Here is a 70,477-nt window from a genome sequence, read left to right as displayed (position 1 = left end):
TTGCAAACAAAATGCCCCCAAAATCAGCCATAACAACCAAATCCGAACCCTAAAACCCAAATACACTAACAACCACCAACACATGCATCGAATGAGGGAGGAGATATCCGAACCCTACCAACGTTTTACCACGAAAAAATAAGAAAAAATCTCGAATAAAATGACAAACCGAGAGGGAATGGCAAGTTTAGGCAAAAAAAAATACCAAATGAGAGTCAGGAAGAAGAGCACTAACCTTTGTAGTGTTCACCGGAGGTGGAGCTCGCCGGAGAAGATGATGTTGCCGGCGGGTTCGTCGAGGGTTTCATCGAATAAGGGTTTCGAGAGGAGAGAGACACAGCGATGAGAAAAAAGAAGATTTTCCCGTGCGTGATTGTCTTGGATTTTCCCACTGTTTTTGCAAGATTTCACGAGAAAGAGGAATCATGATTTAGAGGGAAAATCCATTTTCCACATCATTTTCTTACTTTTCCACGTGGGTATTTCGATTTTCACGGGAAATGCAACGAACAACGGAAAGTAAGAATCGTGAGAAAATTTTGGGTACTTTCCTTTCCTCTCATTTCTCGAGAAGGCAAGTGAACAGAGCCTTGGAGATGATCTTTTAGGGGCCCAACTTATTAATGCAGGCCGTCCAAATGAATGGTTTGAATATTAATGGGGAAAATACCGATATACCCCCTCAATTTTCTAACATTTTCAACTCTAACCCTTACTTTTAAGTCACCAACTATATCTCCTGAGGTTTCAATTTGTATAAGGTAGACACCCTCTTTTGAAACACTATAAATGCACATGAAGACCCATACCCCCCTCCAAACCCCATACCCAAATCCAAACACTACAAAAAAAACAGTGGGCCCACATTGTTTGGATGATCCAAAGCGTTCATTTGATGGCCCCTGACATAGATAGGGTGTGCCCAAAAAATCAACTCTATAGGATCATCCCAACCCTTCGATATGTAGACGAACCGTTAACTGAGGGGGTCTACCTTATACAAATTGAAACCTCAAGGGGTGTAGTTAATTTGACTTTTAAAGTCAGGGTTAGAGTTGAAAATGTCAGAAAGTTGAGGGGGTGTGTATTTTTCCCAATATTAATAGATGGGCCTCACCATAATTTTTAAAAAATTGTGTGCAAGTATGGGCGGATATGGTATAAAAACTATCAAAACAAGATACATTACGCAGAGATTTTATATGCTATGTGGGCGTGAAGTCGGGTATTTATCAAAAAGGATGATCCAAGCCGTTCATTTGTGGGGCCACAACACAAATAGGCCGCCCTGTTAACATATCCACAGTTAGGAGTGGTTATTCAGTTATAACCGAACCGAAATAACCGAAATTTGATAACCAAAATAATTTCGGTAACCAAAAAACTGAACCGAAATTTTTAAAAACCGAACCAAAAGCGAACCGATAAAAAATTCGGTTATTTCGGTTAACCGAATAGTGTGAGAAAAAGAGGGAAAAAAAATAAAATCTCGGTTTCGATCGAAGGGCTAGGATCATCCAAGCGAAATGATTTTTTGAGCACACCCTAATTAAGTTGTGATCAATCAAATGGACGGTTTTGATCATCCTACGGAGTGCCCATATAGAACTTTTTCAAAAAAAAATAATGGTTTTTATCAAAATTTCAGTTATTTCGGTTAACCGAATTTTTTTTGAGATAACCGAAACCGAATAACTGAATTTCCAAAAAACAAAAACCAAAACGGAACCGACTGAACCAATTCGGTTCGATTATTCGGTTATAACCGAATAATGAACACCCCTATCCACAATATGATCTTAACCCTCCGTCTATAGGTGTTTCTATAATGTATTCTCTCTCTACATTAGAGGGTTAAGATCATTCTATGAAGATGATCTATGGCGTACAACCTATCTAAGTTGTGGCCCAACAAATGAACGGGTTAAATTAAAAAATTGGAAAAAATACCCCAATGCCCTTCCTGACATAATCATAGCCCATATAGCTTCTTCGTATTTGATGCAAGGCGGTACACCTCAATCATTCTATTTGCAGCCCCCTTTTCATTATTTTGGTATTTCTTAATGAGAAAATGGGGTTGTAATGCATTTCTCATTCTCCATTAATGCATGGGACGCTAACGGAATTGCACAAGTAATCCTCGCTTCCTCTCTACGCTTATCTCTATACGAATCAAATAAAGGAGATAGCGATAGCGTTTTCAAATAGATGCTGTCGTTATCATGTATAAATGTTGTTTTCGTTATGTAAAGCACAGGTGAATTATAAAGATTGTATGGAACGTTGCCGGTATTCGGTTTGTGCATTAACTCTTTCGGGTCAAGCTATCGAGTACGCCGTCAGAACCTCGAGTACGCCGCAAAAATTTCTAGGTTCATACACACGTTCAAACACATCAAGTACGCCGCCAGAATGTAGAGTACGCCGCCGGAATCTCGAGTACACCACCGGAATATCAAGTACGCTGTTGGAATTTCTAGGTTGAAACACATGTTCAAACATATCGAGTACGACGTCGGAATATCAAATACGCCGCCGAAATTTCTGCATTCAAACATGTCAAGTGCGCCGCCGGAAGATAGAGTATGCTGCTGGAATTTCTGGGTTCAAACATATTGAGTACGCTGCCAGAATCTCGAGTACGATGCCGGAATATAGAGTGCGCCACCGGAATATCTCAAGTACATCAAAATATATCTACTTGCCAAGGATCCAATGGTCTCTACTTATGTGTGATAGGCAAGATTTAAATGAACTCGATGTTTTCTGGGTTCAAACACATGTTCAAACCAAACTAAAGCCAGCAGTAAAGAAAGACGTCACTGTTCCATCAAAATCTATCCATATGTTAAGGATCCACCTATCTCTGCTTATTGCATACAACCAAGATAAAATGAACCCAAGATTTTTTGCGTTCAAACCATATCAACCAAATGATAATGACTAAGATGGCCTTGTGCAGCACGAGGGCGTCCCTTGCATTAGTGGGGATGTGAAATACATTAAATGCAGCTCCTTTTTTTTTTTAAAAGATAATACTAAAAAAAAGGTAGTTACAAAGATAATCATATTCGGTGATTCTGTCAGAAAAGGTATTATGGTAATTAATGAACAACTTTTTAAAGAATCGTGGGTATAAGAGAAAAGGTTTCAGCATTCCGTACGTTGTTGCAATAAATGCTCAAATTCCGTACTTTTATCATTTAAATTTGAATTTTCAGAAGGGCGCTGATATTTTCCCCCACAAACGAGATAAAATCCCCCTTTTAACGGTTTCTGTGAGATTGGTTCGCTGCTTCAGGATAAATTCACCCCTTTAACGTTTTTCTTTTGCCTTGAAAGTTAAAACCTAATGAATAACGTTAGGGGGGCATATCATTTCCCTTTTCAGAATTCGAAACTTTATTACAAGACAACCCGATGCTTATAGTCTCGAAATTTGAAACGATTTGAGGCAACTTTTCGATTCCAATATCCTCTTGTCTAGGGTTTTATAATGAAGGTTCTTCGCCCAAATTTTCCAATCTAGGGTTTTTATAGAGGTAGTAGGAGAGAGATGGAGAAGAGGATTAAGAAGCCTTGCCCAAGAAATAAAACAGCTTCGACGGAGAGCCAAAATGGCTTTAAATCCCTCGAACAAGAGGTACAAATTTCGTTTCTTCCTTTTTCAGAGTGATTTGTAGTCTTAAATCATTGTTTTTGTCATAATTTTTGTGTTTATCTACAAAGATAAACACAAATCCTTGCAATCATTTTTATGGGTATAGTAGTTTTTGCATAGAATCTTATTTGCAATCATAGTTATGACTTCAGAGTAGCTGTAATGTCTTATTGGCACATAAGTTTGTTACTTGAAATAATCTTATTTCCAAATAAATACCGATTTTGGTGGTATTCAAAGAGGCCATTATCTTCCTAATCCATCTCCTTTGAGGAACTAGTTTTGCATGAGATTCAGTAGTTTTCTGTTTCACATTTTAATGTTTTTATCTTATATGAATGATTGCATTTTGCTTGTTTGATCTCAATGAACTAACATCTCCTATGTTCATTTTTTATTTTACGATTTTGCTTCTAAAACTCGTTTCATTGTGAATAAGAAGATGAAATGGGTTTTCCATAAATTTCATATATGAATCATGAAACCATTTTCTTTACTCTTTCATAAGCATTAAAAGTTAAGTTTAAACTATAAACCTATTCATTTAAGCATTTCAATACATATTAAATAAATGATTAAGTAAACCATATAAACCAAGTCACATAATGATATACTTAATGTTCATTAGCGTCTTCGATATTCCATATTGAAGTTGGAAACTTTACTTGGAAGGTAATGATTTCCTGAAGAATTGTTTTTAATTTATTAAGATAATAAAATTTGGGATAAGAGAATTTTCTCTCAAATAAGAGACTTGATCTTACAAAGCCTTGAATGGGCTCTTAGATTTTTTTTAGTTGTAAGTATTGGTTGTTTGGGCTGCAAAAATCTATTCCACTTGTTTTTGGTAGCACAACTCAGTCTATTTATGGATGCATGCAAATGCACTTGTAGGAGACTGGAACTTTCGCCCTCAATTTTGAGGCCTTCGGATTTCTTATCCTTCTGAATGTGAACCATTGCTCATTCTGGCCCTTTTTCGGATGGTTAGAATAATTCTATTGGAGAAAGGACTCCAGTGGTTGTTATTCTTGTTGGTTTATAGCTTCTTCAATGATTTGTGTGATGCTAAGATGGGTGGGCTACAAAATTCTGATTTTGAAAAGCATTCAATGCGAATTTGGTTTGGTATTTTTTTGAGTAGCAGTGGCGGTATGTATTAATTGAGAGCATGCACAACATTTGTTTCATGCTCAAGTTTTCCATACATTATTGACCATAGCTCTACCAATTCTTTTGTTCATGTCAAGTTGGCCAAACCAAACCAGACCTATGTTAAGTTCAAGCATGAATTTGTGCGATCCAAAACATCTCATGTTGTAACTTAGTTTCTTTTGACACTTCCAACTTTTTGTTCGATAGAAAGAGTCATTGCTGAACCAAATCTTTCCTAATAATTTGATCACCTAATTTAAGGCCCTGCTCATTTGTGATTGGGTCAACCCATGATGAGACCCCAAACCGATTATTGGACTCAAATTACATTAATTTTGAGCCCACTAATCGGTTTGGGGGCTCACCATCGGTTACCATAATCTCAAACGAACAGGGCATGAGAGATACAGGTTATGAACTTTTAACCATATAATACTGGTGTTTAAAAACTCAGACTTGGACGAGAACTGAGCCTAGGTACATAGGACTGCACACACCAATTAATTTTTTATTAACTCAGGTGAAAACTTGGCAAAGGTGAAGTGCTTCGAATTGACTCAGGAGTCTGATTGACTGCAAATTTTTAAACGGTAACAATGCAATGTGATCTACATGGTAAACTTTTGTTTCTGATTGCCTTGAATATCAGCTTCTTGTAGTTGTACACTTGTTGTCTCTTTATCTATTTCCAGTTTTTGTTTTTCTTTTCCCTCACATGTAACAGGAACATAATAATAACTTCGAAAATAGATTTTTTTTTTTTTTTTTTGGTATTTACAAGCATCTCTTTGAATGACTAGAGAAGAAATGATCATATGTGGGCATCTTTGGTGCAGATGAGAATCTTTATGAAAGTGAAGAAAACTATTGCTTTCAGCGCAAAGAGATCTGACACAATCCATTATGTCAAAGCTAAGTTTCTTGAGAAGGAAGGCCTTCTGGAAAATATTCAGACAGAATTGCTTTTTGCTGGAAATAACCTCCAAGACAACCGAACGTTGGCCGATTATGATATCCAAGAGGACTCCATCCTCAATATGGATGTTGTTGGAATGCAAATTTTTGCCAAGATACCATCAACAGGAAAAAGAGTTACACTAGAAGTGATAGCTGGGGATACTGTCCAGGACATTAAGGCCAAGATTCAGGAAAAGGAGCAGATCCCATCAGAGCAACAAATAGTCATCTATGCTGGAAGATCACTTGAGGACAGCCAGACTCTAGCATCTTACAACATCCCAATGGAATCCACCCTTCATATCTTCATCCGCCCTAAGGAAGAAATGCAAATTTTCGTCCAATTGCCAACAAGAGAAATGATTCTGCTAGATGTTAAAACATGGTATAATGTCCAATATATTAAGGCCTTGATTGAGAGCAGGGTTGGTTTACCATCAAACCAACAGAGACTTGTCCATTCTGGAAAGCAACTTGAGGATCACCGGACTTTGCTCGAATATAACATCGAAAGAGAAACCATGCTCTATGTGAATCCTCCAGTGATGCAGGTATTTGTCCAGTGGTATGGGAAAACCATAACACTTGAAGTGGAGAGCTGCAACACCGCTGCTGATTTCATTGCCAAGGTGCAGAGGAAGTTGGGGGTAGCAAAACCTGTACGTCTCATCTTTGGTGGAAAAACACTCTCGGGGAATTTGACCCTTTCAGGTTATGGCATACAGACGGATTCCATTATTCAGGCGGTTCTCTATGCTTAGGCGTCCCTAACCATTGAATCCCTTACAAACTAATGGATGGAAAGAACCACTAAAATTGGTCGGAACGCCTGTATGTGGAATCTTTGTTATGTTCAATTTTTGGAAATCATATATTTATCAAACTTTTGTGCTAGAGGTGGAGATGTGAGATCCAATAGCAGGCAGGGATTCTAGTCCGTCGTCAAAAGTGTGTTTACCTTTGAAGAAAGAGCTCGAGGGTGAGCACACTTTGGCAGATTAAAGCATGTGGGTGCTGTGGACTCAGCTTAGTTTTTGTGTACATCCTATGCATGCAGGTCTCTTTTTTTTTTGTGCTAAATAAGCGTTTGAATTGAAGAAAGGGCAATTAAGAGAGACAACAGCAAGCAGCCCAGACGAGATCTCAAGAAAAAAGAACAAAAGGAGAAAAAAATAATAAAGGGTGGAGCCTTATCATAGAGGATTACCCACTTTTGAAAGAGATTTTATATGATGTGTGAGCATGTAGTCCTGTATTTTTCCACAAGAACTGTAGGGCCCACTGTGTAGGATGATCCAAGTGTTTGTTGGGCCACAACGTACTCTGTAAATCATCTCCGTTAGTTAGATCCTAACTCTCTGATCTATAGAGGTTTCTGTCATGTGCTGTCGATTTACCGATCGGAGGGTTATGATGGTTAGGAACATCCTATGATTTATGGGATACAGCTACAAAAACTACCGAAACACGGTACAATACCCAAAAGTGTGCACTTATTGAATGTGGAGAATTTATATGGTGGCCTAGATAGGGTCAGTGTACCAAGAAATTTTTTATTTTTATTTTATGACGTAGGGTGTCCCCACCTCACTTTGTAGAGTGGGACTAATTCCCTCCGGATGCGCGCAATCACCCGTAAACCGTGTGCAACGGGTAAGCTCAGGAGGGATTCGAACTCTCTGGGGAGCATACCCAAGACTACCAAGAATTCTTCTCCGTAGTTTTCTGTAAGGTTCTGTCCATTTTCAATCTCTACAAATCAGAGGGTTAGGATCATCCTATGGGGAAGATATTATAGGGGTGTAACCCCGTTTGGATTGGGTTGAGGCCAACCCTAACTCAATCCTAGACAGCATTTCCTCAACCCTAATCAAACCCAACCCGAGCCTCGAGTTGAGGATGGTCAACCCTTACCCAACCCGTCTCTAAATCTCTCAACCCTAACCTAACCCATCTAAATCACACTGTCAAAGCTGTTCATTTGTTGGGCCACAACCTAAATAGGGGTACAACCTATTTAAGTTGTGGCCCAACCCAACAATTGAACAGCTTGGATCATCATATGAAGTGGGCCCTACTTAACTTTTTAAACAATAACAGACTTCTTGTCCGCACATACTTGCACATATTGTTTTAAGAGTTTTTATATGATGGCTGACCGGGTAATTTACAAGGGCTATGTGGCCTTGCTATTTTGACGGTCGGGCATCATATAAATTCTCTTTTTTTAAAGGGATTTGCTAGGGACCATCTCAGTAGGCATTTTGCGGGGCGGCTGTTCCACAAGAGAGCAGCCAACCTAAATAGGCTGTTGTGGCCCAACAAATGAACAGCTTTGACCATCCTATGAAGTGTGCTCCACTGTAATTCTTGAAAAAATAATGGACTTCACGTGCACACACAGCATATAAAAACTCCAATACCGAGACGAGTGCACTTATTGAATAAGGGCATGAGAATACCATTCACCTACTAAAGAAGTGTTAAACAAAGTAAAGAGTGCAAGCATTTGTGTTTATGTTGTTCTTGCTTGAGAAGGACTAATGCAAATAAGTATTTTCCGCATTCAAAACTGTACCAGCCAACTGAAAAAGTATATAACATAAGGGTGTGAGTATTAAACGTGTTTAGGCAACTTTCTGATTCCAATATCCTCTTGACTATAGGGTTTAATAATGTAGGTTGTTAGGGCTTTATATTTTTCCATCTATAGAGAGAGAGAGAGAGAGAGAGAGAGAGAGAGAGAGAGATGAGGAGGACGAGGAGGAGGAAGCTTCTACCGAGAGCCAAAATGGTTTGGAATCCCGGAATGTCTGCAATGTCCGATAACGGCGCTGAAGCAGTGAATATATCGGCACCGCAGCAGTGGCATCCAACTTTGGACCTAATGGCCGGCCCCGTCACCTTTCGGAATGGGGGATCCCCGTTGGTAAAGATCTCATTTCTTCCTTTATAGGGTGATTTGTAGTACTAAATCCTTGTTTTTTTTCCCTCAAATTTTGTGTTTATAGACAAAGATGCAAGTGAAACATATTGTTTTCTATTGCATTTTTCTGGACACCCATGAAAATTATATGCATTAGTAGTTTTGGTATATATTCTTATATGCAATCTCAGTTAATGACTTCAAAGTAGCTTTAATGCTCATTTGCAAATACGATTCTACTTCAAATAATCCTATTTTGAAATAATTATCTATTTTGGTGGTATCCAAAGAGGCCCTCTCTTCCTTCTCCACTATCTCCTATTGGCGAATTAGTTTTGCATGAGATTTCAGTAGTTTTCTGTTTCACATTTAAACATTTTTATCTAAGAGGAATGATTGCATGCTTGACTTCAATGAAATGCAATCTCCTATGTTCATTTTTTAATATTTTATTTTTAAAACTTATTTCAACGTGATGAAAAGATGAAATGGGCTTAACTCATCGGTATTCCACAATTTCATATATGAATCATGAAACCAACTTGTTTGCACTTTTCACAAGCATTCAAAAGTTAAGTGTTCAAACAGAAAACCTATCCTTTTAACCATTTCAATTCATATTAAATAAGTGATTATGTTAAGTAAGCCATATAAAATGAGTCATATAATGATGTACTTAATGTTCAATTGTGTCTAAGAGTTTCCCTATAGAAGTTGGCAACATTACTTGGGAGGTATTGATTTCCTAGAGAGTTGTTTTTAATTTCGTAAAAAATAAAATTTGGGGTAAGAGTATTTTCTCTCAAATAATAGACTTGATCTAACAAAACCCTTTAATGGGCTCTAACAGTGTTTTAGATTGGAACAGGGTGAAAGGCGGAGGTGGAGGATTGATTGTTTGCCCTGCAAAACTCAGTTCTTTCTGTTTTTGGTGGTGAAGTAACTCTTCACAAGATCAAACCGGTCTCATGGCAAGGTGAGTTGTATAGTATTTGTTGGTAATATTTTCAAAATATCCAATTGGAGAGATGTAGTGGGCAGCACACCTCATTCTAGTTTAGGATGCATGCAAGTGCACACAATTTTGAGGCCATTGGATTCTTCCTTCTGAATGTGAACCATTGCGGCCCTTTGTTAGATGGTTAGAATAATTCTATTACTCTTATTGGTTTTATTGCTCCTGATGCTGAGATGGGAGGGCTGCAAACTTCTGATCTTGAAAGGCATGCAAAAGGAATTTGGCTTGGCATTTGTTTGAGTAGCAGTGGTGGTGTGTATTAATCAGGATGGCTTTTAGTTCTGCCTAAATCAAAATCTTTTGCTATACCGGCAGGAAAGCAAGCAGTAAAAAACTATAGAGATTCGACAGGTTAGGATCATCCCTTGGGTCCCAACTTATTAATGTTAGGGCAATCCAAATGGATGGTTTGGAAAATAGAACAAGATGGGCCCCACCATAACTTTTTGAAAATTATGTGCAAGTATGGGCGGATATGGTATAAAAACCATCAAAACAAGATACAATACGTAGAGATTTTATATGCTATGTGGGCGTGAAGTCCAGTATTTTTCAAAAAGTACACAGTGCAAATTAGCTTATCATCTCCATAGTATTTTTTTTTTTTGATGAGTGAGCTGGGGATAGGCAGGACTATGGGTGTCAATTTTGGCGGCTCGGAAGCTCGCTCGAGCTCGGCTCGAAAAAAAGCTAGGCTCGAATCCTTAACGAGCCGAGCCGAGCCGGCTGGCCAGGCTCGTTAAGCTTAACGAGCTGAGCCCGAGTTAGGCCAGGCTCGGCTCGTTAAGAATTTAATATATTTAAATATATATATTATATATTAATATATACACTAAAAGGGTTGTCCAGGGAGTGGAAGGGGGAGGCAAAATATGTCACTTTTTTTTTGGAACCCCATTTGTTACTTGGACCACCCCCCGTAGTGTAAAAAGAGTAGTAGAAAAACACTAGATAGGGCTGTCCAGGGAAGATGAGGGGTGTTAAGTTAATATAATTCGAGCTCGATAAGGCTCGCGAGCCTGGCCAAGCCTGACCGAGCCGAGCCTTTGAGCTTAACGAGCCGAGCCGAGCCTGGCCAAGCTCGGCTCGGCTCGTTTACACCCCTAGGCAGGACCCCTACCAGATTCATTAGAAAAAAAAAAGAGATTAAAGCTAGGGGGGCTCAAAAGCCAACAGCTTGGGAACAATAACCCAGCAGCCACAAAGAAGAAGCAAAATACAAATGGTTCTCATGGGAAACACAATAAACCGACACAATCTATAATCTGGGGTATAAATGGCCATTCTTATCCTGCTCAAGCACTTTGAGAAGATCTTCATTAATGTGAGCGAAAGAGATGTTGTCTCCTTTGATCGGGAATGATCTCTTGGAGAGGATGTCTGCAGCTGCATTAGCCTCCCTCCACGAGTGACTAATCTTCCAAGATATGAAGCCATCCAAGGTTGTTCTGATAGCTCTTGATTCTATTCGATTGCTTCCAGGGATATTTGGTTTCCCCTGCTACTGATTTAACTGCAAATAGGGAGTCTGATTCGATCCAAAGGTATTGGGTACCGAGAGCTGATGCTAATTTGACTCCATTTTCAATAGCAAGAATTTCCAGAGCAAATATTTCCTCTCGATCAGTAAGCTTGGAGAACATAACAATGCAGGATCCGTCATGGTGGCGGAGAAGGCCTCCAATTCCACCACCGGATTCTTCCAGCGAAGCATCCACATTGACTTTAATTTCATTTGCCGATGGTAGGCTCCAGGAACAGAGTCTAGGAGCATAAAATTTGGTATTGAATATGAATCCCATATTATCTGCAATCTGATGGTTGACCTTGGATGGGAGATCTGATATGCCCAAACAATTTATCTTGATTCTGACTTCAACAATTATTCTACCCAAAACAACAGACTTGTGAGATTTGGAGTTCTCAAAAACCCTGTTGTTTCTTTCCCCCAAAATATGATAGATTGAGGAGGTAAAACAAAGCTTCAAAGCAGTGGAGATTTGGCCTTTTCCTCTGAAGTTTTTCGGAGCCCATTGCTCTTCCTCCTTGAGCTCCTTTTTGGGACGTCTCCGGGTGCCGAACCTCCGTAGGATAACTCTCCAAATCCACGCTAAGTACGAACAACTGAACAAAAGATGGTTAACAGATTCATTTTCAGCACAACACAGGGGACATTGAGTGTCGACAAAAGGGATGAATCTCAGGAGGTTATCCTTTGTGAGCAACTTATCTTGAATCGCCTTCCAAGCCACAATGGAATGTCTTGGAATATGGCCAGGGAACCAAATTGAGTCGTGCCAAGGGGGTTTCAGTTGAATGGTTCTTACTGCATTCCAAGCACTTTTAGTTGAGAAATAGCCACTGGTACTGGGTTTCCAAATTGGGATGTTTAAGTTCTCGGAGTTGAAAATGGCCTCTTTTAGAGTAGAAAATTCTTCAGCGAGCGAAGGTTTGGAGAGAACGGGGTTCCACCCATTTGAATTATGAATTTGGGATAGGGAATGAGCAGAAGCCAGAGCTAGCTTAGTTCTATGGCTGGGAAGAATGTTGCTGATAATCCCCTTAGGATGCCAAGGTTGGGACCAAAAATCAATCATATCCTATCTGCCAATGTCATAACATATGAATTTGCTGGCTATCTCCCTAGCTTTAAAAATGCTACGGGCTCCCCAAGAGCATTTAGCAGGGGTAGGCATGGTCCATAAATTTTTGCCCTTGCAGTATTTCGCCTGGAGCCACTTGTTCCAAAGAGAATCATTTGAATGGAGCGAGTTCCATAGGAGCTTGATTTGCAGAGCCTGATTGATGTCATTTAGCTTACGAAGACCAAGCCCCCCTTCTTTCTCTGGTTGACAAATCGGGTTCCAAGCTATGGAGTGAATTTTCCGTTTGCCATGGTCATCTCCCCAGCAAAAGTTCTTGAAGATCTTTTCAATGCTATCGAGGACCCCCTTTGGGATATTAAATGCAGAGGACCAGAAGATTTGAAAAGCATTTAACACAGTTTTAATAAGCTCAATTCTCCCAGCTTGGCTGAGGTTTCTGCTACTCCAGGCAGGAATTTTCACTCTGATTTTGGACATGAGGGGGGTCCCGAATGCTCAACCTGGTAGTGATCAATGGAAGCCCCAGGTATCTGATTGGAAAGGAACCCTCTCTGATATTCAGAATGCTAGTAATCTAGATCTTTGTTCTAGGAGGAGTACCTGAAAAGAAAATTTCACTCTTTTCCAAATTTGGCTGAAGACCAGTAATGTCAGAGAAAATTTTTAGGCACTTTCTGATGCCCCTGGCAGATTGGATATCGGCACTGAGAAAGACCACGAGGTCACCAGCAAAAAGGAGGTGAGTGATTGCAATGTTGTAGTGGCAGAAAGGGGTGGAAATGTGCTGAAGCAAATGGCTCTTTTCAATGGTCAAAGATAACATTTCCATAGTATGATCTTAACCCTCCGAGTCCGACCAATAGATGTTTCCATAATGACTTGGGTCAGGTTCAACCCGAAAAAAAGCTGGGTTGGGTTGAGTATCAAAATAAACAGAGGGGTGTGAGTATCAAAATAATAGTAAAATTTATTGAGCTGTCAGTTGTACTAAAATTTGGACTCACTTTCCTTTCAATATCCAACACTGCCCGGTTTTTTGTATGAAACGTTTTTTATTCCAATATCCTCTTCGCTGGGGTTCTATAATGAAGGGTTCTTCGCCCTAATTTTCCAATCTAGGGCTTTATTTTTTTCCAGAGAGAGAGAGAGAGAGAGATGGAGAGGAGGGTTACAACATCTTCTACTGAGAGCCAAAATGGCCTGAAATTCCTGGAACAAGAGGTAAAGATTTCATTTCTTCCTTTTCAGGGTGATTTGTAATCCTAAATCCTTGTTTTTGTGTTTGTTTACAAAGATGCTAGAGAAAAACATTGTTTTCTTCAAGAACTGGAGAAAATGGACGATTTCCATTTTTCCTATTGTATTTCTTTGGATACCCATAAAAAGTATATACATTAGTAGTTTTTGCATATAATCATATGGGATTTGCTAGCGTCCATCGCAAAAGGCATTTCCCGGCTGGTCTGTAGCATGTCAGGCCAGCCACCTCGTGAATGGAGACAAACTTTTGCGATAGACGCTACCAATTCCCTAATCATACATGTAATCTTAGTTAATGAGTTCAAAAGTAGCTTTTTTTGGTAGGTAATCTGGGGTTTGGCAGGAACCCCTACCGGTTTGGTAGGTAATCTGGGATGGGGTGCGCATTATCTTCTGAGTTCCTAGAAACTATTGACGGTTCATCTTTAATTAAGTTGACTGTGATCCTTATTGGGAGGCTCCTTTTATTTGTTTTTGTAGACCTTGGCAACTAGAGTCGTTTCTTCATCCAAAATTTCCAGGGCTGTGAAACTATTGCCCAGCCTAACACATTTGTTGTGATTGGCATGAGCAATAAACGTTTCAGCTGTCTTTTCCCTTCACGTAGAGTCTTTTGTATCTCTTTCATCAGCCCTGATTTTGTCATGATTTATTCGCACCCATCCTTCTTCAGCTTTTTGGTTGGTAATTTTAGGCTTTCTGTGCACTACTTTGCTGCGTGGCTGAAGTCCTTACTTGTTGCACATGCCCTTGGATTCCAGTCAGATTCATTCTTTTAGAGGATGATAACTATGGGTGTTGCGAGTTCTATAACATCCACGAGGTTTTTGGTCCCTTCAATTTCAACCCACAGACGGATGCAGTTCAATCTCGAAGATTCCATCCTTTGGGAATCCATGTAAAGTGGCTTGCCAATGTTGCTAGCTATTCAACTGAGGCCAATTTTAGTCCAGAAATTGAGATGGGAGTCCAGGAAGCAGAATCTATATTGGTGTTGTGGATAATTTTACCTTCTCCATTTGTGTTTCCGGCGTCCATCTTCGCAATATTAGAGGTCTCCCATCGTACTTGTGGTGAGTGGTTTCAAGCACATGGTTGCAATCATCTGAGTCAGCGAACTGAAATGGAGGAAGCCTTTCTCCAAGGTGAATAACTGGAAATCCCCTTCTAACTTCCATTTCCGAGAGATAATCCCTCAGCACCTGAAATCCCCTTTTAACTTCTAAAGAAAGAGTCCTTGCTGAACCAAATCGATCCTAATAATGTGATGACCTGATTTAAGAGATAAGGTTGGACCATTCAACCATATAATTATGGTGTTTGAAAACCTGGATTTGGTGAACTCAACATAGGTATAAAGGAGTGCACACCACAGTCATTTTTTCATTCATTCTGATGAGAACTTGGCCAAGGTAAAGTGTTTCGACTTGCTTATGTCAATAATTGACTTAGGAGTCTAACTGACTGTGTGGATTTTTTAAACGGTGGCAATGTTATGTTATATGGTTATGAGGGGAGGGCTGCAAAATTCTAATCTTGAGGGGTATTCAAAGGAATTTGGCTTGGTATTTGTCTGAATATCAGTGGTGGTGTGTTTTAATTGATAGCATGCACAATATTTGTTTCATGTTCAACTTTTCCATGCATTATTAACCATGGCTCTAGCAATTCTTTTGTTCATGTTTAGTTAACCAAACCAAACCTCTGTTGAGTTCAAGCATGAATTTGTGGGATCCAAAACATCTCATGTTGAAACTTAGTTTTCTTTTGACACTTCCAACTTTTTCTTTGAAAATAAGAGTCCTTGCTAAACCAAATCGATCCTAATTATGTGATCACCTGATTTAAGAGATACATGTTGGACCTTTCAACCATATAGTACTGGTGTTTAAAAAGTCGGACTTGGAAGTGAACTCAACCTTGGGATAAAGGAGTGCATACGGCAGTCATTTTTTCATTAACTCGGATGAGAACTTAGCCAGGATAAAGTGGTTCGATTCGCTTGTGTCAATAATTGACTCAGGAGTCTTATTGACTGGGAATTTTTTCAATGGTGACAATGTTATGTGACATATGGTTAACTTTTGTTTTTGATTGCCTTGAATATCAGCTTCTTGTACTCTTGTTCTCTTTATCTATTTCCAGTTTTTATTTTCCTTTTCCCTCATGTTCATTATCAAGGTTACAGGAACACAGTAATAAGTTGGAAAATTAAGATGCGTTTCTTGATTTGCTTGTATCCTCGTTCCTATCCTGAAATTAAAAGAGTAAGGGAGGTCCAATGATTGTATTATTCAAGTTCAGTTGTCCATGATGGTATATTTGAGTTGCAAATGCTCTTAAGGATTTTTGGTCTTTGGTGCTCTACCTTTGCTGTCTGATCAATTCATTCTTTCCACATAATTGTTTTTATATTCTACTAATGACATTCTGGTTTTATTTGGTTCAATGATCTCTTTTGGTGCCTTTTCTAATTCTTCAAGAAACGATTCATGATGTTTTCTTCTCTTGTTTCTCCTACTGCTTTTTCGTTGCAGATGAAGATCTTTTTAAAAGTGACTAAAACTGTTGCTTTGATCGTAAAGAGCAGTGGCACAATCCATAATGTCAAAGCTAAGTTCCGTGAGAAGGAAGGCCTTCCAGAAAATCTTCAGGCAGAAGTACTTTTTGCTGGAAATTGCCTCCAAGATAGCCAAATCTTGGCTGATTATGACATCCAGAAGGGCTCCATCCTCAATATGGATGTTGTGGGAATGCAAATTTTTGTCAAGATACCATCAACTGGGAGAAAGGTTACACTTGAAGTGATGTCTGGGGACATCATCCAGAACATTAAGGCAAAGATTCAGGAAAAGGAGGGGATCCCATCAGAGCAACAGACAATCATCTATGCAGGAAAATCACTTGAGGACAACCAGACTCTGGCGGCTTACAACATCCCAATTGAATCCACCCTTCATATTGTCATCCGTCCTACGGAAGAAGAAATGCAAATTTTCATCAAGATGCCAACCGGAGAAAGCATTGTGCTAGATGTTAAAAGATGGTATGCTGTCCAAGATATCAAGGCCATGATTGATGTCCCGTCTAACCAACAGAGGCTTGTTCATTCTGGAAAGGAGCTTGAGGATCACCGAACTTTGCTCGAGTATAACATCAAAAGAGAACCACAATCTATATGAATCCTCCTGTGATGCAGGTATTTGTCAAGACATCGAGTGGAGAAAGTGAGAAACTGTAACACTTGAAGTGGAGAGCTCCAACACCATCGATGATGTCATTGACAAGTATCTGAACATGATGGGGAAAGCAGCTCCTCTTACACATCTTGTCCTTTTTGGAGAAAGGCTAGAGGGTGGCATCCAGAAGGATTCCATTTTTAACGTGATTCAGTTGCCATTGTATCGGGATGGCCCAAGAAAGTACGCGGCAAAAAATAAGAGCAAAAGAAAAGAAAAGAGAAAAGTAAGGAATGTCTTGCTTCCTGATATGCAAACCGTTCAAGTGAAAAGACCAGAGGCTGGTTTATTTTTCTACAATCGAAGCTGATCCTGAAATGAAGAGAACTAAGTTTGAAAGGGAAAAGGGGAGGGAGGCAGCTCAGGGAGGCGTCGAAGATAGCAAGAGAAAGCAAGAAATTTAGAAAATCAATTTGGGTTTTCTTTCTGTTTTTAAATTTTTTTTTATAATGGGTTTTCTTTTCAGTAATGGGTTTTTCTTCCTTTACTTTCTGTGTTGGGTTTCTTCCTTCTTTCTGTTTTGGGTTGGAATGCCGGTATGCTGATATTCACCAATGCAGAGACAAACTTTTGTTTTTATTGTGGAAATGTAAGACAGTGAGGATGGCTTCTATGATTGTGAGGAGTCTCAATCCTGGGGTTTATCCCAATCCAATTAGGATGACTTTGAGGAGATTTTATATGATGCCCGACCGTCAAACCACAAGGGCGGAGAGACTGAAAACTCCCGCCTTTGATTTCTGATACAGCAAAAGCTCCCTTTTTTAATTTTTTGCTGGATCGGAAATCAAGGGCGGGAGTTTTCTCTCTCTCCCGCCCTTAGTGGTTTGACGGTCGGGCAGAGGCTCAGTCAAAATCTAAATCTTTGCTATATCCAGCAAGAAAGTGAGCAGCACTCATATAAAATGTCACCACAACCAGCTCTCATAGGATTGGATTTGGAAGTGCCACCAACTTTCAAGAGGAAGATTAAGTTTTGCTTTGTTTTGTTTTTTTATTGGACTTTTCATTTCATGAAAATATGAATTAAAAATGAAGACATACGTAAAAAGGTTGGGGGTGGCACCAATTGATGAGAAGATGAGAGAACACCTATTAAGATAGTTTGGGCATATCCAACGTAGGCCTTTAGATGCTCCAGTGATAAGAAGTGGCTCGTGTCAAGTTGATGGTGTAAAAAGAGGTAGGGACAGACCGAAAACAACTTGGGTAGAAACAATGAGGAAAGAATTGATGGCTACGAACGTAACAGATAACACGACCCTGGATAGGAGAGAATGGAAGAAAATGATCAATAAAGAGAAACCCAACTAGTGTCAGGATTAGACTAAGTCAATTTGAGACGGGTAGATTCTTTCACCTTCTTCATGAAAATTTTCCATAATATTCATTAGCCGACCCCAACTAGTTTGGGACATATGCTTAGTTAAGTTGAGTTGAGTTGGACTTTTGATCTTTAGATCAAAATCCAGGGAGAGAAGCAATTAGAGAATGTCATTAACTTTTAGTGGTTTTATAATCTTCCTGCATTTTAAGTTGTAAAACTTCTAATGGGAAATTTTTACGGTGGACAGGGATACGGTGTGCCTAAAAAATCTTCTCCCTATGATGTTCGTACTTTTTGAAAAATAAAAAACTTCCCGCCCCACACAGCTTATAAAAATTCCAATACCGAGAAGGGTGCGCTTATTGAATATGGGCATGAGAACACAATTCACCGACTTAAGAAATGTTAAACAAAGTAATAAAGACTGTTTAAGTGTTTATGTTCTTTTATGAGATAAATAAATGTAGATGCAAATTGGAATTTTTCCACATTTAACCGCACCAGCAACACAGTAAAGCATATAAGAGTAGGGGTGTCAACGGATCCACTTCGGGTCGGATCCACGTATGTCACAGTAACGTTTTTCAAACCATTTTGGATCGTGACTATCCAATGAGTATCTGTGGCATGCCCAAATCCAATCCAAAATTTTTCGGATCTCAGATTTGATGATCCTAAATATGCCCATGGATTCTATCCATATGTTTAGATCTTGTTAATTAATGTTCGGATTCGGATGATCCATCGGACCGTCTGGATCCATTGATTCCGTTATAAAAGAGGGGTGTGAGTATCAAAATAACCCGCTAAATTTTGACTCTTCCACGCCCCCCTGTACCGCCAGGTTTTTTTGTAGTCTCGAAATTTTAAACATTTCAAATGTTCAAGGCAACTTTTGGAATCAAATATACTCTTCGATGGGGTTTTTATAATGAACGTTATTAGCCCTAATTTTCCAATCTAGGGTTTTATATTTTTTCTTGGTAGTAGGAGAGAAACTGTGAGAGCAATGGGGAGGAGGAGGATTCAGAGGCCTTGCCGTAGAAATTCAACAGCTTCAATCGAGAGCCAAAATGGCTTGGAATCTCAGGAACAAGAGGTAAAAGATTTCATTTCTTCCTTTTCAGGGTGATTTGTAGTCCTAAATCCTTGTTTTTGTCTCATTTTGTCCTGTTTATCTACAATGATGCTAGACCAAAATATTGTTTTCTTCAAGAACTGGAGATAATGGGTACCCATAAAAATTATATGGGTGTAGTAATTTTTGCATATAATCTTATTTGCAATCTTAGTTATGACTTGAGATTAGCTCTAGTGTCTTATTTGCAAAAAAAGTTTTTACTTGAAATAATCTTGTTTTCAAAGAAATAACGATTTTTGTGGTATCCAAAGAGGCCCTTATGTCCTTCTCCATCTCCTTTGATGAATTAGTTTTGCATGATTCAGTAGTTTTCTGGTTCACATTTAAATGTTCTCTCTCTTTTTTTTCTTTCTTTTTTGAATGGCAAGTAGGATTTCATTAAAAAAAAAGGAAACATGGACCGAGAAGGATCCTGAAATACAAGACAAGGCAGAGAAAGAAAACAAAATAAAAAATAAAACAATCAAAGGACTAGGGAGGGAGGAAATTGAATAGCTCAAAACTCTCTTTGGATACTCCCTCTCTAGCCAACCTGTCTACCCCCCCATTTGCTGAGCGTCTCACATGGCAGAAAGATACGGAAGCCACACCAATTCTATCCTGAGTTTCATCAAATAAGGAGGTGAACCTCCACGGTACTGCTTTTAAGCCTCTCAACCATCTAATGACATTCAGAGAGTCCCCTTCCACTTCTATCTTATTGAGGTCCACATTCTGAAGAGGCTTTATGCCATGGTACACAACTTTTACTTTCACTTCATTTGCATCTGCCACCCCAATCGGTCCCTTAAATGCCCAGATCACCTCCCCCTCTTTATTTCTCAAAAGACAACCTATGCTAGAAGGCCCGGTATTCCCCATGCTTGATCCGTCAAAATTCAAATTAAGGATCCCTTGAGATGGAGGCGACCATGCTTGGACTACTTTAGGTCCTTTGCTTCCTCCGTCGCATATTTCTTTCCACTCATGCCATATTTCATATGCTGATATGAATCAAAAATTCACATTTAAACGTTCTTATCTTAGAGGAATGATTGCATGTTTGATTTCAATGAACTATCATCTCCTATGTTCATTTTTTTTAATATTTACTTCTTGAACTTATTAGATCGTGATGAAAAAGATGAAATGGGCTTTCCATAATTTATTATGTATGAATCATGAAAACAATTTGTTTGTACTTTTCATAATCATTAAAAGGTTAAGTTTAAACTATAAATCTATCCATTTAACCATTTCAATACAATAAATGATTAAGTAAACCATATCAACCAAATCACATAATGATATACTTAATGTTAAATAGCGCCTTGGATTTTGCCTATAGAAGTTGGAAACTTGGAAGGTATTGATTTCCGGAAGAAAGGCTTATAAGTTCTGAAGAGAAGAAATTTTGGGGTAAGAGAATTTTCTCTAAAATAAGAGAGAATTCATCAAGAAATTTGCGGAATCGCCATTTCGTAGCTGCCCCTCTGCCTTCAACTTTCACCCAACGTGATCACGAATGAAGACAGAGAATTGCATAGATAGGAGGACAAAACGAACACACCTACTTGTCCTGATTGTTTTTTTTTTTTTGAAAGGTACACTTGCCCTGATTGTTGATCTAACAAAACCTTGAATTTGCTATAATATTGTTATATATGTATATGTGTGTGTGTGTTTATATATATGTGGGGGGGATATATGTGTGGGGGGGGGGGGGGGCGCTGTTAAGGATTGATTGTTTTGCCTGCAGGAGTCTTACACCTGATTCTGTTGGTAGAATAACTCTTAACAAGATCCAATTGGCATCATGGTGTGATGGGCTGGATAGTATTAGTTGTTGGCAATATTTTCCAAATATCCGAAAAGAGAGATGTATTAGGTAGCACAACTCATTCTATATATGGATGCATGCAAGTGCACATGTAAGAGGCTGGGCCTTTCGTCCACAACTTTGAGGCCTTTCGATTTCTTGTCCTTCTGAATGTGTGAACCATTGCTCATACAGGAGCTTTTTCGGATAATTAGTGTTAACAGGTCTTTAGGTCTTTATTGTACTGCCCGAGGGCATACTTGTCTTTATACTTCACTCTTTATTATTTATATTACATGAGTGAGGGGGAGAACCCTAACTCAATCTTTTCTCTCACTCTTTACTTTCTCTATTTTCTCTACCTCTCTCAACATGGCATCAGAGCTTCAGGGCATGGATGCCTAGGGCCATTTTTTTTTCTTCTCCACCTCTTTCCTTCTTTCTTCCCTAACCTTAACCCTAACCCTAACCTTAACCTCCATCTTCTCCATCCCTAACCCTAACCATAACCCCTCCATTCTTTGCTACAATACCCGATACAGTACTGCTACAGTACATCGCTACAGTACTCGCTACAGTACATCGCTACGGTACCCCGCTACAGTAATGCTACAGTAAATCGCTACAGTACATCGCTACCGTTCCTGCTGCAGGTACCCTCTTTTCTCCACTCTTCCTTGCCCTAATCTGATCCATCATAATCTCTTCTTCATCTTTTGGGTCATAGCTATGCCCTAGATTTTCTTGTTCGGCTTGATCACAATCTTCATGGTGTTGTTCTGGATTTGTACTTACATCATTGCGATGTTTGTGGCTCGGAGTTGTCTCGACTTTGTCTTTATGTCGTAAGGCTGTCTCATGCCTCTCTTATGCATATGTTGTCCTCACGAAGCCGCGGTCTATTAGCTTGCTATAGTCTTCATCCTTGTCTCTACTTGCTCGTTGTTGGTCCTCTTCAGTCTTCTTCGCGGTCTCTTCTGGAAGATACACCTAGTATTGAGGACCCTATTATTCGTACTCCAGTTTTGGCTACTAGTTCCCAGCTGCGTCAGGCTGCGTCGTCATCATTATTTTCGGTGGATGCGTCATTCCCACCGATTACCACTTCCCGTCTTGATGGATCCAACTATTTGACTTGGAAGATTGCTGTGGAGACATATCTGAAGGCCCGACGAAAGATTTCTATTATTCATCGTGATCCCCCTCCTGAAACTGACCCTACCTTTGATGATTGGGATGTAGATGATGCCCTTGTTCATACACTTCTATTGCAGAGTATGACCCCTGTCATTGCTAGCACCATGATGGATCTCCCTACTGCCAGAAAGGTATGGGAGCACCCTGCGGCATTATATTCTGGTGAGGGGAATGTCGCCCGTTTCTGCGACACTTACTCGCGCTGGATGGGTCACAGGCGTGGTGATTCTACAGTCCATGATTACTATAGACAGTTTGTCTCCTATTGCAAGCAGCTGGATGCTCTTATGCCTCTCACCACTGATCTTACCACAGCAGCCAGACAGCGGGATCAGCTCCGTGTTGTTCATTTCCTTGAGGGTCTTGGACCAGAGTTCGCTCATCTTCGACGGCACATCCTTGGGTCTGGTACTGTACCCACTCTTCAGGAGGTATTTTTACGAGCTCAGCAGTGTGCACTTGGCATTACTGTTCCTACTCCCGTGGATGTCTCAACTACTGCTGCTTATGGAGCCGCTGACCGCCCTTCCCGAGGAGGAGGCACTTTTGGTCGCGGTCGTGGTCGCGATACTAGCCGAGGTGGACGTGACGGTGGCCGAGAGGGTGACCGTGGAAGTTGAGCTCAGCCCTATTGTACTCATTGTAGGCGTGAGGGTCACTATCACGAGACATGCTTTGATCTCCATCCTGAGCTGCGTCACACTCCAGATCCTCGTCAAGGCCGTACTACACATCTTGCCCTTCTAGATTCACCTGCTCCTATTGATAGCCCCTCACAGACACCACTGGCTACTCCGACCGATCAGATGGTCGTCTCTCGTGCCGACTATGATGAGCTACAGCGTTTCAGATCTGTCAGCCACCCTCCTACTGCTGGTCTTGTTCAGCCAGTAGTTCTCCTGCTTCATTCCTCTCTAGTTCTAGCTCCTGGATTATTGATTCGGGAGCATCTCATCACATGACAAATACCCAGTCATCCTTACATAATTTTCATCATGTTGTTTCACGTTCTATTACTCTTGCTGATGAGAGTACGTCTCCTATCACTGGTGTTGGCAGTTGTTCCCCTTCACCAGGCATTACATTATCATCTGTGCTCTGTGTCCCCAAGTCACCTTTCAGTTTACTTTCTGTTAGTCAATTAACAAAGCTTCTTCATTGTTCTATCTCATTTTTTCCTTCATATTGTCATTTTCAGGATCTCTCGACTAGGAGGACGATTAGCTCGGACCGTGAAGTGGATGGCCTTTATCGTCTCAACTGCACTCCGTCCCATCCGATTCTACATGGCTCGGTCGATGCATACCAGTGGCACTGCCGTCTAGGTCACTCGTCTATGGAGCGTTTACGCAGGATTCCCTTCGTTTCTTCTTCGTCTGTTAGGTCTTTTCAGTGTGAGGCTGTGAACTTGGGAAGCATCATCGTGTGTCTTTTCTCTCTAGGACTGTTAGTCGGGCTTCACACCCTTTTACTCTTGTTCATTCTGATGTATGGGGTCCTGCGAGGACTACCTCTTTATTTGGATTTCGCCATTTTGTGGTCTTTATTGATGATTATTCACGTATGACATGGACTTATTTAATAAAAGATCGTTCTGAAGTTTTTTCTATGTTTCGTGATTTCTATGCTGAAGTTAGTAATCAATTCTCATGTGATATCCAATGTCTTCGCACTGACAATGCAAAGGAATATTTCTCTTATTCAAATGGTTTTCAGGAATTCCTCTCTTCACGAGGCATTCTTCATCAGTCTTCCTGTGCTCATACCTCTCAGCAGAATGGAGTGGCTGAGAGGAAGCTTCGCTCCTTGTTAGATGGGGCCCGGACACTACTCTTTCAGATGCGGGTCCCTAAGACCTATTGGGCTGATGCTGTACTCACAGCATGCTACCTGGCGAATAGGCTTCTCTCTTCGGTCCTTGGCGGCACCTCTTCGTTCTCGATTCTCCGTCTTACCTCTGACCCTTTCCCTCTTACACCTCGAGTTTTTGGCTGTCTCTGTTTTGTCTACGTTCTTGGGTCAGGATTAGATAAGTTGGATCCTCGGGCCGAACGGTGTATCTTTCTAGGTTACTCCCGAACCCAAAAGGGTTATCGTTGCTACAGCCCCCGCCTGCGACGATCCTTTGTCTCGGCGGATGTTACATTCTTTGAGACTCAGTCATTTTTTAGTCCGTCCATCTCGTTGGATCCCTCCCCCTCTACTTTTCAGGAGGATTCCTCGCATACTCCTGTTCTTCCTCTTCCGGTTCTTCCTGATCCCATCCCTGTTCTACACCTCCGATGTCCAGTTCCTCCCCTACAGTTGATTCTACTGTTATGCCGACGTCAGCGCCTTGTGCAGACCCTCTACCTCCACCATTGAAGCAGTATTAGCGTCGGGCCAAATCTGCTGCTCATTCAGCCCCGCCCGAGCCATCATCATCTCAGCCGGAGATCCCCACTTCTGAGGTACATTCTGACTCTCCCATTGCCTCTCGCACTCGGTCTCGCAGTATTGCTCATCCCATTTCCTCTTTTGTGTCTTATGACTTTCTCACCCCTGTATTTCTCAGTTTTGTTTCGTCTTTGTCCTCTAGTTCTCTACCTAAGACTCTACAGGAGATACTTGATCATCAAGGCTGGCGGGCGGCTATGGATCTTGAGATGCAGGCCCTTCAGGCCAATCAGACATGGGATTTGGTCCCTCTACCATATGGTGCTCGCCCAGTTGGTTGTCGCTGGGTTTATACAGTCAAGCACCTCCCTGATAGCACAGTTGAGCGCCTTAAGGCTCGACTTGTTGCCAAAGGGTACACGTAGACAGATGGGATTGATTATGGCGAGACTTTTTCACCAGTTGCAAAAATTCCTTCTGTCCGTGTCCTGCTATCCCTTGCTGTGAATAATGGCTAGCATCTTCATCAGTTGGAAGTAAAGAATGCCTTTCTTCATGGTGATTTGGAGGAAGAGGTCTATATGGAGCAACCTCCTGGATATGTTGCTCAGGGGGAGAGATCTTCTCTTGTTTGCCGTTTGAGGAAATCCATTTATGATCTCAAACAATCTCCGAGAGCCTAGTTTGGGAAGTTCAGTGCTACACTTCTTCGCTTTGGCATGAAGCAGTGCGCAGTTGATCACTCCGTCTTCAGTTTTCAGTCTCAGGTTGGTTGTGTTCTGTTGATAGTATATGTCGATGATATCATTATCACTGGTAGCGATATAGGTGGCATTCAAAGGCTCAAATCCTTCCTCCAGACAGAGTTCTCTACTAAGGATTTGGGTCGTCTTCGGTATTTCCTGGGTATTGAGGTTGCCTATTCGACTAGGGGTATCTACGTCTCATTGAGGAAGTATGTTCTGGATCTTCTTGATGAGACAGGTTGTTTGGGAGTCAAGCCTGCCTCAACTCCTATGGACCAGAATATGAAATTATTCCCTGAGGAGGGAGTTCTGTTAGAAGATCCAGGGGGATACAGACGCTTAGTTGGTAAGCTCATTTATCTTACCGTTACACGTCCAGATATTACCTTTGCAGTTAGCGCTGTTAGTCAGCATATGAGCTCACCTCGCACTTCACACTGGGCTGCTGTACTTCAGATATTGAGATATCTGAAGAGTTCGCCAGGTAAGGGGTTGTTATTTCAGAGGCATGGGCACCAGAGAATTGAAGGATACACTGATGCAGACTGGGCAGGATATCTGGCTGATAGGAGGTCTACTACAGGATATTGCACCTTTATTGGAGGTAATCTTGTTTCATGGAGAAGTAAGAAACAAGATGTCGTGTCTAAATCCAGTGCCGAGGCAGAATATAGAGCTATATCTCATACGAGTGGCGAACTCATGTGGCTACGTTCCTTACTTTCAGAGATTGGATTTCCTCCTTCTTCTTCTCCAGCTCAGTTATACTGTGACAACAAATCCGCCATTTACATTGCCATGAATCCAGTCTTCCATGAGAGGACCAAACATATTGAAGTGGATTGTCATTTCATTAGATATTTGATTCAGCGAGGCTACATATCTCCTGTGTTTACCAGATCTACAGATCAATTAGCAGATATGTTCACGAAGCCTCTAAGTAGAGCTAAGTTAGTTGATAATTGTAACAAGCTAGGAATGCTAGATGCCTAGATATCTACATTCCAGCTTGAGGGGGAGTGTTAACAGGTCTTTAGGTCTTTATTGCAATGCCCAAGGGCATACATGCTTTGTACTTTGTATTTCCTTTTTTTTTAATAATATTACATGAGTGAGGGGGAGAACCCTAACTCAATCTTTTCTCTCACTCTTTACTTTCTCTCTTTTCTCTACCTCTCTCAACAGTTAGATTAATTCTATTGGAGATAGGGCTCATGCATGCTATTATTCTTTTTGGTTTTATAGCTTATTAAATGATTTGTGGGATGTTATGATTGGCGGTCTGCAAAATCCTGATCTTGACGGGCATTCAAAAGGAATTTGGCTTGGTGTTTATATGAATAGCGGTGGTGATGTGTATTAATTGAGAGCATGCACAATATTTGTTTCACGCTCAACTTTTCCGTACATTATTGACCATGTCTCTACGCATTCTTTTGTCCATGCCTGGTTGGCCAAACCAAACCAAACCTATGTTCAGTCCTAGCATAAATTTGTGGGATCCAAAACATCTCATGTTGTAACTTAGTTTTCTGTTGACACTGTAACTTTTTGTCAAGAACTCAGTCTAGATATAAGGGAGTGCACATTACAGTCAATTTTTCATTAACTCGAGTGGGAAAATGGCCAAGGTAAAGTGTTTCGAGTCACTTTTGTCAATAATTGACTTAGGTGTCCGATTAGTTCTACGAATTTTTAAACGGTGACAATGCTATGTGTTCTACCCTGTCACATGGATTCTTCTAGATGGGCGAAGAATCCATGTCAGACACGTCTCGGATCCCAATATTTCTGGATTCTTTGAGACACTTCTAGATCTCTTTTATTTGTTTTTTCTGCATACCACTACCCCAACTTTATAATTACCTCATGTTTTTGCCCATACTACTAGTAAGATTCGTAAATAGAAATAAAATATTATATCTACTTAATTGATTATATTTTGGGTCATGCTGTACGGCTCAGAATGTTGGGCCACCAAGAAGTAGCATGTACGTAAGATGAGTGTAGCGGAGATGTGAATGCTTAGATGGATGTGCGGCCACACAAGGTTAGATCGAATTAAAATGAAGACATCTGTAAAAAGGTGGGGGTGGCACCAATTGAGGAGAAGATGAGAGAGCACCGCTTGAGATTGTTTGGGCATATCCAGTGTAGGCCTTTGGATGCTCCAGTGAGAAGAAGTAACTCGTGCCAAGTTGATGGAGTAAAATGAGGTAGGGGTAGACCGAAAACAACTTGGGTAGAAACATTGAGGAGAGACTTGAGGGCTAGGAACATAACTGAGAACATGACCTTAGATAGGATAGAATGGAAGAAAATGATCCATGTAGACGAACCCAACTAGTGTGAGGATTAGACTTAGTCAATTTGAGCCGGGCAGGTCCTTTCACCTTCTTCGTGAAAATTTTCTAAAGGATTCATTGGCCGACCCCAAGTAGTTTGGGACAAAGGCTACGTTGAGTTGAGTTGAGTTGTAGAACCGATTAAAGTTTCAATATATTTCTTGTTATAACCATATTATTATGTAAGAAAACAAAATGTGAAAAATGATTTAAATATTTTGGCGAATCCACGAATCGTTCTTTTTGAGGTTTGCTGAATCCTTCACTCGATACCCATCTCGGATTCCGACACTCTCTTCCGTACTGATGCAGCAGGGCTGATCTATATGGTTTTGTTTATGATTGCCTTGAATATCAGCTTCTTGTACTCTTGTTGTCTCTTTATCTATTTCCAGTTTTTATTTTCCTTTTCTCTCATATATTCATGACCAAGATAACTGGCACACAGTAATAACTTGAAAATTGAGTGGTGTTCTTCTCTCTCTCTCTCTCTCTCTCTCTCTCTCTCTCTCTTTTTAATTTTTTTTTTTTTTTTTTACAGCCATCTCTTCAAATGACCAGGGAAGAAATGATCATATGCGGGCATGAGTAGATGATTTAAATAATTTTCTTGCATCACACGTATAATTTGGATTGCATTGTCGTGATCAGACATTCATAAAAGAAGTTTGGTGTTTTAACAATTTTGATGCTCATGGCAAATTGAACTGCTCATTTTCCCCTTAATTAGGTCATTCTTAAATTACGTCAAAATCATGCTATATCTTGTGCTGATTAATGAGTAGAATTGAACCAGAAATTACATGGTTTGGTTTGGTTTGGAATTCTATTTGTGTTTGGACTCCCCCCTGGAGATGTGTTTCTTGATTTGCTTGTATCCTCATCCCTATCATGGAAAAAATATATAGAGAGAGGGAGGTCTAATATTTCTACTCGAGTTCTGTACTTGTGTCGTCCATTATGGTATAGTAGAGTTTCTCTTGAGGATTTCTGGTCTTTGGTTATCTATCTTTGCTATCTGATCAATTTATCGTTTCCACAAAATTGTGCTTATATTCAACATATTCAAAAAAAAATAAAAAAAAATCAATTGATGAGTTCCAGATGAGAATATCATTTCCAAAAAAAAAATCAACTTCTATTCATATTCTAGTTGTATTTGTTTCAATGATCTTTTGTGATGCCTTCTGTAATCCTTCAAGAAACAATTCATTATGTTTTATTTTCTTGTTTTTTTAATTTATTTATTTTTTGGTGCAGATGAGAATATTTTTTAATGTGAAGAAAACTATTTCTTTCAGCGTAAAGAGCTCTGACACAATCCATTATGTCAAAGCTAAGTTTCGTGAGAAGGAAGGCATTCTGGAAAATATTCAGGCAGAATTACTCCTTGATGGAAATAAGCTCCAAGATAGCCAAACAGTGGCTGATTATGATATCCAGAAAGACTCCATCCTCAACATGGACATTGTTGGAATGCAAATTTTTGCCAAGATATCATCGACAGGAAAAAAGGTTACACTTGAAGTGATGTCTGGGGATACTGTCCAGAACGTTAAGGCCAAAATTCAGGAAAAAGAGGGGATCCCATCAGAGCAACAGACACTCATCTATGCAGGAAGATCACTTGAGGATAGCCAGACTCTAGGGGCTTACAACATCCCAATTGAAGCGACCCTTAATATTGCCATCCGCCCTCGGGAAGAAATGCAAATTTTCATCAAGATGCCAACTGGAGAAAGCATTGCACTAGATGTTAAAGCATGGTATACTGTCCGAGTTATCAAGGACATGATTGAGAGCATGGTTGGTGTCCTGTCAAACAAACATAGACTCGTCTATTCTGGAAAGCAGCTTGAGGATCATCGGACTTTGCTTGAATATAACATCCAAAGAAAAGCCACACTGTCTATGAAATCTACTACGATGCAGATATTTGTCAAGAAATTGACAGGGAAAACTACAAAACTTGAAGTGGAGAGATCCAACACCATCGACGAGGTCATTACCAAGTTTCAGAAAAAGACGGGGGAAACAGCTGCGGTTATGCATCTCATGTTTTTTGGGAAAACGCTCGAGCCTCATTTGACTCTTTCAAGTTACTGCATCCGAAAGGGGTCCACTGTTACGTGCTCGACCGTTGGTTAGAGAAATATTGGATATAAACAGCCACTAAAATGTGTCCAATTTTTTGTGCTTGAGGTGGAGAGGTCAGACACCATAGGAAGGTGAAGAGTAAGATCCCACAGCATGTAGAGATTCTTGTCATCCAGAAAAAGTTTGTTTAGCATGGAAAGAGCTTGTGGGTGAACTTGTTTTGGAAGATTATAATATACTGATGGTGTTGCCTATGGAGATTATTTTTTGCCTTTTTTCAAAATGTAACCCATGAGAGGAAGAGTAAAACATTCACGGGTACAAACTGGTTTTCTTGTACATCCTATACATGCAGGTCTCTTTTGTATGGTAAGACTAGTATTTTGATGTCTCGTGTATGTGTGATAACTTTTTTTTTTTGCTAAATAAGCAGTTGAATAAAAGAAAGTTTAAAGAAAGGAAACAACAACAGCAAGCAGGCCAGAGGAGATCTCCAGAAAAAAGACCCAACATATGAGAAAATGATTTAAGTAAGATTTTTTGCCCCAGACGTTTGGAATAAAATGTTATCTTTCAAAAAAGAAAAAAAGATTTGAACTTTTCATCTTTAAATAAGAATTCAGGGTGGGAAGCAATTAGAAAATGTTAAACTTTTAGTAGTTTCAGAAACTTCCAGCATTGAAGCTAAAATTTCTATTTTGTATGATGGTTAACTATAGAAGGGGTGATGATAGAATGGCGCCTTACCTGGCTGCATCCATCTCTTTTTGGGCTGCCAGGTAGGGGTGTTTGTTCAGTTATAACCGAACCGAATAGGCCGAAATTTGATAACCGGAATAATTTCGGTTATCCCGAACTGATTAAAATTTCGGTTATTCGGTTTTAACCGAATAGTGGGAGAAAAAGGGGCAAAAAGAAAATTCTCAGTTTGGATCTGAGGGTTAGGATCATCTTATCGAAATGGACGGTTTTGATCATCCTACGGAGTGCCCATATAGCACTTTTTTTTAAAAAATAATGGTTTTTATCATAATTTTGGTTATTCGGTTAACCGAATTTTTCTTGAGATAACTGAAACCGAAACCGAATAATCAAATTTTCAAAAAAATAAAATAACCGAAACCGAACCGAAAAGGAAAAAAACCAAACCGAACCGACCAAACCAATTCGGCTCGGTTGTTCGGTTCTAACCGAATAATGAACACCCCTACTGCCAGGTAACGAAAATCCCCAGTAAATCGAGGGAAATGTTATCAGCACTACTGTATTTTGATGTGGGCACTCCTAACTTTATTAAAAGTAGGGGCGGTGCCAGAAATTTTGCACAAGGGGGCCAAAATTATAGTAATTTTTTTTCTATCTTAAAATTAAGATAGAAAAAATTTCTATCTGAAATTTTGCCGAAGGGGGGCAAAAATTATAGTACACTTTGCACAAGGAAGGGATATAAAAATGGTAAAATTAAAATTTTAAATTTATTTTCTATCTTTGGGATGATTGGAAAGGGGGGCATATTTTTTTAAAAAGGGGTTAAGTATAAAAAAAAAATTAAAAAATAAAGGTATATTTTTTTTCCCAAAAAATTAAGGGGGTTAATTGTCCCCCTTCCCTTTCAAGTGCCATCGCCCCTGATTAAAAGTACGGTATGGCCCTCACCATAGGATGATCCGAACCGTCCATTAGATGGGCCACAACGTAAATAGGCCGTGCCCTAAAAATTAATTCCATAGGTTGATCCTAACCCTCCGATCTATCAAGGGTTATGATCAACCCTCTAACATTTAGATCGGAGGGTTAGGATCAACCCATGGAAATGATTTTTAGGGCACAACCTATTTAGGCTGTGGCCCATCTAATGGACGGTTCGGATCATCCTATGGTGCGCGCCATACCGTAGTTGTAATAAAGTGAGGAGTGCCCTCATCAAAATACAGTAGTGTTGATAACATTTCCCTAATTCGAAGGGTTTAGGCTTTTCTTATGGCCCACATTTTTTGGGTGTGTGGCCTATCTACCGGTGGAGCACAAGAATGAATGGTTTAGATCATCCGAATTGCTGTTCTAAAATGTGAACCATAGGATGAGCCTGAACCCTCCAATTAATTGGACATTTCGTTACCTTGCTGCCCTCAAATGACCTGGCTTTTCTGCATTTAAAACTGTCCCAACATGAAAAGTATTAAATAGAGGGGGTGTGAGTATTAAAATAAAAATAAATTTGCGCCAAATTTTGTTTCAGCTCCTTTATTTATTTGAGCTGCCATTTCCCGCGAAAGTAAATGAAAATTTTTCTATGACTTAATTTATGACTTCAAAAGTACCTTAAATAAGTTTTAATACGAACTTATTATCTTGGCTGCAAATAAATACCCATTTTGGTATACTCAACGTTCATTATTGATGTAGATTTTCCCTGGAGAAGTTGGAAACTTCACTTTTAAGGTATTGATTTCTGTTAACGTGATTGATCTTCTTAGAGGGAAGATCGGCTTCTTGACCCACTTCAAAGGAAGCGTCGGTCCTCCTCCTTGTGCAAAGACATAATTTATGGAATAAGTTTCTTCATTGATTTCCATTAATAATATCGTGTGCTTATATAAAGCACTCAAAGATAAACGATATTATTATAAGAATAGAAATAACTAATTAAAGACTATTCTAATCTATCCTAACTACTACATATATTAGATCTGGTAAGATTCAGATCTCATTCTCTAAAATAGCATATTAATTTATTCCACCACAAGTGGGTCCCGTTTAGGCACGTAGCTGTTAGGTACCTTACCGATATGCCAAAAGCACCAGAGCTGATGGAATATGTTAGGCAAGGCCCTTTAAACTTGTCACATACCAGGCTGGTCCCACCACCCAGTCCCATACTTAGGCGGCCCCCACTTAGGACCGTAACATACCACTACGCTTCCAAGTCCGCCGTCCTCGATGGCTCACTATGTGACGGCTTTCACTTTGGCCTTTTTTCCAGGTAGCTCTTTTCACAGGTCGCCCCTTTCTCGGCGGCCCACTCAATAGTAACTTCACTCTGGCTGCTTTCACTCTGGCTTTTTACCAGATAGTCCTCTCCACAGGTCGCCCATTCCGAGACTTGAACACGGGACGTGGTGGCTGCTCTGATACCAAATGTTAGGTACCTTACTGATACGCCAAAAGCTCCAAAGCTAGTCCGCCGTCCTCGGCGGCCCACTCTGTGACGGCTCTCGCTTTGGCCTTTTTTCCAAGTAGTCCTTGTCATAGGTCGCCCCTTCCCCGGCGACCCACTCAATGGTAACTTCACTCTGGCTTTTTACCAGGTAGTGCTCTCCACAGGTCGCTCCTTCCGTGACTCGAACACGGGACGTGATGGCTTTTCTGATACCAAATGTTAGGTACCTTACCGATATGCCAAAAGCTACAGAGCGCTGATGGAACACATTAGGCAAGGCCCTTTAAACCTGTCCCATACCAAGCTGGGTCCCATCTAGTCCCATACCTAGGCGGCCCCCACTTAGGACCGTAACAATTTCATGAAGAAATGGTTTTAATTTCATAAGAAAATTTGAGGTTGGCGCTTTTTCTTGGTGCCTTTCACCTCTATTTCACCCCTCTTTACCTTGCTGTATATTGTTTCCTTTGCTGCTTGCACCCCCATTTTCATCACCTTTCTCCACCTTTTTATACGATATTGGTGTCTGATACAGTTCTTATACCGATCGAGGTAGCCGCTATATCTCCTCATGGGCATCTTAAACACATCGAATTCTGAGGTTAGTGCTCACACTATCGTATGAAACCAGATCTATTTGGTTTCTCTTGCCTGTATTGACTTTATATTGCTACCTTCACCTTTTTGTACAGCCTTCCTCTCACCCATTTTTTTTTCTTGAGATTACCCTACTCTAGATTGATGTTTTAGGCCCTAGTTTTGATCACATTTCATTATTTCAAATTGTAGACAGATTCTATCGCATTGCTGCATTTATTTATATGTTTGATTTTTTTTGGTGTGAGCATGATGTTACATGTTCAATTTGGGCTGAACTGATTTATATGTTGAATTAGCTTTAAGGCTAACATACGTGTGAAAACCCTCGTTGCGATTTGTTCAGTTTTTGGAAGCTTGATTTGATTTTAGCTTCGTAGTGCTAATTTTAACTGAATAATACACCTCAATCTATTCATGGATGCATGCAAGTGCAATGAAGGCGACTGGGCCTTCTGCCCACAATTTTGGGATCTTTGGATTTTTTTTACTACCGAATGTACTCAGAGATGCTGTTATTCTTGTTGGTTTCCCTAGCTTCTTCAATGATCAATGTGATGATAGGATGGGCGGCTTCCAAAATTCTGAATTTGTCTGGGTATTTGTTTGACCAACAGTACTGGAGTGTATTGATTCAGAGCATGTACAATATTTGTTTCATGCTCAAGTTATCTGTACATTATTGACGATAGCTCTACCCAGTCTTTTGTTCATGTCTGGTTGCCCAAACCAAACCAAATGTGTGGGAACCAAAACATCTCATGTTCAAACTTGGTTTCCCTTTGACAATTCCCAATTTTTTTCTTCCAAAGAGTGCTTGCTAAACCAAGGTGATCCTATTAATGTCAAAGGGATATAGGTTGGACCTTTCAACCTTATGATACTATAGTTTAAAAACTCGGACTCGGAGCCAAGGTATGAAGGAGAGGGCTCAGCTAGTAAATGATTGACGTGGTCAATTTTTCATTAACTCTTGTAAGAACTTGATCAAGTCAAACCGTTCCATCTTGGTTGAGTCCATGATTAACTCAGGAGTTTGTCTGTAAAGAAACTAAATTTAAGAGGAACTGTTCCTTGCATTACATTAGTAATGGAATGTTATAAATACAATACAAGGTGAATTGGTTGCCGTACAACCCTCAAGACAAAAGGAAACTACTATAATCAAAAGTTACATATAAAGCAAGACAATAAATTAGCAATAAAGAAATAAAGCCTGAATGGAAAAGCAATAAGTTAAATAAAGAAAGAGAATTGAAACGTATTGGGCTGCGTTTCCTGCTATGCACACTTTCTATATTTTATCACTCCCCCTCAAACTGATGCGTGGTATGTGCATCAGTTTGGAACGCAAGACATCAAAGGCATGGCCAGAAAGACCATTGGTAAAGATGTCAGCAAGCTGTCCTGTACTCCCAACAAAACGAACTTGGAGAGTACCATTGGCAATGAGCTCACGAACAAAGTGATAATCTATCTCAATGTTGTGCAAGCATGAAAAATAGGATTAGCAGCCATGTTGGTCGCACTAACATTGTCACAATAGAGGATAAGTGGAAGCCTGTGAGAGATGTGAAGATCACGAGGATATACGTAAGCCATAACGTCTCGGAGACAGCGATAGCAAGAGCCTTGTACTCAGCCTCGGCACTGGAGCGAGCAACAGTGGGTTGTTTCTTTGAGCTCCATGAGAGAAGATTAGGACCAAGAAACACACAAAATCTAGTAGTAGAGCGACGACTATTGGGGCAACCTGCCCAATTTGCATCAGAAAAGGAAACCATAAGCGATAGGGGTCCAGGTCGCAAAAGAAGGCCAAGCCCCAATGTTCCCTTGAGATAACGAAGAATACGCTTGACAGCCTGTTCATGAATGGTTGTTGGTTTGTGCATAAACTGGCAAACTTGATTAACTGCATAACATATATCTGGTCTTGTGAGAGTAAGATATTGCAATGCTCCAACAACATTGCGATATTCATGGGGATTAGAAAGGAGAGAACCTTCAGAGATGAACATCTTAGAGCCACTGGTAACCGGTGTAGAGCATGGCTTACAACCAATCATTCCTGTACGGTGAAGAATATCCAAGGTATACTTGGTTTGAGTGAGAAAAAGACCCAATGAAGAGCGTTGGGCTTCAACACCTAAAAAATAATGAAGGTCACCAAGATCTTTCATAAAAAATTCTTCTCCCAATTGGCTGATGAGGTTACAACGGTGCCAACTGAGCAAGAATAGACGAACATGGAGGTATCTGCCATACTACGATGAAATCCAACATTAAGAAGAAATGAGCTAAATCGCTGGAACTATGCACATGGAGCCTGACGAAGGCCATAGAGGGCCTTATGTAACTTGCAGACATAATTAGGATGAGCAACATCAATGAATCCAGGGGGCTGCTGCCTGTAAACCTCCTCTTTGAGTATGCCATGAAGAAATGAATTCTTTACGTCAAGTTGTCGAATAGGCCAGCCGCGAGAGATAGCAACTGCTAGAACGAGTCTGATGGTGGCCGGTTTGACAACAGGACTGAACGTTTCTGAGAAATCAATGCCAGGTTGTTGATGAAACCCTTTTGCCACGAGGCGTGCTTTGTACCGTTCAATTGTACCATCACTACGATGTTTGATGCGATATACCCAACGACAGCCGACAACGTTCATCGTAGGATGAGAAGGAACGAGAGTCCAAGTGTTGTTGTGAAGAAGGGCATTGTATTCTTCAGACATTGCAGCTATCCACTTAGGATCACGAGCGGCCTGTTTGTAGGTGGATGGTTCAAGGGAAGCTGAATGAAGTGTAGCTACATAGGCCGATGGAAGCGGATGTTTGGTGGCAAGGTATACTTTGGGCTTTCGAGTGCCATCTTGAAGACGTGTAACCATCGGATGGCGTGGTGGTGGTGGGGGTGGGGGTGGTGAAGGTGGAGATGTAGGATCAACCAAAGTGTCATAAGAAATAGAAGATGAATGAGGTTGGGGTGATGAAGGAGGGACCACATGAGAGGAGTCAATGGGTAAGGCAGGTGGTTCCAAAGTGGGCACAACATTAATGGGGAGAGTGATGATAGGAACTGTAATGCTATGTGATGTCGATGCAGGGGTAGAGTGAGACACAACATGTGAGGGAGCAAATGGAAAAATATCTTCATTAAACACTACGTGTCGTGAGATATAAACACGTCCTGATGTGGGTTCGTAGCAGCGATACCTCTTCTGAGTCTCACTGTAGCCTAGTAGAATACACGATAGTGACTTGGGACTCAATTTGTCACGCTGATATGGCCTAAGATAGGGAAAGCACTGGCAGCCAAATACTCGAAGTAGTCCATAATCTGGAGAGTGGCCATAGATTAATTAAATAGGCAGCAGCGTAGAAGGCCTCAAGCCAGAAATGTTTGGGCATAGAAGCTTGAAATAGAAGAGTTGTGCCCATCTCGCTAATATGTCTAATCTTACGCTCAGCTACCCCATTTTGTTCAGGAGTACGGGGACAAGAAACCCGCAAAACAATATCACATGTATCCAAAAAATGTTTAAATTCTCCTGTTGTCAATTCATATGCACCATCACATTGAAAACACTTAATAGAAGTAGAGAAGAGATTTTCTGCCATCAACTTATAGTGTTTAAAGCACGTAATGCAAGCAGACTTAACAACCAAAGGATATATCCAAATATAACGACTGAAGTCATCAATGAATAAAATGTAGTACTTAAAACCACCAACAGAATTAACTGGAGCAAGCCCCCAAATGTCACAATGAATAAGCTGCAATGGGGCAACAGACTGTCTAATAGATGCAGAAAATGTAACTTCCTACTTTTACCCATCTTACAGGATTCACAGACATTATTAATAGATAAGAAGTCTGAAAATTCTAGAGTTTTACTCGTCTTAAAATCAGAAAGTATCCTGGCAGAAGGGTGTCCAAGTCGCCTATGCCAGATGCGTGCAGGTGCTTTATTGCCATAAAACGCTATAAAATCTTTAGCCATTGTAGCCTGCCGACGTACTGGAATTGAATAGAGGTTGTCCTTAATGGGGGCCGTTAACACTGGCTTCTTGGTCTGTAGATCCTTGATAGAAAATCCCCATGGAAAAAATTCAACAGAACAATTATTATCCTTTGTGAGTTGTGCAACTGATAGCAAGTTTTGTTTAATACCGGGTACTAGAAGAACATTTTCTAGTGCCAATTTAGAGTGCATAGTAGAAATAAATGAGTGGCCGATTTTATTTATAGGGAGTGCCTTACCATCACCGATGAAGACTTGGTCAGATCCCTCATAGTTCTGTGCCTGTTGAAGGAGGGACGGATCGAAGGTCATGTGACTAGTTGCACCCGAATCAGGAATCCACTGTGCATTACGATGCGTCATTTGACTACTTGCACCCAAATTAGGAATCCATTGTGCATTGCGAGGGGTTTGCTGATGTTGTCCTTGATTTTGAGGACCAAGATGTAAGCCTGCAAAAGCTTGAGGTAGCCCACTATTGCGAGAAGAACCATAACGAAAATAACACTTGTCTGCGTCATGACCCATTTTCTTGCATATTTGACACCGAGTTGGGCCCTCCAAAGTTTTGTAGTTGAATCGATTTGTGTTTGAGCTGCGAGATTGATTGTAGCGGCTCGAGTCATTTTGATGAGAACTTGATCCAGAACTATAAGAAAAACCATGGTTGGAGTTGTTGTTCTGCCGATTGGAGTTGTTGTTGCGTTTCCCATTCTTGTAATTCTGACTAGTGTATAGTGCAGATTGGTTGCCCATGTCTGGGATGGCAACAGAGGTGCATGAGAGTCGTTGTTCTTGACTCAAAAGACAAGCACGTAATTCATTGAAACTTGGTGGATCAGATCTACTATCTATGGCAACAACAAATGAATCATACTCCGGGCCCAATCCATCCATTAAGAGTATAAGTGACAAGGTCACTATCTTGTAAACGATCATTAATGGCAGCCAAGGAGTCGGAAATGGATTTGATAGTTTGAAGGTATTCGGACATAGTTTTGGATCCCTTTTTAAGATCAGTGAGCTCGTTTCGGAGAAAAGAGTGCCTTGCTTGGGATTGTTGGATAAAAAGTTCATAAAGTGTATCCCATATTTCTTTTGAGGTTGGAATACCAAGTATTTGAGCAGCCAATCCTTCGGTTAGAGTTGCATTGATACAACTCTTAACATAATGGTCGGTTTTTCGCCATTTAATATAATCCGGGTTAACAATGGTACCGGTTTTGGAGGTATTTTCGATTGTTTTTGGCTGAGCTTGAATGGAGCCGTCAACATGGCCCAAAAGGTCGGATGAAATTAGAATAGACTCCATCTGATCTTTCCACAATAGATAGTTTGATCCGTCAAGTTTGACAGATATAAAGTTGGTGATATTTGGGAAGGGAAGGAAGGGAGATGTAGAGGCCATGTGTGGCCATGTGTGTGTAAAAAAGGAGAAAAAAGAGAGAGGAGGTAATGGTAGATTATAAAAAAGAGAGAGAAGAAACAACGATGTACCTCTTTATAGATTAAGGGAGGAAATTATTCTACTTGTTTTGCCGAGAGGTTGAAGATGATGCACAAAAGCAACCTGCTCTGATACCATAAAGAAACTAAATTTAAGAGGAACTGATTACATTAGTAATGGAATGTTATAAAATACAAGCCGTACAGCCCTCAAGACAAAAGGAAACTACTATAATCAAAAGTTACATATAAAGCAAGACAATAAATTAGCAATAAAGAAATAAAGCCTGAATGGAAAAGCAATAAGTTAAATAAAGAAAGAGAATTGAAACGTATTGGGCTGCCTTTCCTGCTATGCACACTTTCTATATTTTATCAGTTTGAGCTGGTGAGTTTTTAAACTGTGGCAATACTGTGATCTATATAGTTAACTTTTGTTTCTTATTGCCTTGAACATCATCTTGTACTCATTTTGGCTGTCTAGTTTTACCTTTTATTTTCCTTTTCCTTCATATGTTCATGGTCAACGTAACTAGAACAGAGTAATTACTTGGAAAATTGAGTTTGTTTCTTCTTTTTAGGGTATTTACAGCCACCCTTCAAATAACTAATGAAGAAATGATCATATGTGGGCATGAAGAAATGGTCTAAATAATTTTTTTTCATCCCACATATGCTTTGGATTACATTGTCATGATCAAACATTCGTAAAAGAAGTTTGCTGTTTCACTGCAAGTTGAGCTCCTTATTTTTCTCTTTTCATTCTTAATTTATTCCAACATCTTGTTATATCTTCTGCTGCCTCTTGAGTATAAATGAACAAGAAATTACATGGTTTCCCTTCTATATTTTTCTTGTATAGAATTATATTCAGATTTGCACTCCGCCCCAGAGATGAGGCCATTTCTTGCTTTGCTTGCATCTCCATCCCTATCCAGAAAATAAAATCAATAGGGAGCTCCTATACGGCTATTATTCAAGTTCCATTGTCCATGATGATATATTTGAGTTGCAAATGGTGTAAGGATTTCTCGTCTTTTTTTTTTGTTGCAGATGAGAATCTTTTTGAAAGTGAAGAAAACTATTACTTTCAGCGTAAAGAGCTCTGACAAAATCAGTTATATCAAAGCTTTGTTCCGTGAGAAGGAGGGCCTTCCAGCAAATCGTCAGGCAGAATTACTTTTTGCTAGAAATAACCTCCAAGACAGCCAAACGTTGGATGATTATGACATCAAGAAGGACTCCGTCCTCGATATAGACATTGTAGGAATGCAAATTTTTGTGAAGATACCATCAACTGGGAAAAAGGTTGCCCTTGAAGTGATGTCTGGGGATACCATCCAGAACGTTAAGGATAAGATTCAGGAGGAGGAGGGGATCCCTTCAAAGCAACAAACAATCATCTATGCTGGAAGATCACATGAAGACAACCAGACTCTGGCTGCTTATAACATCCCAATGGAAGCCACCCTTCATATGGTTATGTCCCGTCTAACCAACAGAGGCTTGTCTATTCTGGAAAGCAGCTTGAGGATCATCGGACTTTGCTCGAATATAACATCAAAAGAGAAGCCACACTCTATATGAATCCTCTTGTGATGCAGGTATTTCTCAAGCAGTATAATGGGGAAAGCATAACACTTGAAGTGGAGGGCTCCAACACCACTGATCAGGTCATTGCCAAGTTTCAGGAAAAGATGGGGGAAACAACTCCTGTTCTGTGTCTCATCTTTGGTAGAAAACCACTCCAGCATGATCTGACTCTTTCAGATTACGGCATTGACAAGAATTCCATTATTTACGTGGTTTACCGTATCCCTTAATGATCTGATGGTTGTAAACAACCACTAAATGGGTTCAATTTCTGTGAATCTGATATTCATCAAGGCAGAGACACAAAGTAAGATCCAACAGCGGGCAGGGATTCCAGTCAGCCATCTCAGGCTTATTTTCTGTGGAAAAGAGATTGTGGGTGAATGTAATTTGGCTGATTATAAATTTATAACGATGGAGTCGTCCCTGTAACTTATTTTTGACCCTCTCAAAATGTAACCATGAGACAATGACAGTAAAACATTCACTGGTACATACTGTTCGTTTTTCTACATCATATACATCCAGGTCTCTTTTGTATGGGAAGACTAGTGTCTTGATTTTTCATTTTTGCATGTGATAGCTTTTTTTTTTTAGCTAAATAAGCAGCTGAATAAAAGAACTGCAAAGAATAGAACCAAAAGAGAGAATGATTCAGAATTTTGCCAATAGATGAGTTGAACTTTTCATCTTTAAATAAGAATTCAGGGTGGTACTTTATAAAAACTCTACAGATCGAAGGGTTAAGATCATCCTTTGGATATTCGAAAAAGGTGGACCCCACCAAACTTTTGAAAAAAATTTGGATGGGAAACGATATATTTGCCCCCCCTTTTTTTTAACTTGGGACAGATCCTTTAGTGTGAATGAGTAGTCATAAATACAGTAGAGGGGGGCTGTCCAAGAAAAAAAATGGTCCTTTTTGGTTATTTGAAAAAGGTGGGCCCATTTTGCAAATTTTGTTACCAAACCAAGATGGCAAGATACAGTACCCAAAAGGGTGCACTTATTGAATATGGGGTTAGTGAGAACACCATTCCCCTAAACAAAGTGCTAATCAAAGTAAAGAAGTTATGCATGCAAATTGGTAATTTCTGCATTCAAAACTATTGTAAAGAAGTTAACGATTTTTTATGTCAAATCACGTCATAAGTGGGGCGCATGCATACTACAGGGGGGTGCAAATATTATCCGTCACCTAAATTTTACTCTTCCACACAGCCCTGGGTTTTGTGTAGTCTCCAAGTATTTATAGACGTTTTTAGGCATTTTTTCGAATCCAATACTCTCTTCGCTAGGGTTTTATGATGAAGACTGTTCCCTAATTTTCCAATCTAGGGTTTCATAGAGACAGTGAGTGCGATGGAGAGGAGGATTCAGTGGCCTTACCCAAGAAATACAATAGCTTCGACTACAAGCCAAAATGGCTTGGAATCCCTCGGACAAGAGGTAATGAATTCATTTCTTCTTTTTTCAGATTGATTTTGTAGTCCTAAATTCTTGTTTTTGTTTTAACATTTTTTATTCATCGACAAAGTTGCTAGAGATACATAGGATTTCTATTTTTTGTCATTCAATCTTAGTTAATGGCTTCAAATGTAGCTTTAATCTCTCAACTTGAAATAATCTTGTTTTCAAATAAATACCCATTTTGGTGGCATCCCTTATCTTCCTTCCCCACCACCTCCTTTTGATTAACTAGTTTTTCATGAGATTTAGTAGTTTTCTATTTATTATTTGAACAATATTTTTTTCCCTTGATTTGACTACAATGAACTACTCTCTCTTATGTTCAATTTTATATTATTTTAGTTCTCAAACTCATTTCAATGCAATTAAAAGGATGAGATGGGCTTAATTCAGCAGCATTCCACAATTTCATATTTGAATCATGAACAATGTTTAAAAACATGATTGCGGTGTGGAACACAGATGAAGAAAATCCTAATCGACTCGGCACGACGCGGTCAAGTACTCGGTTGACGCGACTGACTACTTGGTTGACACAGTCATACTTTTGGAGAATCAAAGGAGATTTTATTGACTCTGTAGGGCAAAACTGGAACGCGGCCAAGGCAAAAGGGAGTCGACTCGGGGTGAGTTGATGCGGACGCAGGGGAGTTTTAAAACTATGATCTTGAAACCAAGTTGTTTGTTTAGATTTTTCTTAAGCATTCAAAAGTTAAGAATTTAAACTAAAAACCTTTTTTTATGAGTAAGCTGGGGTTTCGCGGACCCCTACCATTGCATTGATTAAATAAAACAGAATACAAGTGCAAGAAAGAAGAACAAATAGGGGAAAATTTATGATATCAAATGAATGAAATATCTGTAATTAAAGCAAAAAATACGGGGTAGATGCGATTTACGTCCAAAAATGATGCTTCTGACTAAGAGCAGCCCTTAAAAAACAAAAAGGCACTCTTAAGTAAGCTCCCTTCCCCTATTTCTGCATTTCATTCTCTATTTGGCCAGCCGGGGAGCGAGGGGGATGGGGATGGATTCCCCTTTACAAGGGCAGCTGGTTTTTGGGAGGAAGTCTGCAGCTTGGTTTGCCTCACGCCAAAAGTGAGAGATTTTTCATGATTCAAATTAACAAAAAGGGCGTTTAATTTGTACAGAAGGGAGGGCTTCTTCGGTGGTGGTTTGTGTTCTCCTTTGATCACATTGACGCCAAGGGATGAATCTTACTCCTGTGTAGATTGCTGACAGTTCCGGGGAGTATATATCCACTTTCTCTGTTTCCATGGAGTAGTCCATCAGCCGAACCTGTGATGTCCCTAAGTATCCCTCCTATTGCCGCTTTCTTTGTATCAAGCGGCACATCTGAGTTTAGTTTGATTTCTTCTGGGCTAGAATTGATCCATCTGCATTCTTGTTGGATTTTTTTCTTCGGGCAGAACTTGTATCCAAAGTTTGAAGCAACCTTTCTGCCATGGTCATTTGGTTCATAATCCCATGGTTTTAAAGTTTCCCGAAATTCCCCCGAAAAGACCGAAATGTTTCCATTTCCATCACCACCGAAACGAAATCTACATGATTTTCTTTCACTAGGTTTTTGATGTGATTAACCCATTATGAATGATTTCAAAGCATGTATTTGTGCCTATACTAGTATTTTCAAAAGTTTCATCTTAAAATTTTCATCATTTGCATATGTTTCCATACATTTTCGTGATTTTACAGATTTCTACCGAACTGAAATGGTTCCATTTCCATGCTGACCGAAACCGAAACTGAAATTTAAAACCTTGCATCTTCCAACCTGAGGAATCTGAGTTTGTTTTTGACAATACGGAGTATGTTATGCAAAATCTTGTTTTTATGGGTCTCTCGTTTGCCAAATATTCGAACATTTCACTCTTGCCATATCACGTGGATCAGAAAAGCACAGTTTCATCACTGTTGCTGCCTGGCCAGAGCCTGAAGAGTGCCGTTTTGTCCATCCGACTTCATCTTCAATTTTTTTAGACATTTCTTCCTGTGCTCGAGCCTCCAAAGCAGGGACCTCCATATCCAAGCCAGAAAAACTACATTGAAAGAAGAGGTAGTCTAGAGTTTCTGTGAAGGTTTTACAGAGACTGCATCTGGTTTCGAAATTTCTACCCAGAAATAGTAACCTGTCAATTGTATTTAGCCTTCTGTGTATTGCTTGCCATATTACCAAAGCATGCAAATTTCTCCAGGGCTTCTTGTGGTGGTGAGTTCTAACTTGCTTCCAGCCATTATTGTAGCAGAATTCCCCGTCTGTCGATGGTTTCTAGATGGCTGTGTTTTCTGATTGTGAACTGTACAGAGCCTTCAAGATGATGGACTCTTCTTTAGATAGAGATGCCTTGTTCAGGAGGGGGTCCCATTCTCCGACCCAATATATTTCATGTAGGAACTTAATGTGAGAGAGGGAGGTATCAGCGGATCTTTGCAAAATTAAGTTGCAGAGGGGACCAGCTGGGTGCCAAGGCTGCTCCCAGAGTCTACCCCCAATCCATTTCCAATTTGATAGCAGAGAAATGGTTTTGCCAGCTCTCTGGCTTTTAGAAGGCTTTGAAGACCTCAGGATGGCTTCAATGGAGTGTGAATAGTCCAAAAGTTGCCCTGTTTTATGTATTTCTTGTTTACAAAACCATTTCTAGAAAAAAAAAACTCTACCTCGAGTTTGGTTCAATACAGTTGACTATTTGAGGACTAAGGATCATGGTGGCCACGACAAATTTACGTCTCGCTCCGACTTCGAAATGAGGTCCTTTCCAATGCATCAAATACTTCCATCGGGCTATTAATCAAGCACTTTTCGGCATGCGGTGGAATACGATTCTGATGGAAAGTGGGCCTTCAATAAACTCGTCGAATCGGAGGAGTTAAGGCAGAAAGAAACCTTCATTAATCTCCAAATTAATGGCGGGATAATCATCGAGGTGGGGCCAATCTTTGTCTTTCAAGTAACAGATCATCTCGTCTTCGCAATTCTCCAAATCTTGCTCATTTGTTAAGAGTAGTTTTGTCATGGCCCCGAACTTCCACTGAGGCTCTTGCAATGCTGGCTCCATTTCTAAGCTCAGTGTTCATTGGGCCAAGGGCTCCTTCTTATTAATCAATGCATACACCTCTCCCCTCTCACCTACTTCCTCCATGAAATTATTAATGGAGAGCAAGTTGCTAGCCTTCCTCATTGTGGCGTTGATCGGGTTGCTCTCTACCATGGGAACTAGAGTAATCTTTAGTTTATCTTTATGAAATGTGTATGTATTTTTCCACCCGTCGTGGGTAGCACTACGATCAAATTGCCACGGTCTACCCAATAAAAGATGACACACATCCTTGGCAACGACATCACACCAAACGTAATCGAAATATCGTTTTCCAATTGAAAAAGAGACTAAACAACGAGTCGACATGGTTACCTCGTTCCCTTTCTTAAACCAAGAAAGCTTGTAGGGCATGGGGTGTTGTTCCGGCTTGAGCTTTAACTTTGTTACCGCCTCTTGTGAGATAATATTCTCACTGAACCGCTCGTCGATGATCGACTTGCACACCTTTCCACCAATGGTACAAGTTATGCGAAATATGTTGCTACGCAGCCAATCTTCATCGCTTTCTTGTTTGGGAACCAAGAGGGTCTTGCGAATCATCAAGACCTCTCCTGTATCCCCATAGACAAGCTCATCTTCATCAGGCTCATCTCCTTCATCATAAATAGCATCACCAACGTTGCCAAAGTTTGCATCTCTTGCGTCCTCAATCATCAATTGTTTTTCTTTGGAGCGACATTTCGACGCGTGATGGCCTGGCTCATTGAATCGAAAACAACGACCTGATCTCACCGTTTGACCATGATTGCTTGGGCCAAAATTATTCCACTTCTGAAATCGGTCATAGCGCCTTAGGAGGGGCGTGTAGTTTGTTGTCTCATGTCACCATTCGCCAGTCGGGTTGTGGATGGAATGAGATCATCTCTCAGGGGTGATCGCGGCTGTCACGCCCCAAACCGTGTTTCCGGTCTAGGCACATAACAGCGCCACATATTCATCAACCCTTGAATAAGTAAGGCATTCACGCCGGAACCATGCAATAAACAGAGCTACTAAAGCAATAACTAATTAATTAACTATCAAAGTAATCAATGCAAATTAAATATCTTTGTCCAACAGACTACATCAATTCAAACCAAAATTAAATAACTAATTGTCCATTCCAACTAAAATTACTGTCTGAATAATTGAAAATAATAAATCCTAAGCTGTCGCCCTTGCTCACTCCCAAGCCCGTGAAATCAAACTTCTACTGTTCTCCACCTGTAACATAGAATGCGTGGAATGAGCTAGTGTCCAGTGAAATAAACATGTCTACACTAATAACATAATACCAATTAATAAAAACAGAATAATCGGCAATATATGTAAATCTGTAACTGGCATAACAATCTAGCTAGCATAACTGTATAACTGGCATAACCATGCATAACTGTATCTTTTAACTGTAACTGTAACTGTAACTGATGCCTAGTATAGTGAGACTAGTACTGCTAGACTACGTAGCTAACGGAACCTGCCTACTAACTCGTAGGAAGCCGAATCCCAACGATCTCGTACGAGATTTCACCCTCGAAAATACCGCGAAAGGTGATACTGCGGCTTGATCCATGACTTTAGTTCGACGGTCTAGAAAAAGTCTCATACACTAGTAACCAAGCCTAACACTTCGTCTCAAAGGATGTTAACTGTTGCATCCTCACTTGGACAACACCATGTCCTGATGCAAAAACTGTGACTATCAAGTCTAACTGGCACATACGTGCATATGGTAAATCCGAACTAGGAGTCGATACCATACTATGAATATTGACCCTCGTGTACACCAACACAGTCAATATCAATCATGAACATGCACACTTGCATAAGAAATCATATTCAATATTAGAATAACTGTGGTAGAACAAGTCTGCTCACTGTAGTACTCATGTGAATCGTTTCCCACGAACAAGATCTTTAAATTAGTGCGTAGTATCACCTACAGTCCATATTAATCACCAATTAACGTTTTGGATCAATATTTATTTCCATAAATAATAATATGCAATTCCTCCATAGATCAGAGGGCTAGGATCATCCTATAGAAATGATTTTTTGGGCACAACCTATTTATGTTATTGCCCATCACATGGACGGTTTGGATCATCCTAATTTAGTGTGAGAATAAAAACAGCAAAAAAGAAAGAAAAAAACGGATGACCTGTGAGTCCACCCGGCCCGTACGGGTGTGGGGTTCACCAAATTATGACCCGTAAAATTCCGGCCCGTAAGACCCGGACCTGTATGGGTTAGGTGAAACACGGCCCGGCCCACTAGTTTGCCAGGTCTACATCCATGCCATGTGGGCATGGATGATATTCTCATGTGCTCCTGCATCAGTGGTGGGGGGAGGGGGGGACCCGGCGAGTTTTGAGTTTGACCTTTTTCTCTTTTTGGTAAGAGGTCAAACGGGTGTGGGTCATGGCCTTTTGTTTTGGTTACCGGATTTGGTGGGTTTTCTGAATCTTGCCCAGAGATTTCAGCAGCTGAGACACTGCTTATTTCATTTATTGGGTTCATAGCATTTCCATTTCTGGCTATAGCTGCTGACTCCTCTGTCTCCTTTGCAGAAATGATGATCATCTTCAATGTCTCGCTTGAGGGTTTCTCTGTATCCAGTTTGTGGTGTATGTAGTGGTTGAGAAGGGCCGCAGGGGGAGCCCTTTTTCTCTGGGTTCCATTTCATGCTCCATACGGTTCTTTTCCAGTCTCTTTTGCTTTGGTTTAGTATTTTTGCAGAGGTTTGAGTTTCCTGAGATTTTTGTCCATTCCCTTGTTTCCCCCACTTCTCCAAAATTTTCTCCAGTTCTTTTTGGGCTAGAAGGTTATCAAGCGTGGTGGACTTTTGCTGGGATCGGGTGATTTCCGGATGTCCATCCGAGAAAAGAGCAGACAACAGGCTACAAGAGACAGGACACGGACGCTAGGGGGGGTTGTTAGTATTGAATGCTACTGAGGGGGAGTGTAGATGCAGAGAGAGATGCAAATGCAGAGGGTTATGCCATGAGGGGACTAATCAGTCATGTAATGATATTCCTAGGGTTCAATACCGTCCTAAATTTTCCCTAGAGAAGTTAGAAACTTTACTCGGATGTTATTGTTTTCTTGAAGAATTTGTTCTAATTTCTAAAAAAAATTCTTAAGGCTCTGCTTCTTTATTTCAAAAGAAGTAGAGCCTAAGAACAGAAAATTTGGGGTAAGGGCATTTTCTCTCAAATAAGAGACTTGATCCTACAAAACTCATTGAATGAGCTAATAGTGTTTAAGGGGATTGGCTGTTTAGCATGCGAGACTCTGTTCCATCCGTTTTGGGTGGTAAAATAACTCTTCGCAAGATCCAAATAGCATCATGGTGCGATGGGTTGGATCCTACTAAACGTTGGTAATATTTTCAAAATATCCAAAAGGAGAGATGTATTAGGTAGCACACCTCATTCTATTCATGCATGCAAGTGCACCTGTAGGTGGCTGGGCTTTTCACCTCCAATTTTGAGACCTTTGGATTTTCTATTTCTGGGTGTTAACCATTGTTCATACTTCATACAGACCCTTTGTTTTCCTAGCTTCTTGAATGTTCCTTGTTTCCCTAGCTTCTTCATTGTTGTGATGCTAGGATGGGCAGGCTGCAAAATTCCAAGTTTGGCTCGGTATTTTTTTTTTTGAGCAGAAGTGATGGAGCTTTGATTGAATTGATTGCGAGCATGCACAATATTTGTTTCATGCTCAAGTTATGCATACAGTATTTACTGTAGATTTACCAATGCATAAAGTATTTACCATAGATCTACCAGTTCTTTTGTTCATGTCGGGTTGAGCAAACCAAACCAAAGCCATCCTATTTATGTGATCACCGAATTTAAGAGATATAGTTTGGAGCTTTCAACAATATAATACTAGTGTTGAAAAACTCGGACTCGGCCAAGGTCTAAAGGTGTGGACTCGGCAAGTAAATGATTGTCGCAGTCAATTTTTCATTAGCTTGGGTGAGAACTCATACAACTTAAAGCATTCCGACTCGGTTGAGTCAATGATTGACTGAATTTTTAAACAATGACAGTACTACGTGATCCATATGGAGATAAAGCTGTCTCTCATCACTTGGGCAAAGGCAAAAGGACAATTTGCATACTCTACCGGGAATGCTTTGAGAAACTGGAATGTGATTCTGAAGGAAAAAAGGGCTCGGATTTTATTTACTCCGCGTTGGGTTGCTCCTGAGAAGGGATGGTTAAAACTTAATTTTGATGGAAGTTCCATGGGTAACCCCGGACCCGCAGGTTTTGGGGATTTGATACGCCATCACTCTAGCAGAACCAGTATGTCATATTCCGGAATGGCGGGATTTTATGATGCGAATGAAGCGGAGGCAAGGGGACTGCTTTTCGGTCTTCGGAGGTATGCCACCTGCAACTTAGGTCCATTGATTGTGGACGGGGATTCATCCAACGTCATAGCATGGGCCGGCAATCAAGGTGGTAGACCATGGAGATTACAGTTCATCCTTGATGAAATTCGGGACCTTGTTAGGAGTATTCAACCGCACCTAATTCATCGGAGGAGATCTGCCAATTCAATGTCGGATTCACTGGCCAAAGAAGGGGTGTTTGCATCGGGAACAAATGTAATATGTATTGACTCCCTGGGCTCTTAGTTGACATAATTGTGCCGCATTGCCCTCTTTGACTTTGTATTTGGGACATCTTGTCCCCATTTTTTTCTTAATAAAATTTATTGTTAATTTTCAAAAAAAAAAATATGGTTAACTTTTATTTTTTATTGCCTTGAATATCAGCTTCTTGTTCTCTTGCTGTGTCTTTATCTATTTCCAGTTTTTATTTCCTTTTCCCTCAAATGCTCATGTTCAAGGTAACAAAAAGTAATAACATGGAAAACTGTATTTTTTTCTTCTGTTCTTTGTTATTTTTGGGTATTTACAGCCATCTTCAAACAACCAGGGAAGACATGAGGAGACGATCTAAATAATTTTCTTGCATTCCACATTTTCTTTGGATTACCTTGTTATGATCAAATATTCATAAAAAAATTTGGTGTATTAAGAATTTTGACTTTCAGTTCATTCTTTATTTTTTGCCAAAATCATGCTATATCTTGTGCTGATTGGTGAGTAGAAATGAACCAGAAATTACATGGTTTGCTTTTTCTATTTCTCTATTTTCGAATTATATTCATGTTTGCACTCCTCCCCAAAGTTCTAGGTCATTTCTTGCTTTGCTTGTATCCTCATCCCTATCCAGAAAATAAAATAGAAAGGGAGGCCCTATAGTCCCATTATTCAAGTTCCGTTCTCCATGATGGTATATTTGAGTTGCAAATGCTGCCAGTCCTTGGTGCTCTACCTCTGTTGTCTGTTCAATTATTCTTTGCACAAAATTTTGTTTATGCCTTATCTAATTCTTAAAGAAACTATTTTTGATTTTTCTTCTTATATTCCTTCTATTTCTTTTTGGTTGTAGATGAGTATCTTTTTGAAAGTGAAGAAAACTATTTCTTTCAAAGTAAAGAGAACTGATACAATCTGTAATGTCAAAGCTAAGTTCCGTGAGAAGGAGGGCCTTCCAGCAAATCTACAGGCAGAATTACTTTTTGCTGGAAGCAACCTCCAAGATGGCCAAACGTTGGCTGATTATGACATCCAGAAGGACTCCATCCTCAATATGGACGTTGTTGGAATGCAAATTTTTGTAAAGATATCATCCACTGGAAAGAAATGTACACTTGAAATGATGGCTGGGGATACCATCCAGGACATTAAGGCTAAGATTCAGAAAAAGGAGGGGATCCCATCAGAGCAACAGACAGTCATCTATGCTGGAAGATCACTTGAGGACAGACAGACTCTGGCATCTTACAACATCCCAATGGAATCCACCCTTCACATCTTCATTCGCCCTAGGGAAGAAATGCAAATTTTCATCGAGATGCCAACAAGAGAAAGGATTCTTCTAGATGTTAAAACATGGTATACTGTCCAATATATCAAGGACATGATTGAGAGCATGGTTGATGTCCCATCAAACCAACAGACGCTTGTACATTCTGGAAAGCAGCTTCAGGATCACCAGACATTGCTCGAATATAACATTGAAAGAGAAGCCACTCTCTATATGGTTCCTCCTGTGATGATGCAGGTATTTGTCAAGACATGTAGTGGGAAAACCATAACACTTGAAGTGGAGAGCTCCGACACCACTGACGATTTCATTGCCAAGTTTCAGAACAAGATGGGGAATTCATCCTCTCATCAGTCTCTCACTTTTGCTGGAAAAATGCTCCAGCATGGTTGGACTCTTGCAGATTACGGCATTCAGATGTATTCCACTCTTCACACTCTCAACACAGTTAAGCGATCTTCACTCGATTCCTTGGATCAGAGTGAAGATGAAGAGTAAGATTCAACAGAATGCATGGATTCCTGTCAGCCAGCAAAAGCTTGTTTACCGTGGAAAAGAGCTTGCGGATTAACGTTCTTTGGCAGATTACAATATAGTGACGGAGTCGACCCTCGACTGGAGCTTATTTTTGACCCTTTCAAAAAATGTAACAATGAGATGATACGTGAGTTAAACATTCACTGGTGCATGTACGTCTTTATGTATATCCTAGACATTCAGCTCTGTTTTGTATAGTGGGATTATAGTATTTTGCTGTTTGTGTAGATCTTTTATATTTCCTTTTTTTTTAAGCATTTGACTTAAAGATGAGCAAAGGAAAGAAACAACAGCAGGGAGCCCAACCAAGGAAACAACAAGAGAAACTCTGGTTTTAGAAACCATCCAACAATCTTTCTTGCTTTCCTAATCTAATTAGAAGACTGCAAGAGAGTCCCATTTACATGGAAAGAGATATTGGTGCTAGTTTTTTGCAGGAAATAATCTCCATGACGGCCAAACGTGGGATGATTATGACATCAAGAATGACTTCATCCTCGATATAGACATTGTAGGAATGCAAATTTTTGTCAAGATACCTTCTACTGCAAAAAAAAAAGTTGCCCCTGAAGTGATGTCTGTGAATACCCTCCAGAACGTTAAGGACAAGATTCAGGAGGAGGGGATCCTTCGGAGCAACAGACAATCATCTATGCTGGAAGATCACTTGGGGACACCCTGGAGGCTTACAACACCCCAATGGATGCCACCCTTTATGTCGTCCTCCGACCTTGGGAAGAAATGCAAATTTCTATCAAGATGCCAACTGGAAAACGCATTGCGCTAGATGTTAAAACTTGGCATGCTGTCCAATATATCAAGGCCATGATTGAGAGCATGTTTGAAGTCCTGTCTAACCAACAGTGGCTTGTGCATTCTGGAAAGCAGCTTGAGGATCACCTGACTTTCCTCGTATATAAGATCAAAAGAGAAGCCACACTCTATATGAATCCTGTTATGATGCATGTAGTTCTCAAGATATTGAATGGGGAAACAGTAACAACACTTGAAGTTGAGAGCTCTGACACCGCCCATGAGGTCATTCCCAAGTTTTAGAAAAAAGATAGGGGAAACAGCTCCTGTTTTATGTCTCGTCTTTCGTGGAAAACTCCTCCACAAACATTTGACTCTTTCAGATTATGGCATCAAGAAGAATTACATTATTCACGTGATGTTCGACCCCCACGCCCCTTAACGAACTAATTAATGTAAACAACCACTAAAGTGGGTTCAACTTTTGTGAATCAGATATTCATCAAGGAATAGACACAAACTTTTGGGCTTGAGGTGGAGATGCCAGACACCATGGTGAAGAAGAATTGTAAGATCCAACAAGAAGCAGGGATTCCTGTCAACCAGCTAAAGCTTATTTATCTTGAAAAAAGAGCTTGTGGGTGAACCCAATATGGCAGATTATAACATACTGATGGAGTCATACCTGGACCTTAACTTTTGTCCCTCTCAAAATCTAACCATGAGATGATGACTGAGTAAAAGATTCAGTGGTACAAGTCGGTTTTTTTTTGTACATCCAATATATGCAGGTTTGTTTTGTATGGAAAGACGAGTATTTTGATGGTTGCATGTGCGTGATAACCCCTTTTTTTTGTGCAAATAAGCAGTTGAGTAAAAGAAAGGGCGAAAAGAAGGGAAATGATATCCCCCCTCCCCCTCAACGGTTTCTGTGAGAATGGTTCACTTCTTGAGGATAAATTCACCCCCTTTAACGTTTTTCTTTGCCTTTAAAACGTATAAAGAATAATGTTAAGGAGGGGCATTTTATCTGTCAGGGGAATATCATTTCCCAAAAAAAAAAAAAATGATTTAAAGTCGGATTTTTTGCCAAGAGATGAGTGTAACTTGTTATCTTTAATTAAGAATTCTGGTAAGCATTTAGAGAATGTCATGACCTTTAAGGCCATGCTTTAAAAAAAAAATTATTTCCACAATTTAGACAGAAATGGTAAGGTTGTAGTTATTTTAGGGAGATGATTTTTTCAACCCCCCTTAACGTGATTTGACGTCAACAAGCGTTAAAGTCTGCCCACAATTCCATTAAGGGGAAGGGGGGGGGGGGGGGGGGGGGGGGGGGGGTGGGTGGGTGGGTGGCGGGGGGATGAAAAATCATCTCCCTTATTTTAAAGAGATGCTTTCGCTAGGGAAACCAAGAGTAGGACCAAAGAGGGGACCGAACAAATTGTTTCACGCCACAACATCACTAATGACGTGAGCAATTCCTTAAGTTTAGTGAAATCACAAAAACGTAAAATTTTCTTTTAACACGTAGCATATTCTCATTGCAGGTCCCGTTTTAGGTGGTACTCTAGGTCTCCGTATCATTTTCCTATCATAAAATTGAAGGCCCTCAGAGTAAAATATGCGTAGGGTTGGTTCAAATCATATTTTTTTCATGTGTAAAAAAATAGAACTTGTACAAATGTTTTTCCTCTATAAACTTTTCCAGAACATTCCTGCAAATCTAGGGGTACAACTCAACCCGACATGACTCAAGTTGAGGCCAACCCGACCTGACTTGAGGAACCCTTTTTCCCATCCCGACCCGACCCGATTTCTGACCCAACCCAAGGAACCTTTTTCCAACCTGAACCAGACCCGACCCCGAATTCAACCCGACACAACCCGAGTTTTTAAGCTGACAAAAATTTTTTGAAAAATATGTTGGGTTTCACTCGGGGTCAGGTTGCCCAAACCATCAACCCGACCCCGACTCATTTTCGGGTTGAACCCGACCCGAGTTGCACACCTAGACTACAGTCCAAATAGGGATTATGAAAGGGGGTGAAAATATTACTTCCCTTTTTTGGATATTCGATCAAGTTGAGCTCTGTCATACTTCTTGTTAGACCGAAAATCGGTAACAGGTACGACAGTGACGTAAGAGCTGAGCTGGATGACCAGATGAGCTGAGTCCTGAGGGACCGGAGTGAAGGGGAGCGAAGTGGCTGAGTCCTGCTATGAGGGCTGAGTCCTGCACAAAGGCAAGCGAGGTCAGAAGACCAACCTGGGTTTTACTCCGGACAGGCCCTTCGACACTCAAGTCAGTATGAGCAGGAGTGCAAAGCTAGTCTAAGAGTTTGGGTGGAGAGGGTTTTTCGTATTATCCGTTGGTTTGAGCTTTGAACCCCTATTTATAGGGGAAAACCTGGTGAGGTGTCCAGGACAGGTGGCGGCCTGTGAGAGGCTGGAGTTCACCTACTCCAACACAGGTGGCGGCCTGTGAGAGGTTGGAGTTCACCTACTCCAGGACAGGTGGCGGCCTGTGAGAGGCAGGAGTTCACCTACTCCAGGACAGGTGGCGGCCTGTGAGAGGCTGGAGTTCACCTCCTCTGGGACAGGTGGCGGCCTGTGAGAGGCCGGAGTTTTTACACCCCATCAGTTGCCCCCCAGTTTTCCAAGTCATTGAGTGACTTGGGAAAGTGTGGTTGATCGATTATCTGGATGGGCAGGTGTTGTGTGGAAGTGAATCTGGGAGTTCAGTCCGGAGATCCATTCCAGAGTCCGGAAAGGAGATAGTCTGGAGGTCCAGTCCGGAGTCCGGCTGGATTTGAATCTGGAGGTCCAGTCCGGAGTCCGGCAGGATTTGAGTCCGGAGGTCCACTCCGGATTTCGGCTGGATTTGAGTCCTGAGTTCCAGTCCGGAGTCCGGCTGGATTTGGGTCCGGAGGTCCAGTCCGGAGTCCGGCTGGAAACAAGTCTGGAAATCCAGTCCGGAGTTGAGCCAGTCCGGCTGGGGATGAGTCCGGAGTTCGTCAGTCCGGTCTAGGCCGGACTGGCTTTTGTCGTTTAGCGAACGCGTAATATCCAGTCTGGCTTGGGCCGAACTGGTTTTTGTCGTCTTGTGTCCAGTCCGGCTTGGGCCGGACTGGTTTTTGTCGTCTTGTAGAAATGCGTTATATCCAGTCCGGCTCGGGCCAGACTGGTTTTTGTCGTCTTGTGTCCAGTCCGACTTGGGCCGGACTGGTTTTTGTCGTCTTGTAGAAACGTGTTATATCCAGTCCGGCTTGGGCCGGACTGGTTTTTGTCGTCTTGTAGAAACGCGTTATATCCAGTCCGGCTTGGGCCTGACTGGTTTTTGTCGTCTTGTAGAAACGTGTTATATCCAGTCTGGCTTGGGCCGGACTGGTTTTTGTTGTCTTGTAGAAACGCGTTATATCCAGTCCGGCTTGGGCCGAACTGGTTTTTGTCGTCTTGTAGAAACACGTTATATCCAGTCCGGCTTGGGCCGGACTGGTTTTTGTCGTCTTGTAGAAACGCGTTATATCCAGTCCGGCTTGGGCTGGACTGGTTTTTGTCGTCTTGTAGAAACGCGTTATATCCAAGCCGGACTGGTTTTTGTCGTCTTGTGTCCAGTCCGGAGTGCGGAAATCCAGTCCGGAGTGCGGACATCCAGTCCGGTTGTCCTTTGGAGATAGGCGTACATACGCGCATGTTCAATCACATCTTTATCTGGGAGAATGTGTCTGTCATTAATAAGAGACACGTGGCATCTTTTGAAGGCCCTCGAAACGCGTGCATCGCATTTAATGCCCCACCTCCTTCGAAAAGTTATAAAATGAGGTTTTTACCTCTCATTCTTCACTTTTCACTTTTTATCTTCTCTCCTTCTCCTCCTCTTCTCTTGCTCTGCGAGTTCGGCTTCGCAGTTCGACTTCGCAGTTCATGGTTGGAGTTGCGCATGGATCTAGGAGCTCTCTACTCACCGGTATTCTTCTCAGCCCCTCTTTTTTCTACATGTCTGATAGTAGTTCAAGTTCCGAGTCCGGTTCTGAGTCTTCCACCAGTAGTAGCTCAGAACTTAGGCCGCTTCAGAAGCCTGAAATGGCTAGTCCGGTCGCTAGAGTAGATATTATAGACAGCGACGACGGAGGGGACAAGGACGAAGTGATATTAGATCTGAACGCCACCCCACTCCCGACTGATAGTCTCCACCGAGTAGGGGGGAGTGGGGGTAGTGACGTTGCTGAGGCGTCGACAACGTTCCTTCCTGGTCGGGCCGTGGAGGTCATCGCTAGAGCACGGATGGAGGCCAACCCTAAGTACAACATGCGGGCTCTAATTGAGGAAAATCACCTCACCGAGTCCATGCTGAGGGACATTAGAGATAAATATTGTGTGCCCTCATCGTTCGAGCTGAGAGCGGCGATAGAGGGAGATAGGGCGTGTAACGAAAGCTCGGATCTCTGCATTTATGAAGAGTCGTTGAGAGCAGGGCTTCGCTTTCCTTTGCACCCGTTCTTTGTCGCGGTGCTCTGATATTATGGACTGGCTCCTGCCCAGGTGGCTCCGAACTCATGGAGGTTACTGACTGGGTTTTGTACCTTGTTCATGGCCGGCTAGAGAGGGCGTGTCCGTGCCTTTATTCCGTGCTTGTGCACACCTGAAGAGGCACAAGGAAGGGGGCTGGATTTATATCAGCCAGCGCCCTGATTTGAAAATCATTACTGGTATCCCTTCGTCGATACACTCGTGGAAGAATAGGTTCTTCTACGTCAAGGACACGGAGTCCAGCGAAGCCTGGCCAGTTCCTCTAGTGTGGGATACTCCGAATACCACCGGGCTGAGCCGCAAGCCGCTTCTTGAGGGCGACGATAGGAGGACATTCGCCCTGATGCGGGAGGAGGTGGAGCGAACATGTATCATTCACTGTTCGGACTTTTCAGGAGAAGATATTCTGGTCGGACTTGGTATAAGTACAGCGACTCCGGCACGTATGTAGCTAGACTCTTAAAACTGCTGTTTTTCCTTTTATTTGCTTTTGACTGCTTGCTTACTTGCAGAAATGAAGAAACAATCAACAGTCGAGAAGATAAGGCAAGGAGCCCAGCCAAGGGCGCAGGAAGGGGCTCAACAGGCAATCCAAGAGCGCCAAAAGAGAAAGGCGGCTGAGCTGGCAAGTCCGGCCCCGTCACGAGACACTGCGCCACCCCCGGCTCAAAAGGCAAAAACCACAGTGAGGCTAGTGGGCCCCTTTGCTCAGGGAGGTGGTTCTTCTAAATCTGGTGGTACATCCACTGGAACTGGAGCTGAAGCCCGTCCTCCCGTGAGGTTGAGTGACAATGTTTTTCGGCCCAATTTGGCCGTTCAGAAGGACGATACTGCCCTGGGCGAGAGCCGAGTAGCGGCTGAGATCGTGACCAAATGTCTCCTTCGGAAGGACAAGCAACAAGTCATCCACGAGCCGCCGGCTACTGGCGACGAGGCGGTGTTCTCTTCGCTTTATCAAGTAATGGATTTGCTTACTTTCTATCCGTCCTTTGCTTTCTTCCTATACTGATGCTTGTTTCTGTCTGTAGATTGGAATATACTACAACGATCTCAAGGAGAAGAGCAAGAAGTTCTCCGAAGCCATCACCAAATCTGAAGAGGTGAACGGGAAGCTAGCCACTGAGGTCAAGGAGCTCCAAACGAGCATCGGACGGGTGGAGGCTGAAAAGAAGCTGCTGGCGGAGGACTTGGCCCTCGAGAAGCAGAAGCTAGACAAGGTTGCCGAAGCCATGAGCGCCCAGAGGGAGAGAGCCAAGGAGAGGCAAAACGTCGCAGTGAAGGAGGCTGCAGAGGAGAAAGAGGCTGAGCTCTTCAGTCTGTCTAGTGAGGCCTATAGTCTTGGGTACTATGATTGCCTTGAGCAACTCCAAGCATGCAACCCAAACTTGGTGATGACAGATATGACTTTTCCTGCTAGGCCGACAATTGTCGAGGAGGATCTGGAGGCTCCTGCTGATACCACTGCTGATGCCGCTGTCGACACTGCCTCTGTCCCGGATGTCTCTTAGTATTTTCTGTTTCTTTTTGTAATGGTCCTTGAGACCCCAAAATCTCCCTTTTTTTTTACAGCCTTTTAAGGCTAATTCTGTAATGGCCCTCGAGGCCCTACATTTTGATGAATGAAATTATACTTGCCCACATCTGTTTTTCCTGTCTCTGATAAGCTTTAGCTGAGTGACTTGCCCGGCTTGCCCCCTAGTTTTAATAACCTGGGATTGTAGGCAATTGATAGCCAAGTTCTGGTGAACTGGGTTTTCAGAGAGTACCCAAGTTTTATGAACTGGGTTTCCAGAGAGTACCCAAGTTTTATGAACTGGGTTTCCAGAGAGTACCCAAGTTTTGTGAACTGGGTTTCCGAAGAGTACCCAAGTTTTGTGAACTGGGTTTCCGAAGAGTACCCAAGTTTTATGAACTGGGTTTCCGAAGAGTACCCAAGTTTTATGAACTGGGTTTCCGAAGAGTACCCAAGTTTTATGAACTGGGTTTCCAGAGAGTACCCAAGTTTTGTGAACTGGGTTTCCAGAGAGTACCCAAGTTTTATGAACTGGGTTTCCAAAGAGTACCCAAGTTTTGTGAACTGGGTTTTCGAAGAGTACCCAAGTTTTATAAACTGGGTTTCCGAAGAGTACCCAAGTTTTATGAACTGGGTTTCCAGAGAGTACCCAAGTTTTATGAACTGGGTTTCCAATTATAAGAGGAAAATTTGAATCTGCAAAAAAAGAATTATTTATTCATATTATCATAAACGTAATTTACAAAGTCACCTCTCACACCGGACGATGTGCCTACTGATAATATTTCCTGAGGTTTTTGGAGTTCCATGGGTGAGGTAATAGATGCTCCTCCAGTGTCTCTAGCTTGTAGCTACCTGGGCAGATAACTTCTTTCACTCGATATGGCCCCTCCCAAGTCGGGGAGAGTTTCCCGACTTTCATTGGTAGGGAGACGGCTGCTCTTTTCAGGACTAAATCTCCTGTCCGGAATTCTCTGGGACGTATCTTGGAGTCATGATAGTTGGATACTCTCTGCTTGTAGGCGGCGACTCGGATTCGAGATTCTTCCCGGATCTCCTCTAGTAAGTCGAGATTGGCGCGGAGCCCGTCACTGTTAAGCTGCTCGTTGAAGCTGGTGACCCTGGGAGACGGAGTGCCTATATCGACTGGTATCACAGCCTCTGTTCCAAAGGAGAGGTTGAATGGCGATTCACCAGTTGGCGTGCGAGGAGTAGTGCGGTATGCCCATAGAACGTGATAAAGCTCATCTGCCCAGCGGCCAGCTTTTTCATCAAGTCTTTTCTTTATTCCCTGAAGCAGGATCCTATTAGTCACTTCTGCTTGCCCGTTGGTCTGGGGGTGAGCTACTAAAGTGAACCTCTGTTCAATCTTTAGATCAGAGCAGAACTTCCGAAAGTTCCGGCAATCGAACTGTTTGCCGTTGTCCGTTATCAAGGCCCGAGGAATCCCAAATCTGCAAACTACTGATTTCCAGAAGAAGTTCTGCACATTTTGCTCTGTGATCTGCGCTAGAGGTTCCGCCTCCACCCACTTAGTAAAATAGTCGATCGCTACTACCACGAACATGCGCTTTCCGGAGGCCGGTGGGAAGGGGCCTAGAATGTCCATCCCCCATACTGCGAAGGGGAGTGGACTAATAATTGGAGCCATTGCCACGGCGGGCTGGTGGATGGTGGGAGAGAATTTCTGACACCTCTCACACCTTTTAACCAGGCTCAGCGCATCCTGCCTTATGGTGGGCCAATACAGACCTCTGAGCAGCACTTTTATTGCCAGAGCTTTACCCCCCAGATGTTCTCCACAAATTCCTTTGTGCGTCTCCTGGAGTGTATATGCGGCGTCGCCCGGCCTAAGGCACTTCAGGTATGAGAGAGTATAGGATCTCTTATACAAGATGTCACTGCTGAGGGAGAATCGGGCAGCTCTCTGTATCACCTTGCGGGCTTCCTTTTTACCCTCAGGGAGTTTACCATTGCGCAGATAACTGATAATCTCGTCCATCCAGCACGGCTCATTCTCTACCTGCATTGTTTCCGCGGCTTTACTTTCAATGCTGGATCTTTGCAGGAACTCCATGCGTATGCTCCCAAGGGTGGTATATCCGGAGACATCCAGTTTGGACAGCACATCTGCCTTGGCATTTTCTGTTCTAGGGACTCTGATGACCTCAAAACTGTCGAACTTGCTGGCGAGTTGGTGGACCTTGGTGAGGTACTTGATCATACGCTCGTCTTGAGCTTCGTAGACCCCCTGAATCTGGTTTGCAACCAGCTGAGAGTCACATTATGCTTTTAAGTTCCGGGCGCCGGTTTGGATTGCGAGGCTCATTCCGGCGAGGAGAGCTTCATATTCTGCCTCGTTGTTGGATGCGCGGAATCCAAACCTCAGGGCATAATCTACAGTGAAGTCATCAGGCCCGGTGAGGACGAGGCCGGCTCCACAGCCACTCTTATTCGAAGACCCGTCGACATGTACTTCCCAGATTAGTGAGCTGGTTGTGGAGTCCTGCTTGGCTGGCAGATGAACGATTTCTGTTTCAGCTCCCTCCGCTATGCATTCTTTAGGAGCTGCTTTCTCCGCAACTGGGAGCTGCACAGCTTCAGAATCGACGAACTGCTGGGGGATGGTGCACTCAGCCACGAAGTCGGCTAGTACTTGAGCCTTGATGGCTGGCCTAGGTGCGTACTGGATATCGAACTCGCTTAGCTCCACAACCCATTTCACAAGTCGCCCGGAGATATCTGGTCGATGGAGTACTTGCCGGAGTGGCTGATCAGTCAAGACTTTTATGGTGTGGGCTTGAAAGTACGGCCTTAACTTCCTGGCCGCCATTACCAGCGCGTAAGCCAATTTCTCGACCCGCTGGTACCTTATTTCTGCATCGTGAAGAACCTTGCTGACATAATAGATAGGTTTTTGCTGGCGGTGCTCTTCGCGGACGAGGACAGCTGCCAGAGCCGTGGAGCTAATGGAGAGATACAGAAATAGCTCCTCGCCCGACTCCGGCTTTGTAAATAGTGGTGGGGAGGACAGGTATTTCTTCAACTCCTCGAATGCGGTCCGGCATTCCTCCGTCCAGGGCGCAGTCTTGAGTCCTTTGACCGCGTTGAAGAAGGGCAGGCACCTCTCCGCTGACTTCGAGATGAAGCGCCCCAGTGCGGGTATCATTCCCGTGAGCCGTTGAACTTCTCTGATAGTTTTTGGAGCGGTGAGCTCCATCACGGCTTTAATCTTCTCCGGATTTGCTTCTATCCCGCGTTGGCTTACCATGAACCCTAAAATTTTCCCTGAACTGACACCAAAGGTGCACTTGGTGGGGTTAAGCTTCATGCTGTGCTTTTTCAGGACCTGGAATCTTTCTCTGAGATCAGACACATGATCCTGCGCACTCCGGCTCTTGACCAGCATATCGTCCACGTATACCTCCATGTTGCGGCCGATCTGGTTCTGGAAAAGTCGGTTCACTAGCCTTTGGTAAGTAGCTCCGGCGTTTTTGAGGCCGAAGGGCATAACACGGTAGTGTGGTACCCGATCCCGCGAGAGGGGTGGGGCGCGAGCCGCAGTGCTCTCTCTCTTGGTCTCTCGTACCCACGCGATTGGCGTGTGCATTTTAATATTGATTTGAATTCGTCTTTCATGTGAACTTGGGATCACTAAGGCAATCCGAATTCCACACGAAAGAGACTGACAGAGTCGCCACCTAGATGTGGGATCTAGGACCCGAAATTAACCAGAAATCTAGACTCGCTACCTGGTTACGAGAATGGAAGGTATGGGGAGTTATCCACCACATGCACCATTCCTGCCCGATAATCGGTCTTCGATTCTAAAAGCTAACTCTTTTAAATTTATTTTAAATGGCTCATTCAACTCTATGTTAATGTGCGAACTAAGTGACATGCATCCTATGATCTAATTTCAATGTGAATCCTAAATGTGTATCTTGATTTATTAATTTGTCTGGATTCAATCTAAGTGAAAGTTCTCCTAAAATTCTAATTTCATGGAAAGCCCTAAATGATTTGATTAAGCATTTACAAGAAAATTAATATACAAAACACCACAATTTGTTGTGGTGCCGACTCGCGGGTAGTATGCCATCAGACATCCAAGCTGCCTACGTACCCAAGCCTCACTGGGATCAGAGTCGACGTAGTTCGGTGCACCTAAGCTAAGCTACATATGCCTAACTCAACTAAGACACCGATCTAGACTGGATTGACTGTTTCAACAGTTTTAAGAGAAGTTATTTAATTCAAGTTGGGGATTTTATTATCCTAAGATTTCATCTAAGATTCTATATGATTCTTATCTAAATGCAAGTTGTTCCTTAGACTAATGCAGGTTAGCCTACATCCTAGTTTACTAGGCTTGTCCTAAGAAAAGGTTGGGTGACTAGTGTAACTAGACCTATGGCACGGTTGCTATACATAGCAGACGTCCGTGATGAGGCTGGACTCCTAACTCTAGGACTCCTTAACACTTAAGACTCCCTAAAACTTAGGACACGACACGACACGACACCAGTATTTCTAAATTGGGCTCTAAGGGTTCCTAAAGGAATTTTGAATCCACGGGCTCTTGGGAATCTCGAATTCTTTTGGGTTTGTGGAAACTTTCAGAGTTTTCTTGAAGCTTTTATTATCTGAAGATATTTAGTGTGTTTGGTAGCTTTTAAAGTTGTTTATTTAGAAGGTTTTAGTTTCACTTGAGATTTTTAGTGGTCTCTTGCTTAATGGCTTTTAACGGATTTAGAGTGATGGTTTTTTACATGGGTAAATTTTAGATTTGTGACTTTAAGGTTGGGTATATTTTAAATTAATGTCTTTTAATTTTGGTTTAGAGAATGATATTAACACAAAAATGTTTTGACAATTGCACAAATTCGACAAAACCTTAACCATTTAAAGATTTAGTAAATCCAGCCCACTAAAACTATCATAACTCTTTAACCACTTAGCCAAATCTAACATACGAATATGCATTGGAAATATATTTTAAAGGGCTTCAACTTTGTAGTTTACCATTTTCTATGAATCTGTGGTTTAGAGGTTCGAAATAGGGTCACAAGACGGGCAGCCAGCACTAAGGCGGGAATGATATTGGCACTACCACGTTTTGCCCTATTATTTGTAATAACTCCTGTTGTCGTTGTTGTGATTAATGGGTTATCAAAAGGGTGTGGGCTGCGAATATCAATTAGAAACGAGGGCTACTATTATTAATTTGGAATGGGGCTACGAATATCAATTTGGAATGCATGTGGAATCGAAGACCGATTATCGGGCAGGAATGGTGCATGTGGTGGATAACTCCCCATACCTTCCATTCTCGTAACCAGGTAGCGAGTCTAGATTTCTGGTTAATTATGGGTCCTAGATCCCACATCTAGGTGGCGACTCTGTCAGTCTCTTTCGTGTGGAATTCGCTGGCCGCGTCTCATTCGCAGACAGGTCAATTTCGCAGACAGGTCAATCTCGCAGACAAATCAAATTTTCCTTAGCTCCCGTTTCGCTGACCCTCAGTCTCGCTGGCCGCGTCTCATTCGCAGACAGGTCAATTTCGCAGACAGGCCAAATTCGCAGACAAGCTATTTTCGTCCGGCCATCAAGGCCAGTCTTCTTTGATTCCCGTCTCGCTGACCCTCAGTCTCGCTGGCCGCGTCTCATTCGCAGATAGGTCAATTTCGCAGACAGGTCAATCTCGCAGACAAATCAAATTTTCCTTAGCTCCCGTTTCGCTGACCTCCAGTCCCGCTGACAGTGTCTCATTCGCAGACAGGTCAACTTCGCAGACAGGTCAATCTCGCAGACAAATCAAAATTTCCTTAGCTCCAGTTTCGCTGACCTCCAGTCCCGCTGACAGTGTCTCATTCGCAGACAGGTCAACTTCGCAGACAGGTTAATCTCGCAGACAAATCAAATCTTCCTTAGCTCCCGTTTCGCTGACCCTCAGTCCCGCTGGCCGCGTCTCATTCGCAGACAGGTCAATTTCGCAGACAGGCCAATTTCGCAGACAAGCTGTATTCAACCGCCTTCCCAAGGCATCATTTCCAAAGTCCCCCTGAGACATCATTTCCAAAGTCCCCTGCGACATCCTTTCCAAAGTTCCCCGAGGCATTCCTTTCATGAAATTAATCTTCACAAAATCATTTCCTTTAATTTTTTCCTTCTTCAAAAGTTTTCGGGGCAGGTCAAAATGCGTTGTCTTTTTTTTGGCTTTGGCATTCGTGTGACAAGCACCCTCTGCCAAAGAGGGGCATCTGTAGACACCCCATTTTTCCCCACTTTAATCAACAAAGAAGTTAGTGTGTCGTTGTCGGGTTCTAGTGTTTTCTAGTGTTTTCCATTCCTGTGTCCGTCTCTCATGCTTTCTTGATCTTTTCAATCATTTCCGCCATGTTCGCATTTTTCCGCTAAGTGTTGAGATGGGTTATTCACAAGAATCCGAGCAAGGGAGAGTTTGGACCTGTCAGTGGGCCCGCATTGAGCATTTGTTTAAATATGGATCAAACAGGGGGGGTCCGCATATTGTTTTGATAAAAGGCATAAACGAAACCAATATCCATAGAGGGCATAGCGTATTTCGTCTGGCATGGGCCCATTATTATGAAAAATAAAAATCTTAAGATGGCAGCCCATCAATTGGACAAGGTGGATCATTCTACAGAGATAATTTCAAGGGTACAACTAATTTACATTGCGGCCCACCAATTGGATGGTTTGGATCATCTAATGAAGAAGATCTATAGGGCGTGGTTAATCCATTGGATGGTTTGGATCAGCCCATATGATTGATTAGCGGAGCACAAATTAAATCACATCGCAGCCCACTATTTGAACGGTCAAGATCATCAATTGTCGCCCATCAAATGAACGGTTCGGATCACCAAATGGGAGTAATTTAAAAATGGGGTAACATATTCACATTTTGGTCCCTTATTCGGACGGATCGGATCAGCCCATGGAAATGTTCTGAAGGGTGCAACCAATTTGCATTTTGGCCTATCAATTGGACAGCTTGGATCATCCAACGGAAATAATTTAGGAGGCGCAACCCATTTGTACTGTTACCTAACATTTGAATGGTGTTGATCATCCCATCTATGCACGTCCGGCCTTTATTGGGTGTTGTTATTAATTTTATACGAGTTGCACGATTTGTGACTTTTGCATGGATTAGATAATGGAAAGAAAAAGAGACAAGGATCCTCAAATTAAGAAAGTAATTTTTAATTGTTTAAATTGAAGTCCTCCCTCTTTTCCTCCGTGCCTTGGGGAGCTTGTTCCCCTTTGTTTGACTTTTAAGCCCCCTTATTCTGTTGCACATGCATGGAGAAGGAAAAGAGGGAATATTTTAAGAAAAGATAGCAAGTGATTTTGATATTTTCTTGGTTGCACATGCATGGAGAAAGAAAAGAGGGAATATTTTAAGAAAAGATAGCAAGTGATTTTGATATTTTCTTGGTTGCACATGCATGGAGAAAGAAAAGAGGGAATATTTTAAGAAAAGATAGAAGTGTAGAGAAGAGGGAAGGCTCGGTTTCTTTGGGGGTGGGTGGCCACAGCAGCTTAAAAGGAAAGAAGCTCGATCTTTTTTAGAGGGAGGGGAGTTGGGGGAAGCAGCCGGCCACCTCTCCCTGGTTTTTTTTTATCTCACCTTCTCCCTTGGTGTTTGGATTTTGACCTCTATCCCTCATCTTCCCCCAAGACTCAGGAGCCCATTAATTAAAAAAAACAAAAAAACAAAACAGAGAGCCAGCCATCTCACGGCCGCTCTCTCCTCTCTTTTTTTTTTCTCTCCTCGTTCCCACTCTCCCTCTGTTACTCACATCTCTCGGCCTCTCCATCTCACAAAATTGGCAACCTTCTCTGGGTTCCATCACACGAAATCTAGTTCTTCTCTCTCAGTTAACTCTCTTCCAACCGCCTCCTCATATACTCTCTCGGGTAAGTGCTAGATTTTTTTTAATTTTAGTTTCTTTCTTGAATTAGATACATGTTATTAAAAGTGAGTTGTTCTTATTAGATAATCCTGTTTTAGTTTTGGTTTATGTTCATCAGTTAAGTCATTGTGAGGGATTTTGAATCTTTAAGCTCAGGGAATTCTGGGTTCTTTCTGGGAAAAAATCAATAATCCGAAACCCAAATTTGCAACCACAACACAGTCCAAAACTCAATTTAAAAAACCCATTTTTGTAGCCCAAGAACCTAATTTTGCAACCAAGAAACCAATTTTGCAAAACCCACTCAATCTTAGAACCAACTTGTGCAGCGCTAACAAATATAGCCCACATCCACTTCACAAATTGATATTCGCAGCCCCATTCCAAATTAATAATAACAACCCTCATTCCAAATTGGTATTCGCAGCCCCATTCCAAATTAATAATAACAGCCCTCATTCCAAATTGATATTCGCAACCCCATTCCAAATTAATAATAACAGCCCTCATTCCAAATTGATATTCACAACCCCATTCCAAATTAATAATAACAGCCCTCATTCCAAATTGATATTCGCAACCCCATTCCAAATTAATAATAACAGCCTCATTCCAAATTAATAATAACAGCCATCATTCCAAATTGATATTCGTAGCCCCATTCCAAACTAATAATAATAGCCCTCATTTCTAATTGATATTCACAGCCCACACCCTTTTGATAACCCATTAATCACAACAACGACAACAGGAGTTATTACAAATAATAGGGCAAAACGTGGTAGTGCCAATATCATTCCCGCCATAGTGCTGGCTGCCCGTCTTGTGACCCTATTTCGAACCTCTAAACCACAGATTCATAGAAAATACTAAACTACAAAGTTGAAGCCCTTTAAAATATCTTTCTAACGCATATTCGTATGTTAGATTTGGCTAAGTGGTTAAAGAGTTATGACAGTTTTAGTTGGCTGAACTTGCTAAATCTTTAAATGGTTAAGGTTTTGTCGAATTTGTGCAATTGTCAAAACATTTTTGTGTTAATATCATTCTCTAAACCAAAATTAAAAGACATTAATTTAAAATATACCCAACCTAAAATTACCAAAACTAAAATTCACCCATTTAAAATCCACTGATAAAAATCCGTTAAAAGCCATTAACCAAAAGACCACTAAAAACCACAAGTGAAACTAAAGCTTCCAATTAAACAACTTAAAAGACATTAAACACACTAGAATATCTCAAGATAAGTAAAAGCTTAAAGAAAATTCTAAAAATTTCTACAAACCCAAAAGAATTCGAGATTCCTAAAGAGCCTGTGGATTCAAAATTCCTTTAGGAACCTTTAAGCCTAATTTAGGAACACTGGTGTTGTGTCGTGTCCTAAGTTTTAGGGAGTCCTAGAGTTAGGAGTCCAGCCTCATCACGGACGCTTGCTATGGATAGCAACCGTACCATAAAATCCTCAACTTGAATTAAATAATTTCTCCTAAAACTGTTGAAACAGTCAATCCTGTCTAGGTCGGTGTCTTAGTTGAGTTAGGCATAAGTAGCTTAGCTTAGGTGCACCGAACTACGTCGACTCTGATCCCAGTGAGGCTTGGGTACGTAGGCAGCTTGGATGTCTGATGGCATACCACCCGCGAGTTGGCACCACAATAAATTGTGGTGTTTTGTATATTAATTTTCTTGTAAACGCTTAATTAAATCACTTAGGATTTTCCATGAAATTAGATCATAGGATGCATGTCACTTAGTTCGCACATTAACATAGAGTTGAATGAGCCATTTAAAATAAATTTAAAAGAGTTAGCTTTTGGAATCGAAGACCGATTATCGGGCAGGAATGGTGCATGTGGTGGATAACTCCCCATACCTTCCATTCTCGTAACCAGGTAGCGAGTCTAGATTTCTGGTTAATTATGGGTCCTAGATCCCACATCTAGGTGGCGACTCTGTCAGTCTCTTTCGTGTGGAATTCGGATTGCCTTAGTGATCCCAAGTTCACATGAAAGACGAATTCAAATCAATAATTAAATGCACACGCCAATCGCGTGGGTACGAGAGACCAAGAGAGAGCGCGTGGCGGCTCGCGCCCCACCCCTCTCGCGGGATCGGGTATACCATCCGCGTCTGGCGACTCTGCTGGGGAAACCTTAACCATTAAAATCCTTAGCTTGGATGTCTGATGGCATACCATCCGCGAGTCGGCACCACAACAAATTGTGGTGTTTTGTATATTAATTTTCTTGTAAATGCTTAATCAAATCATTTAGGGCTTTCCATGAAATTAGAATTCCAAGAGAACTTTCACTTAGATTGAATCAAGACAAATTAATAAATCAAGATACACATTTAGGATTCACATTGAAATTAGATCATAGGATGCATGTCACTTAGTTCGCACATTAACATCGAGTTGAATGAGCCATTTAAAATAAATTTAAAAGAGTTAGCTTTTGGAATCGAAGACCGATTATCGGGCAGGAATGGTGCATGTGGCGGATAACTCCCCATACCTTCCATTCTCGTAACCAGGTAGCGAGTCTAGATTTCTGGTTAATTTCGGGTCCTAGATCCCACATCTAGGTGGCGACTCTGTCAGTCTCTTTCGTGTGGAATTCGGATTGCCTTAGTGATCCCAAGTTCACATGAAAGACGAATTCAAATCAATAATTAAATGCACACGCCAATCGCGTGGGTACGGGAGACCAAGAGAGAGAGCGCGGCGGCTCGCGCCCCACCCCTCTCGCGGGATCGTTTCCCACAGTCTGGCGACTCTGCTGGGGACCACCTAACTTCATTAAAATTTCAAAAGATAATTCATTTGAATTTAATTTAACTGGCTCATAAAAACTCTATACTTGTTAGATTAGTTTGTCTTGTTTTATTTTCTCATCATATTTTACTTGAACTTAATTTAACAAAACCTGAAGGCATCATAAATTGCGCAAACATATTGCACACACTTACATCACTTGCATCTAAACTCTGCATCTCACGTGCACACACGTCCTATTTTAGGAACCTGGAGTGTTATCTAGCATGGTTGACTGGGATTTCATCACCTGGTGCCTCTGTGCTAGAGAAGCATTCCACCCTTAGCCTAGTACCTTTATGGTACGTAAACGGATCTCTTGTTCACGTACTGATACGCCGGACACTGGTACAGTATATCGAACAGGGATTCGCGCTAAGGGAACTCTTGGCCTTACCCCTAGATTAACCCACACATGCATGTAGTATACGAACACATGTGCATCACGTGTGTGAGCCTAGTTTAGGATATCCTACCCATTTGTGTCTAGATTAGGCCGTAGTCCATCTTCCAATGGCTACGATCGGTCCTTAGATACACGAACAAAGTCATGAGTCGAGATCCTCTCTCCACTCCGCTAGATTAGGATTAGGGTTGAAGCCTTCAGGTAACACTGTTAAAATGTGCGAGATTAAAAAAAAAAAAAAAACTTTCCCTTTGGGGTTAGGATATAAATCCCATCATTTCCAAAGATCTCATAGGATTAGTCATTCATGATCTATCCGTTGAAAGCAATCTTATGCTATCTCATTTAATCTCTTGATCGTGCGTCTTTCATTCTTCTGTCATACGATTCGATCGTATCTTCATGCCATCCCCTAACTGGCAGGAGCGGAATCTCACAATCTTTCGATTATGCAATCTCATGATCTGATTGTACTTGTACCCTTAGTCTTTTCTTACTCTAAGGGCAACCTTTTTCAAGAATATTTTGCTAAGTCCTTCGGAGTTTACTCTCATAATCCTTGAACTAGGGGCATTCCCCTATGCGAATCAGTCATCATGGTCAGTACAATTGTTGAGTCCGGTCTTACATTTCAAGGTCAATGCCTAGTCCAGGCAAGTTATCTCTCTTTTTTATTTAGAGTTGTGAATCCTGAGAGGATAGGTCGTCAGATGTAATAGCTTTTTCTTTAAATAAAAATTTCAAGTCCAATAGTTCACTTGTGTCTGTTTCTTAAGTGTGCTTCTGATCTTAAAATAAGACTCCCTCCTCAAATGAGGA

The 70,477-nt window shown here is 41.4% G+C and overlaps 7 protein-coding genes across 8 annotated transcripts; 5 read left to right on the top strand and 2 right to left on the bottom strand.

Moving 5' to 3' along the window:
• Positions 1–3,336: 3,336 nt before the first annotated feature.
• On the top strand, positions 3,337–6,836 carry LOC143891450 (polyubiquitin-like). Its single transcript, XM_077396022.1, has 2 exons — positions 3,337–3,646; positions 5,656–6,836. Exons 1-2 carry the CDS (start codon positions 3,560–3,562, stop codon positions 6,535–6,537), a joined length of 969 nt encoding a protein of 322 aa, XP_077252137.1. The 5' UTR covers positions 3,337–3,559; the 3' UTR covers positions 6,538–6,836.
• A 4,296-nt stretch (positions 6,837–11,132) lies between these two features.
• LOC143891241 (uncharacterized) lies at positions 11,133–12,317 on the bottom strand. The gene has a single exon (XM_077395864.1). The coding sequence runs from the start codon at positions 12,315–12,317 to the stop codon at positions 11,133–11,135; it is 1,185 nt and encodes a 394-aa protein (XP_077251979.1).
• LOC143891240 (polyubiquitin-like) lies at positions 11,165–30,274 on the top strand. The gene is made up of 4 exons (XM_077395862.1): positions 11,165–13,547; positions 16,124–16,756; positions 19,117–19,251; positions 29,016–30,274. The coding sequence occupies exons 1-4, from the start codon at positions 13,482–13,484 to the stop codon at positions 29,901–29,903; spliced, it is 1,722 nt and encodes a 573-aa protein (XP_077251977.1). The 5' UTR covers positions 11,165–13,481; the 3' UTR covers positions 29,904–30,274.
• Positions 30,275–38,844: 8,570 nt separating this feature from the next.
• Positions 38,845–40,902, top strand: LOC143891239 (polyubiquitin 11-like). Its single transcript, XM_077395861.1, has 3 exons — positions 38,845–38,862; positions 40,133–40,558; positions 40,684–40,902. The coding sequence occupies exons 1-3, from the start codon at positions 38,845–38,847 to the stop codon at positions 40,900–40,902; spliced, it is 663 nt and encodes a 220-aa protein (XP_077251976.1).
• A 1,015-nt stretch (positions 40,903–41,917) lies between these two features.
• LOC143890093 (polyubiquitin-like) lies at positions 41,918–51,916 on the top strand. Of its 2 annotated transcripts, XM_077394646.1 has the most exons (3): positions 41,967–42,121; positions 42,605–42,768; positions 50,715–51,916. In XM_077394646.1, the coding sequence occupies exon 3, from the start codon at positions 50,715–50,717 to the stop codon at positions 51,648–51,650; it is 936 nt and encodes a 311-aa protein (XP_077250761.1). In that variant the 5' UTR covers positions 41,967–42,121; positions 42,605–42,768; the 3' UTR covers positions 51,651–51,916. The 2 variants fall into 2 exon arrangements, with proteins under 2 accessions (XP_077250760.1, XP_077250761.1); XM_077394645.1 differs by lacking the exon at positions 42,605–42,768 and having other exon boundaries at positions 41,918–42,121.
• A 472-nt stretch (positions 51,917–52,388) lies between these two features.
• On the top strand, positions 52,389–52,745 carry LOC143891237 (polyubiquitin-like). Its single transcript, XM_077395860.1, has one exon. The coding sequence runs from the start codon at positions 52,389–52,391 to the stop codon at positions 52,743–52,745; it is 357 nt and encodes a 118-aa protein (XP_077251975.1).
• A 6,515-nt stretch (positions 52,746–59,260) lies between these two features.
• On the bottom strand, positions 59,261–61,321 carry LOC143891236 (uncharacterized). The gene is made up of 3 exons (XM_077395859.1): positions 60,890–61,321; positions 60,425–60,745; positions 59,261–59,848 (listed from the first exon to the last, which is right to left on the bottom strand). The coding sequence occupies exons 1-3, from the start codon at positions 61,319–61,321 to the stop codon at positions 59,261–59,263; spliced, it is 1,341 nt and encodes a 446-aa protein (XP_077251974.1).
• Positions 61,322–70,477: the final 9,156 nt, after the last annotated feature.

Source organism: Tasmannia lanceolata, unplaced genomic scaffold, assembly GCF_043159265.1.
Source record: "Tasmannia lanceolata isolate RefF3 unplaced genomic scaffold, GAP_Taslan_0.1 ptg000013l, whole genome shotgun sequence".
NCBI lineage: Eukaryota > Viridiplantae > Streptophyta > Magnoliopsida > Canellales > Winteraceae > Tasmannia > Tasmannia lanceolata.
The sequence above is the reverse complement of the archived record's forward strand: the minus strand, read 5'-3'. Positions and strand labels throughout refer to the sequence as shown.

Excerpts from the sequence above, each read along its gene's own strand:
- LOC143891450 (XM_077396022.1), top strand. The coding sequence starts at position 3,560 with ATGGAGAAGAGGATTAAGAAGCCTTGCCCAAGAAATAAAACAGCTTCG. Across the intron at positions 3,647-5,655 it reads TTAAATCCCTCGAACAAGAG|ATGAGAATCTTTATGAAAGT; the intron begins GTACAAATTTCG and ends TCTTTGGTGCAG.
- LOC143891241 (XM_077395864.1), bottom strand. The coding sequence starts at position 12,317 with ATGATTGATTTTTGGTCCCAACCTTGGCATCCTAAGGGGATTATCAGC.
- LOC143891240 (XM_077395862.1), top strand. The coding sequence starts at position 13,482 with ATGGAGAGGAGGGTTACAACATCTTCTACTGAGAGCCAAAATGGCCTG. Across the intron at positions 13,548-16,123 it reads TGAAATTCCTGGAACAAGAG|ATGAAGATCTTTTTAAAAGT; the intron begins GTAAAGATTTCA and ends TTTTCGTTGCAG. Across the intron at positions 16,757-19,116 it reads ATAACATCAAAAGAGAACCA|GGTTTTATATTTTTTCTTGG; the intron begins CAATCTATATGA and ends TTTCCAATCTAG.
- LOC143891239 (XM_077395861.1), top strand. Across the intron at positions 40,559-40,683 it reads TGGAAGCCACCCTTCATATG|GTATTTCTCAAGCAGTATAA; the intron begins GTTATGTCCCGT and ends CTTGTGATGCAG.
- LOC143890093 (XM_077394645.1), top strand. The coding sequence starts at position 42,035 with ATGGAGAGGAGGATTCAGTGGCCTTACCCAAGAAATACAATAGCTTCG. Across the intron at positions 42,122-50,714 it reads TGGAATCCCTCGGACAAGAG|ATGAGTATCTTTTTGAAAGT; the intron begins GTAATGAATTCA and ends TTTTGGTTGTAG.
- LOC143891237 (XM_077395860.1), top strand. The coding sequence starts at position 52,389 with ATGGATGCCACCCTTTATGTCGTCCTCCGACCTTGGGAAGAAATGCAA.
- LOC143891236 (XM_077395859.1), bottom strand. The coding sequence starts at position 61,321 with ATGGCGGCCAGGAAGTTAAGGCCGTACTTTCAAGCCCACACCATAAAA. Across the intron at positions 60,746-60,889 it reads CCGGGCCTGATGACTTCACT|ATTCAGGGGGTCTACGAAGC; the intron begins GTAGATTATGCC and ends GTTGCAAACCAG. Across the intron at positions 59,849-60,424 it reads GTAAAAAGGAAGCCCGCAAG|AGGTTCACTTTAGTAGCTCA; the intron begins GTGATACAGAGA and ends AAGATTGAACAG.